The sequence below is a fragment of the Crocodylus porosus genome, unplaced genomic scaffold, assembly GCF_001723895.1.
Source record: "Crocodylus porosus isolate Cpor-Errol unplaced genomic scaffold, CroPor_comp1, whole genome shotgun sequence".
NCBI classification, from domain to species: domain Eukaryota; kingdom Metazoa; phylum Chordata; order Crocodylia; family Crocodylidae; genus Crocodylus; species Crocodylus porosus.
Genome location: NW_017728907.1, coordinates 18,566,861 through 18,632,754, shown reverse-complemented (window position 1 = coordinate 18,632,754; position 65,894 = coordinate 18,566,861). Strand labels below are relative to the sequence as shown.

The following is a 65,894-nucleotide window of genomic DNA, read 5'->3' as shown; positions in this document are numbered from 1 at the left end:
GAACACACGCTTACCTTTAGGGGAAAGGTGGAGCCCATCCCATCCCATCCCAGCATGTCTCTCGTCGTGATGTGCCAGTCATGGCTGAGGAAGCCAAAGCCCTCCTCGAAGCACCATTCCTGTAGCCGCCAGTTGCTCTCCGCGATGCACGTTTCATGCCGTCTGTCTTGTCTACTCACTGGCAGGATAGAAAAGAAAACCACCTGTGCGCCCATCTCCTTCAGCACGCACCCCAGAGCTTGGTAGTCCTCCATCAGGCGATCAGGGCTCTTCCTGGCCACATCGTTAGTGCCCACATGGACTAGGACCATGTGGTAATAATCGGTGGGCTGGATTACGGTCTGGAGCATCCCTTTCACATCCTGAATCCTCGCTCCAGGTAGGCAGTATACCTCGCATGCCGAGGTGTCCCGGCGACAGATGGGGCCCTCCGTACCTCTCAGGATGGAGTCACCAATGACGATCACGCGATGCTTCTTCCTCCTGGCCTTCTTGCCTCCTTCAGCTTGCACAGGACGCGGTGAGCATGGAGTTGCCGCCTCCCTGGTTTTGTCCTCTCCGTCCTCCTCCTCCAGGGCTGCCAGGACTTCGTACCTGTTCTCCAGCCAGACTGTAGGAACTGGTGCTGCCATGTCTCGAGCAGCCCTGGCACGGGAGGTGACCGTCTGCTACTTAGCAGTGGAGGGCTCATCTTGAGGTGCATCTTTTGCTCATCATGAGGTACATCATGAGGTACATCTTTTGCTCATCATCTTCTACTATTCTCCTGTACATCTCAGTCCCATTTTAATGCAGCCTTCAACTGGGAGGTTTGTGTGTCTGTTTATGAACAAGCTCCTGGTCTTCCACAGGGCATTCCTGAAGCGGGAGATGAAGTGGTCAGAGTGGGCTGTTGGGGTCCTTTGCTGCTTAGTCCAAGTGTCCATACAGCACTGCTTCTCTGGTCAGGGTTATGAACCCTGTCACCACCAGGAGGAGTACGTGTGCTCTTTCACACCTCTCTGGCGCATGGGAAGTCCCAAAGGAGGTGGTCAGTTGTTTCTGCCTCCCACCAGCAGGATTGCCTGGGGTAGTGATTGGGCCTCTCTGCTCTGCACTGTTTCTCCATGCCCTCACAAGGAGTGCCTGATGGGCTACCTGCCAGTTCAAGTCTGTACTCCTTCTGCAGGTCCTTGTGGAAGATTCATTCCCACATGGTCTGCCAGCTGTCTCTGAGTAGTAGGTCCGTAGGCAACCTGATGTCTTTTGCCCTTACCACCTGGTAGGCACTTGCCACCCCCCCCCACTGCCTACCACCAACAGTGCCAGCGGCATCTGTCAGAGCTCCCCAGTTACCACCACCAGGCTCCCGCTGCTGCACTCCCATCACAGCCATGCGCCCCCAGCCACCGGGGGCACCTGCCGTTCAGGTTGCAGAGCGGCAATTGTTATAGGTTAGATGGGCCCTATGGTACTCAGTGGGTGCATCTACATGTGCATTAATGTGCTGTTGCTACTGTGCATTAAGTTGAGTACCTCTGATATGAGGTACTAACTAAATGTGCAGTAGCTGGTACTACTGTGTAATAGCAAAGGTGCACGGTCTTTTCCTGATGCTTAATGTGCAGTAGACTAATTCTACTAGCCATTAGAATGGCTGTATCTTACAGTCATTTGTCAGGATTGCTGGGGCTACCTACAAGGATACACTAGTGCAACACATCATGAAATGGACCCCCAAACAGTTCACCCAGAATCCCTGTGTCGCCCCCTCTTTCAGCCTGTTGCATATAATTAGTGCGGCCCTGCCCACCATGAGGTGGAGTCAGACCAGGTTGTCCTGTGCATCATCTGCATATAAATTTTTGGAGCATCCCAGGATTAATGACAAGAACACCCAGTTCCAGGCATGAATGGGGGTGGGTGGGTGCTAATTAATACATGGATCCTTTGTTGGGGAGGTATGTGGAGTACCCCATAGCTCACACTGACCAGTGCTGAGCTATGGGGTCACCATGGCTTGAAACACTGTTGTCTCTGCCAGGGCCCAGCCCAGTGAACTATATGGTGAATCATGAGCCTTTTGGTTTTGGACTAATGCCATGTATGGTTAGTATAAGTAAATACACAAGTGTTGCTTAAATGTATGTTTATGAAATACCTGTGCTAAAACTTGCAATAGTTTCAAAAAAGGTAAAATGGATTAATACTGGATGAACTAAGTCTATGGGTATCCATTGTTGCTTTTTGCTTTCAAAGCCAGTGTTTTTGAATTTGTTTCTTACTTTGATATGGTCAGGCAGAGCATGGTCTGACAGTAAAGAGGGCAAAGTTGGTGGGGGAGTAGAGGGCAAGGGTGTTTTCTGCCCCCCCCCAATTTATTTTTTCCTGCTGTAGCAATGGGAGAGGGGGAAATTCTAGGCAAATCTCCAAAAATTAGATTCGATACCTGGAAAATTATAACATTTATAAATTTTCCATGTTTAGAATCTAATTATTGGGGAGTTGTCATACTCAGGGTCATTTTATATTTAAGTAAATATGGTAGTTTTTTTCAGTTTTGTCTCTATTCAGTTCCTAGGTCTTCCAGATTCTTGTCAACTACTGCCAGTGTGTGGGTGACCTACACAGAAACAGAAAGTATGTGCACAAGAATCTAGAATTTGGAGATCTTTTTTATCTCTTAAGTGATTCCATGATGCTGTTGCTAAAAGGATGCCATTAACTTGAAGTCAAAGTCAGCTTAAACAAAAAAAATCTACAAGTGCTTCCAGCTGTTCCACCTACCCCACGTTTTCCCCATGAATTTAATTTTTTCTAATCAAAAGTCCCTATTGTTTTCCTTTTTTCACCTGTGTGAAGAACGCTCTTAAAATTTGCTTAGCAAATGTTATAAATTATATCAGTCTAAAACATTAAGTGGCAGGGATGTAATTAATTATTTTTTTTATGAATTTAATTTTTGCTGTTGCTTGCGGGTGCATTCTTTATCACTGTTCTGCTATTCACCGGTCTCTCTATTTCTAGGTTTCTTTCCTTCCTTCTGTAGTTTTCAGTCCTGCTTCTCCCTCTTCCTTTCCCCCTCCATCCCAGCCAAATCTTGTTTTAAGCTTTTCTGTCATCTAGTTTTCTTCACAGCTGTTTTCCAGTGGTTTAGGCTGTTCTTGCTCAAAGCCTGATGTTGCTGATAGTGTCTCTCCACGTCATCCTTCCTTGCATAAGCTGAATAATGTTGGATTGCTGGTCATGTGAAGTATAAATAGAATCAGGGACTTAACACAGTACACAGTTAAAGCAAGTGGGGACCAGAGCCAGCCTTAGCGAAAATGGCACCCTGGGTGAACTTGTATTTTGGTGACACCCCTTCCCTTCCCCCCCGCCCCAACTTAGCAGCTCTGCTGCAGGCAGAGGCAGGTGGGGAGGCAGAACGGCAGGAGGGAGGGGGCATTTGGAGTGGGGTTGCCTGAGCACATCTTTGAAAAATCCAGCATTCAGCTACTAGTTAGAGGCCTAAACTTATCAGCCAGAAACCATTAAGAAAGATGCAGGGTAGTTAAAAAAGAAAAAAGACATCTGAAGGAGTAACAACATCAGTGGCTTCTGATGGTTGCAGCTTTCCCAATAGTCAAGGGCAGTGTATAACTGATAGGATTGTTGGCTGTTTCAGGAGTGCACAAAGTTATGAACAACAGTTGTGAAACTTGACATGGGACAGTTGATTTCCCTATGCTAAGGGAACAGCAGAGGCTCTGGAATAGTTTAGTGACAGGCTGAAGAAGACAGTGCTATCTTGGCTTACATACATTTCATGTTCCATAGATTATCTGCATGATCATAAAAGGCTACAAACATATTTTTAACATGAAATGTTGACTTCTGAAGAAATGAATGGCTTAGGTCCCTGGGTTCACCAGGGAAACTTTCCCATCTGACAATGGGAAAGAACTTTTTTTCAAATTCTAAGCTATAATATACTTATTTTCCAAAATTTTAAAACATAGTTTTACCTTGCTATGTATACAGGTTTAAGCCATGTTTTAGCTATGTTCCTGACTGCTATAAAAATCCCGCTGAAGTCCAGGTCTATAGCACCATCCCATATTTTTAAAAAAATGTGGTTCACGCCAATCTACAGTGCAAGGCCACATGGTGGTTCAACCATTTTTAGTGTTCTCATATATATTACTTAATGCTGCAGTGCTCCACCTTATTGCACCATTACCCCAAACTGATCAGGATCTTATCTCATTACTGCAATAGGAAAAAAATATGTTTAATTATTAAAGCCGATGGTTAATTTCATGTTGCAGAGCAGGGGTGCTGTGTAGGAGGTGCACATGGGTGCATGTGCACCCCCTGTGCATGGTGGTCCACCCCCTGCAAAAAAGCATTGCTGGCACCTGTGGGCAGTCACCACTCACCACCCCGCTGCCAGTCTGCAGGCAGTCCAAGATTGCCCCTGGCTGCTGCCGGCAGTGTTGGCCTGTGGGTGGTTGCCAACCCCTGGTAGGCACTTGCCACCTGCCACTGCCTACCACCGACAGTGCCAGCGGCATCTTTGAGAGCTCCCCAGTCACCACCACCAGGCTGCCGCCGCTGCATTCTCATCACAGCCATGCCCCACCAGCCACTGGGGGCACGTGCTGTTCAGGTTGCAGAGCGGCAATTGTTGTAGGTTAGATGGGCCCTATGGTACTCAGTGGGTGCACCTACATGTGCATTAATGTGCATTGCTACTGTGCATTAAGTTGAATACCTCTAATATGAGGTACTAACTAAATGTGCAGTAGCTGGTACTACTGTGTAATAGCAAAGGTACACCATCTTTTCCTGATGCTTAATGTGCAGTAGACTAATTCTATTAGCCATTAGTACATTAGCACAGCTTTAGTCTACTGCACATTAAAATTAGTCTACTGCTCATTAAGCGTCTTGTGTAGACATACCCAGTAAGTTCTGGAGGACCTGTGCCTATTCTAACTACAGAAGAGAAGAGAGAAAACTTCTCAAGTAAGGGCTGTGGCAGGAAACTGTAAGGGTTTTCTGTATCCATGGCTGGGAAACAGCTGAGGATCACTAAACCAATAACATAAGGTGCTTTGTATCTGGACATTTACTTGCTTTTACAGGGCTTTCTCTTATTTTCCTGAGACCTGCATTTTAAATTTTTTCAGAGTGCTGTAGGAGGTGACTAACATTTGTACTCATCTGTGTGATTGAGACTTTTGAATGTTACAGTAGAGTATTCAGGGGTATAGGTTGTAGCCATGTTGGTCTAAGGACATAGGCAGACAAGATTCTTTAGGTAAATCTGGTATCTTTTATTAAACCAACTGAAATAGTTGGAAAATTTCTTCTTTGCAAGCTTTTGGGTACAAATACCCTTCGTCAGGCTGAGGAAGCAACTGCAGACCAACTAAACAAAGAACCTTAATTAGCTTGTTCCATTTATATCTCGGCATCTTGGCCACATGTTGAGATCAGATATTGTGGTGATATATAGGAACATATGTAGAATAGAATAGATCCAGTAGTTATTAGGTAATAAAAGGAAAAGATTAGTGATTTTTGGACTTGCATGATGGATTCCTGTTGAGAGACAAGTGAACGAGACAAGTGGAAAGAAAAAGTGAAAACAAACTAAAATATGATCCACTTTTATTGTAAGGAGGAGAGGAAAAGTCCTCACTGATTAACAAGTTAACTTGGGAAGTTTGTCTTTCTCTTTTCTTTGGCTGTTTTAGTTTTAAATTCCATATGTCGCAGGCTGCCTGCATCTTAATGTTTCAGGAAGCCTAAATATAAACAGGAGAGCAAACCCTTGCAGCACTGAGCAAGTAGTCAAAAGATGGGTTTGTCCTGAGGCATGTGAGGGCCGCACTTTGCTCTGCTTAGTCACGCTGGTGAGGCCCCTGATCTGGAAGCGAGCTGGCAGCACTGATCCGGAGCAGGCAGAGGTTCAGACAGGCCTCCGCTGATGTGGCAGGTGGACTTTGACAGCTGTTTACAGGAACCCGGGGAGCTCAGTCCAGGTCTGCAGAGTTGCTGGCGGTGGTCTCATTCAAGCAGGTGTGTGTATGTGCTGAGGGGCATCTCACTGCTCGCTCTGCTTTTGCCAGGTGCTGGTTGTCCTTTGACCCCTGGGAAATGGTCATTTAAACCTGTTTCACTTAGTTCTGGGTGGTGGAATGGCCTGTACTTGGAACAGATTTATTTACCCACAAGTGTGTTTACTAGACTGGTGTTTACTTGGGTGGTTATACTTTGTATTGTATAGGTGGACCTCAGGCTGAAGTCACAGTAGTAAGCAGTGTAAATGTCCACCTTGAGGACAGCCCAGAATAAATTGGTCAAGGTTATGAGAGAGAGGGGGAGATTAATTTTTGGAGTGGGAGGAGGAGAGCCAGTTTATTCCAAATCAAACCTTGATTCCACACACCCATGAGCCTGGAAGGCTTTTGAACTCCATGAGGCTTCTGTCCTTTTTCAGGAGGAGTTTGGAGGTGCAGTGCTCTACCAGGAGGTCTAAAAGTCTCTGAGGGGCATAGCTTCTGTGCTAGCATTTCTAAGAATGCAGGATACATTCACTTCTGTGCCTGCCAAGTCATGGGACTGCAGGGTTGAGTCACTGCCCACTTTGGGGAGAGGAGCGCTGACCAGCAGGGCAAGGCTTACAGGTTCTAACACTCAGGGGATTGCAAGGGCTGATGTTGTTCCAAGCCCCTATATGGCTGCACAAGGGTGAGCATGTCTTTCTGTTCATAACAGGTCATATACCCTGATCTGCACAGCCTGGAGATCTAGATCCCAGTTTTGTGAGGAGGGCCTATTTCTTGAGTATTATATCTAGCAAACATTTGGCTGTTTCTGAATGTTCGAGGAACTGTCTGCTCTGAATGGGACCTCTGGATCTGGTGAGGCCTGGAACACTGTGATAAAGTGAACACACAGTGGTGGCTCCTTTCTGCCCTGCAATACTTCTGTGTTGTTTATTCTGCTAGGAATTTTGGCATTATGCTGCACATGGCAAGGTGATAGGGACAGGGGGCAAGCAGGCAGAAGCAAAGATAGCTCAGAAGTCATTGTGCTGTCAGATTGTCCACTCAGCTGGTGATACTTCTGGGGCGCCTCTACATGGCAAAAACCATGTTAATCCGCTAATGCACAGTCAGATTAGTCTACTGTGCATTAAGTATCACAAAAAGACTGTGCGCTGTTGCTACTGCACATTATTGTCAGCTACAGCACATTTATGTAGTACCTCATATTAGAGGTACTAAACTTAATGTGCTGTAGCAACAGCACATTAATGCACATGAAGACGCACCCCTGGGAGACAAGATCCCCTACTGAAGGGTGTGGTGTTTCAAGACAGACAATTATTTAAGGTCCATCTTCCCCTTACAGGGCCTGGGTGATGTTGTAGTCTAGCTGGCAAACAGATAACTGGTAAAGACTCAAGTAGTGTGCTGGAGGAGGTCATGAAGACCCCTGTGCCAGAGCCTCCTACTCCAGAAACATATTTGGTATTTTGGGGTGGTTGAGAGCACATTGCCTCAGCTCCTTGCACCTGTGAGGGTGACCTAATTTGCTGGCTCATCTCTCTCCCTCCCAGCTCAGAGCACACTGACCAAGGCTTGAAAAACACCTGCTCGCCATAGGACTAATTCAGCTAGTCAAAGATAGTCAACCAAAAAGGTTCAGGGGCAGTGCCCGGATGAGAAAGCACAGCAGCTTGGCAGCTACTGGCTGCCTAGGGAGGCCACATGGAGCTCTTGTGTCATCCGATGCCTAATTTAAAACGTTCCAGCTACTGAAAGGCAGGTAGAACTTTCTCTCTCTTCTCTATTCTGGTCTCTTGACCCCACTGTTAAGCAGCAGTTCAGCTATTCAGTTTCCCTCTTGCTCCTGTTTATTTTCTTATTCTTTTGAGAAATAGCTTTATCTCTTGCTTTTGATGATACCCATAGTTTCCCAACCATCTCTAGCAGCAGCTCTTTGAAGCAGATGAGATTTTGACAGTTTTACTGCTCTCACTGGATTGTGAATTACAGGAGTGAAACTGATTAATCTTGTTCTGCAAACTGAACACTTAGCAGCAATCCAGGTACCACGGGCTGACTGGAGATTCAGGAAGGCAACGCTAGCCTAGTTTATACTTGGCAGGTAATCACTGAAACTGCAAAAATATGGGAGCTTTTTGTTTTCTAAGATGGAAAATAAAATTCTGCAGAAATTCATGTTTTAGGCCTCCACACTTGCCAAGGAAGATTTCCAGCTTCTGACTGGTGAGTGGACAAGTGGATTTTCCATGCTTTCCTGCTGGCTCCCTGAAGAGTATTAAAGAGCAGTAGATTGACAGAGAGGCTGATGGATATTATGACACTGGAAAAATGGCAGCGCACTTTGTAGGTTGCCCTGACGTGGTTCAGAGCTCATTTAATCACATGCTTTGGGATTTACTCTTATGTTTGCAGGAAACTAAATTAGATTTGGAACTGAAAGAAGGCAAGCCAGGAAGAGACTCCACAGCAAGTCCCAGATGGAGCCTTGGACACCCCCATGGCCACCTCAACCATGGGAGAGGCATATAGCCCCAGTGAAGGGCCAGGACAGGGGTCAATGGAGGCAAGTCTACCACAGACTGCCCCCTCAATCCAGGCCCAATGGTGAGAGGTACTACCACCAACGACAAGGCCCACAAACAGGGCCTCAACCTTGGCAAGATTCCTGGGAAGAGTACTATCACTACAGCTATCCTTGGAGGCCAGGGGACCAGATTAGGCCGGATTCCAGGGCAGAGTATTATGAAAGTAGTTATCCTCCTAGACCATATTCAAGGTAAAGTATGAATAAAATGAACTAACCATATAGCTCAAACTGTTCTCTTCTGCTTTTTATTCTTCCATGTTCTCCTGGATAACCAGTTACTAAAGAAAGAATTGTAGTCACTGCTATGCCTATGGTTGCATCCTCGTTTCCATTCTAATCCCCTTTTTATGGTCATGCATAACTTTCTAAATCTTTTAATACTGGGACCAAACATTTCTAAATTGTTGTCATCAAAAAAATGAATTTCTTTTGAAAGTTTGAGTAAATAATTTGTTGGAGTAAATCATTGGTTTCTTTGTTTGAAATTAAGGAGATCAATAAGCAATAATATAGCACAAAATTATGGCAACCTTGGTAACTTTCTTGCTGGAATAGCTGTGGGTAGAAGGATAAAATGTTGGAAGGAGACATCCTTCATCACGTAGAAATGAATTTGAATGTTATGGCATGGATAGGTTTTGATTTGATCAGGTTATGGTCCTCATGTTATGCCTGCATAGTCCACTTTGCACACTTTTTCTGCTAAGCTTGTGGAATGCTCAGCTAAGGACAATGGCGCATGTGCATGGGGCTAAATCCCCTCCCAAGAAAATTGTACAAAGGTTGATCTGAGGTACCTGAGGAACATGGTAGCTTCAAAGCTTTGGAGAAAAAGGCTGTGTTTTTCCAAGAGCTCCCTAAGATGCCCACATACATAGATTTAATAGATTTCATAGACATTAGGGCTGGAAGGGACCTCATAAGATCATCAGGTCCAGCCCCCTGCCTAAGGGGCAGGAAGTCAGCTAGGGTCAAAGGATCCCAGCAAAACCCATCTGTTGTTTCTCCTGGGCACCATCCTGCCAGGCACTCGATACAATTAAATTGCTCAGGCCAATGGTTCTTTGTGACTTGAATCTTTATTTTATCGAACTACTTTCACAACAAAGTCTATCTCTCAGATGGGGAGGTGAATTCAACCCTAAACTTAAGACCTGATCTTTTGATCCTTGAACTTCCATCTTAAAATAGGTCCTGCTTGTTTCCTGGTCTCCTGACCCTGGGACTACTTATGATGTAATGTGTGTCTTTAGCTCTGGAATTGTATATTCCCATGAACTGAGGAAGTGAGAACAGCTCCTCAGCAGCCCAGTATTGACATGGTTCTGAGATGGTTTCTCATTCTTTTATCCTCCTTTGTAGTCATCACTCGCTTTGTTACATTTCAGGCAAGGTCATGAGGATCCACACTGGAACTACCCAGCACCAAGCTCTGGGGAGGATTATTCTTATAAAGATTATTACAGACACCCACCAGCAGTGCAGGATGACAGAGGTATTGTATATTTCCATAGGAATTAAGGCTATTCTGCTTGCTGTTCATTCCTGGCATGGGTAGTCCAATGAGCTGTTACACTGGCCTGGCAAAACCTTTAGCATTAATCCTGTCTGATGTGTGCCTGGCCTGATAGACACATACCTGTTTGTCATGGTGGCCATCCCTGTTAGAAGAGGAGAACTGCTTGTTGCTGCCATTGGGTTTGATTAGTGTTGCTGTTGCTGTTGTCCTTGTTGGGTGTTATTGATGTATTGTCAGTGCTGACATCTTAGGAATTGTGGTGTTGATGAAGTCACAGCTTAGAGATTCCACCATCAATCTTGTTTTAAAGAATGACCACAGATTTGGTTTGGTGACAAACATTTGGCCAGGTTTATTGTCTACAAGTACAGCCCTAATACATTTTGGCTTAACAAGTACATCAGAACAGGAGTTAAGGCATTTGTATGTACGACAAGGTAATGAGCACAGTACCGCACAGGTTCCCCTGGGCCGCTACAAAATTCCCATACTTTCCAACCCTCCTTTTATATAATTATCAAAACAAATTATGTATTGCATTCCATCTGTATTTTGAATGTCTCAAACTGTCCTGTATCATGGGCTTGTTTCACATCCTGACCTGGGTGTTCCTGTTTTAGTCTTATCATGCAGGCACAGGACTATCCTACACCTTGTACAGCCATCTTCTGCTCCCATCTTCTGGCAAGAGTTCCCATCTTTCCCACATACCACGTTTTGTTTGTATAAGGAGTTCATGCATTGGTCAACTTTGCTAGTCAGGCCTACTCTCACCAATTCTTTAGCAAAGCCTTTGTGTAAGTGGTATAAATCAATTAATGTTCCAGTGAGGCCTACAGTTGCCTCCTCAAGCACCTCTTCTGTATTGAGCAGAAGGGCTTGCTGCAGGGCATCCAAAAGTATTCTCCTTCTCCTGAAGACCACAACTTGCTGCCCACATTTCCAGTCCCTGGGTCATGGACCCTTGATGCCGCGTTGACTTTGGCTTGCAGTTGAAAGGTGTTTTCAGCAGCAGCCTTTACATGCAGGGTCATGTAAGGAGTTATACTGAGAGGTAAGGAGTTATACTGATAGGTGCTCAACCTCTAGTCCATGGGCCAAATTTGGCATGCAGAGCCATGTCATTTAGTTTATGGGCTTCCCTACAGGTCTGGAAATTTGGCAGCGGGAAAGCAATGCCAGCATTAATTGTCATGGCTTCCAGAATTGTTGCAATTAACATTGCCACTGCTACCTCACTGCCAAATTTCTGGACCTATGAGAAGCCGTGTGGATAGTATAACACAACCCTGCATGCCAGGGGCTGAAATGTATTTTTGTCCATACCCTAGGTTTGATATACCAGGCAAAGCCCAGAGTACTTACCATCAGTCCCAAATGGAATGGGATAATTCTGATTTTTTGGTAGAAGGCCCATTCTACTAGTTTTATGATATTTCTGACATAAAAGGATGGAAGGAAGAAAGAAGTCTGTGTGTGTGTGTGTGTGTGTGTGTATGTATGCTTGTGCATGTGCATGTATTGTGCATACAGACATAGAGCTATGATGTATCTTCTGATTTGTCTTCACATAACAAGCCAGAATAATTTAGAGACAATGAATTATGAATAGCAAATCCTGATCAGTGCCTGTGACTCGTTGTCTCTTTTTAAATCTAACTAATGCTAATTGCACTGAAGTAGAAATGCTACAGCTTCACTGTTGTTTTCTCTTGAGCATGCAGATCCAAGTCAAGGAGATCCTTATGGCAGACGGGCAGATTACTTGGATCAGAGCTATAGCAGAGACTTTGGTCATGACCAGGCCAACAGCCCATTTGTGCAAACGGATACAAGACAGTACAGGTAAGGAGGATTAGGAAGGGAATGCCCATCAAATGTGTGCAAACTTTGCCCCCACCCATCCTATTTAGCAGTTAGCAGAATCTATGGCACATTGTCTTTACACCTCTGTAGATCAGGAGGGCTCTGGATGCTGTGCAGAACAAAGAGCTGTAGAAACAAATGGACCTGGAGTCCACATTCCACGTGATAACAGCACTGTAAACAGGGTAGCCTCCTATTGCTTCAGTTAACCATGCTGGAAAACTGGCTAAGAGGTGTATAGGTATACTGTACAGGTAGGTTCACTAACCCCAGCTGCTACACTGGAGCTGCGTTTATCCCCAGGGTTAGGTAGAGAGTGTGTGGAGCAGGTTAGCATGTGGAGAATCACAGAACAGTACTTCAGCTGCAAAGTTGAGCTGATGGGAAGAATTTCTAGATTCATTCTAATGCTTGCAACACGTGCTTCTACTACACATTCTAGCTGCTGATCTCAGAGTTCCCTGCAAACAGGAATACTCATTCCTCATGAAGCCCCTGTGCAGAGCTCCCTGGCAACAGTAATGATGCCCCACCCTGAATTTCAGCCAGCTAAGTTATACCTGCCTCGTGCCAGTGTGCCCAAGGAATAAAGAACCACAGGTGGGCTGTGCAGCTAGGATTAATGTAGACCTTAGGATCTGAGCCAGTCCCTATTGAAGTCAACAGAAAAACTCCCATTGATATCAAGACTTTTAGCTCAGTCTCCTAGATTATAAACTGTATTGGAGAAGTACTGTGTCTGCCTTCCCCCCCCCGCCAATGAACAAAACAAAACAAAACAAAAAAACCCACTAAGGAAATAGATATGATGATGATGAGTTAAGTTTTGATGGTGTGGCCTGCATGGTTGCAGCTAGAAGGGGTCTGAGGCTTACAGACAAGTTTTTTTCAAAATCTATCAGTAGTTTATAAAGCAGACAGGACACTAAATATCTTTAGAAATATGACCCTTTTTACTTTAAAGTCACTTTTCATCTCACTGGGTATAGCAGGTTGGCAATGCTACAATCCTGGTCTGTTTGGCAGGAGCCAGAGTCTACTCCAGAAGTTGCAGAGACCTGTCCTGTTTCTTCTTATCACCTGTGTCTTTGTCTAGCACTCATATACATGCCACTGTCCAATACTTTGCACCTCGTGGGGAGCTGCCAGTACTGACACTTTATGGCACTGGCACTGAGCCCATTTGCAGTGAATTCTGTGGACTTGCAATGGTTTATGGCATCTCTGCCTTCATGTTGGGTCTTGACTCAGTTCCCTTCCATAGATCAAAGAACTATGACTCCTATGAGGAGAGTTACATCTCTAACTCCAGGCAGGAGTGGACTGGGGAGGCACCCCAAAGGAGCTCCTTGGAGGAGGCCAGCATCCAGCCACATGAGGTAACCACCTGAGAGTGATGATTGGGAGGTTTGGGAGAAGATCTGCCTGTTCATCCTCAGGCAGGAGGAGCATTGTGTAGTTGTTAGAGAAAAGCCAGGCAATCGGAAGACCTGGGCCTTATCCCTGGTGCTTCCCTCAACCTTTTTACATGACCTCGAGCAAATTCCTATGCTGCCTAGTGCCTCAGTTTTGCAGTCTGTAAAGTGGGGGAAAACACTATGTCCCTGTCTTACAGGGTTATTTTGAAGGTTAGTTCAGTACTGTTTGGATAGTACTTTGATACTTTCATGCAGAGCCTTGGTTAATACTGTTGTGATTATAAAATCTCCTGCTGGGCTTTCACTTATACTTCACAGGCATCTGAATACAGAAGCCTCCCTTGTTGTGCCTGATATTGGTTGAAAGGCTGATCTTATTGGGTTATTTCACCCTTGGTTCTTCTAGGGTATCCATTTTCCTCTGCTTACTTCATGTATCTTCCCCAGGTTGCTGCCTAGCAGCATAGCACTCTGTTACCAGGGTAGGTAGGTGGAAGCTCTGCATGCGGCACAGCATTGCTTATCCAGACTACAGGGAGGAGACCCTATCCAGATTTACTGTGTTTTGTGAACAAATCCCTCCAGGGCAATTTTTTTCCTGATAAAAGATGCTCTTTTGGTTCCTGCGACCCAGCTGGTGACCACACTGAAGTGATCACATCATGTCTGTTTGAGGTAGTAGGATAGATCTACAGCTGTTTTAAATTGGCATAGCTCCACGAAAGTCAGTGGAGCTCTGTTGAATTATGCCAGCCAAATAGCTGAATTGCATTTAGCAAAACTTTTGGGAATGACCAGGTACAACTGAAACTGTCTTGGACTCTAAACTTCTTGATGTTATCTGAGGGAAGGCATCGTTACCCTCAGCAGTGGTGCATGCTGCCTGTCTCCCTCTGTGCCGGATTCACCGTAGAGATGAGGTAGTTGTGTCTCAGTCTGAGAGCATAGCTCTATAGTGCAAGCAGTGGAGGCTTTTGCTGTTAGCTCTAAAGCAATTTTTTCAATCCCAATTTTGGTGAAAGCTGTGGCACTCTCACTGCAAACTGGTTTAATTTCATTTATACCATATTTCATGTTTTCCCGTCTTCCCTGTCTTCACTTCCACCTTCCTTTTCTCTCCTATCCTTTTCCCTTTCACTTTCTTTGTGTCATCTTGGCTTGTCTTTTCTCTTAGCTCTCAGGTACTGGTGAGTCCAGTCTGCTCCAGCAGTACAAGGAATCTGGCCTCAGCTCCAGCAGTTATGAACTCAGTCAGTACATTTTTGACTCTTCCAATCAGTATGACCCTGCTCCATCTGAAGCTTGGAGTCCAATTCATACAGGTGGGTAACCATGAAACCACCAAAGACCTCAGGTGAGGCCAGGATTATGCACGAGCTGTAGTTAGGGAGACAGGGGACAAGTTCAGGATATGCCATTGACCTTGCTCATGAAACTAAAAAGATTCAGAGGGGGATGAGTGGCCTTTATTTGAGGAGCTTGGAATGTGAAGAGTGATGCTGTTTATTGGCCACCTACTGGGGGTTTGTCTATGGATGGACATATAGAACCTGTTGTCAGATTTGAAAACTGGAATAATTATCGTAAATAGAAAAATATCATACCTTGCAAAAATTTAGGGTATGTGTATGTATTCTCTTTGTCTTTAATAGATGATCACATTGCCCTAAACAGAGCTATTCTGATCACCGTCACCTCTTAGAACTTTGCTATGTCGGTTGAATTGTATTTTAGTGTCACTGGCCTCTGTTGCCATGGCCCTGCTTTTAGAAGCATAGTCACATATGTAAGGAGCTTCTGAGTGACTCTGTGCACATGAGGGTTGACACAGAGACCATTTAAAGTTATCTAGAAGTGAAAACTTGATTTAATTTTTTTTCAAGTGCAAATGCTCTTTGGATCTTCCTAAATTATAGCATTTTGGGGTTACTTTTGCAAGGGCTGTGCAAGAGTCAAAGCTACCATACAAATACAATAATTCTTGTCTCTGGCAACACTGGACCCACTACTATGCAAATATGTCAGAAGGCCCAGGAGAGACCTGCAATCCTGTGGCACTGGCTCCTTGTCATTTGCGGAGAATTCAGTGAAGTCATCCCTGGAAGAGAAAGTTGGGTGCTTTCCCTCACTCTCTCTGCAAATATGAACAGTGCTGAGTAAAAACCAGAGAGCTGATTTTGGCCTGTGTCTATGTTTATTTTTTAGAGGAGGCCTCATTGGCCACCCTGCACCATGTGGCACCCCTCAAGTATTCACTCCCTCATGTGCCCGTGTGCTTTGGAGCAGGAGGCCACCTGGTCCGAGTGTGCCCTAATTTCCCAGCTGAGGGGCAGCCTGCCCTTGTGGAATTGCACAGCCTGGAGGTAAGCAATCAGCTGAGCCCCTCAAATGGAGACTAACTACTTTCCAATTAATCCACACAGCCCCATTAATCCTCAGAGCCTCAGGTACCATACCCACACAGCCTCTTCCACTGTGAAACTTCAAATAAAGCTGTATATTTTGCAGCTCCTTGCCCCCACCCAAAGCTCTGGCTGAACTCTGCTCTGCAGGTAGGCAACCTTGACCCAGTGGAAGAGATCTGACTCAGGGCTCAGGCCATTCTAGTTCTTACAGTTTCTTGAGTGTGATACAGGTTGTTTTTGTTAGTTGATTACCATCATTCAAGTCCTGCAGGAGTCACTTGGACTGGTTCTTATACCAGGTGGCTGGTCCGTTCTGATGAGATGTTTTGGTGTTACAGCTGTCATCTTAGGAGAGGTTGGGGAGTGACTGGGGGGAAGGATGGCCTGCTGGTTATGACACTAGTCTCCCTTGGATTTGGGGGACTTTGGTTCTAGTCCTGGCTTTGGCACAGACTTCCTTGTCACCTTTACTTAGCTGCTCTGTGCCTCTACTTCTCATCTGCAAAATGGGTATGTTAGCCCTTTCTGAAAATGCAGAAAGGAGAAATACTTTGATGATTGTAAGGGGCTCAGTGGGTGTGGTATGGGATTCCAAACAAGTGCCTCAAGTAGACTGTACTCCTAACTGGAAGGTTGTCTCCATAAAGTCAGCCTGTTTTCTTCCTGCTATAAACATTAAACTGAGTCTTCTTCCTTCCAGAGGCAAGAAGTATATGACCCAAATGCCATCCTAAAGGACAATTGTTTCTTAAAGTTCACCATCTAACCAACACAATATCTTAGTACATCTGCTCTGTAACAATATGGATTCGCTAAAGTTACCTGGAGGACTTTTACCCAGATTGTCAGGCCATTTGCTGAAGCACCTCAGCTTTCTGCATGTTCAGATGGAGCTTTAACCAGGCAGGAAGAAGCCAGTCACTGAATCTGCTCTTGTTTTCTAGGTCATCTTTGATAACACAAAAGAGCAAGAGGAACTGCAAGCTTTCCCTGGGCCTCTTGTCAGGTACAAAGTCATCAAAGGAGCATAGTAAACCATACTTCTCTGTATTTCTTGCTGCCTAGAAACACAGCCCCCTTTCAGGCTGCACTGTAGTATTTTGTACCAGCTTGACCATCTGAGTAGTATAATTACTTAAAGAATTGGAGATAAGCCCTAGCCAGGGCATTTTGATTCAAATTTCAAAGATGAATAGATTTGAAGTATTTAGATCCAGGTATTTTTTGTTAGGCTTATTTTGAAGATAAGGCTCATTTGTCAAGTTCCAAACTAGGCTTATATTCAGGACTTCCTCTGACCTCAGATTTGGGATTTAAGGTTTTTGTTTTTTTGAGAATATCCATCCACCATTGCTTGAAGATTTGGCTTGAAGATTTGGCTTGAATATGTGGCCCTATTTTGGAGTTATGTCCCAGCAAACCTGGTTTTAGAAAGGTCTCCTGGACATCCAAAATCTTTGTACAATCAGTGATCTATACAACCAGAATATTCAGTCTTGACAAGCTCTTAAGCTATGAAGTACTAAGGCCTGATTTTGAGGCCCTTAGGAGTTGAGGTTAATTAAGTGAAAGCCCTGGTGGGTGTTTCCCTTTTGATACATTAAATGTGTTCTCTTTTACATTGGTTATCTTGATATGGCATTCAGTAGCTCATGGGCAAAGCTCACGAGAGAGGAAACAGCCTGTTTAAAGGAAGGAGAGCGATGAAATTACAAAAGGAGAACTGAGGAAGTATAGAAGTTGGTAAGAAATGTGAAAATCAGAAGATAGTAGAGCAACAGAAAGAGACACCAGAGCAGCATTAAGATTGCTAGAACCCAACAATTCTAAGTATATTTGACATTCTCTGTATACAGATTAATCAGGTAAAAATGTCCTAAGGGCACTAAGAAGGGATTTCAGATATATTGTGAATCATTCTAGTTGAGCCATCTGGAAAATGGGAATAAGAATAACCAGATGCTATCTTTGCGTTGTTATGGGGTGCTTTGTGTATGAGGTGTGTAAGAGTGGCTGGAGCAGATGTTCCTGTGGACCACCTATTTATTATATAGATACCTGCGGGTGCAGAAGACTGGACTTGATGACCCAAGACGTCCCTTCCAGCCCTATGCTCTTATATTTTGCAAGCTGTGCATATGGGTACAGTTGTTATTGATTTGCATATGAAGAGCTTTTTTTTCCCCACCTCCTGCCCCCTTGAGCCTCTGGAGTCCTCCACATGATTCACAGATTCCTCCTTGATGTCCCTGGGGATGCCATCTTCTATACTTGCTGACACCTCCCACACTTTTGCTTCTGTGATTGTTTCTGCAGGGAAGATTTGCACAAGGTGGATGTGATGACATTTTGCCATCACAGAGTGGCCATGAGCTGTGACCTGACAACTCAGAGAGGCAGAGATTCAGCCCTACTTTGGAAACTCTTGATTCTGCTTTGCCGTCAGAATGGGGTACGTGCCTGCACTGCAAGGTGCTGTTATAGAGATGTGCCAAAGCTTTTGAGTCCCTTTGATTATGTTATGGAGAGCTTCTAGTGGGGGTCCCTAGTGTAAATGTGAAGCAACCAAGTATTGCTAATATGGAATCTTAAATGCATCACACTCTCTCAGTCCCGTTGCCCAAAATACTGGGTATATAGAAGAAATGCTGGTTCAGGGCTGCTGCTTGTACCAAGGGGGTACCAATGTTCCTGTACAATAGCACCACTTACAGGGGCACTGTCAGCTTGGTTTAAGAGCTAGATTTATACTGAAAAGGTGAATAATTATTCAGACCTAATCTGCAAGGGGTCTGCTCTGGGTCGTTAGAAAAAAATACAACAGTAAAATCACCAACATTTGAATTTTACTTATTGACAGCTAGTTGCCATGACCGTTTTCCACTAACAGTACATATACATGGTTAAAAGAGACTCACTGGTGACAGTTGGCAGGATAAAAATCATAAAAGCCAGCAATGGAAGTGGGAAACTGATGATGAGTGGAAGGTCCAAAAGGAATCGCTCATAATATTCAGTCTTGTTCTAGATACCAGACTGCATAGGTCATTGGCTTGGTTTGATATGGCAAATCATATGTTCTTCCCTGTCTCTTTATAGTCCATGGTAGGCTCAGACACAGCTGAACTTCTGATGCAAGACTGCAAGTGCTTGGAGAAGTACAGAAGGCAAAACCCAGCAGCCAACCTGATCAACCTGACAGACGATGAGTGGTCATCATATGGCTCTGGAACACCAGATCTCCTCACTGGGGAGATCCCACCCATCATGGATACACAAGAACAGATAGTGGAGAAGTTCACCAAGCTCCTTTACTATGGCAGGAAGAAAGTAAGTGGCTGATGTACATTTCAGTGCCTCCTCAGCCATTGACCCCCGCCAGCATTGCCCTGTTTGGAGAGAAGTGGCTGAGTTTCCCTTTGCCTTTCCAAGTCCGTTAACCTCTATCTGTAGTTGATGGGGACTGGGGGTGGGGGTTGAATTATATAGCTCTCTCAGGCCTGAGCTAGCTCAGTGTCTGGGATGAAGAATCACATCTGCAGGAAAAAAAATTAATTTCACATGAGACCAGCCTGCCATAGATGCAGAGATTTCCTAGCAAGACAAGCTTCAACCCAAAAATCTCCAGAGAAGTCAGGCTGGGGAGTCAGAGCTGTTGGTCCCAAACTAGGTGTGGAATTGGGCATTTTCTTCATAGCTGTAGAAGAGTGAAATAGTAACAGATGGTAATAAAATGATTTTTTAATTATTATTTTGGCTGCAGGAAGCTTTGGACTGGGCCATGAGAAACCAGCTGTGGGGTCATGCCCTGTTTCTGTCAAGCAAGATGGACTCACGGACTTACAGCTGGGTGCTGACTGGGTGGGTAGGAGTGGCCAGAGGGCAGCTTTCAGGTGACTGGTTTTGCTGGGCACAGCTAACCATTGAGGTGTCACTCATTGTTTTCACGGTAGTCATGCTACAAAGCAAAAACAATGCACAGGTTCCAGTCAAGCCCTTCATGCTCCATTACTTTGTCAGTCAGCTGAATAGGCATGTGGAGGAACCTGTACAGATCTGGCTAGTCTCCTCAGGCATACATGTCTCCAGCTTGGCAAGAAAAACCAATCTGGTGGCTAGGAAGCAGGGGGAAGCTGCTACTAGAGGTTCTGAGATGTGGGATGGAGTAGCCTAAAACACCCCAGCCATGTGAATGAAAATAACATGACTTGTGCTGTTCAGCTGGTAAGACAATCTGGGCATGGAGAGAGGGCTGTGAGATAAGGGGAACATGACCACATTGGGCTGATTGGATAAAGAGGAGCAAGCTCACTGTATTGGCGTGGCGTGGCGTGGTGTGGCGTGGCGTGGCTTGGCTTGCCTTGGGTGGGGGGTAGTTCACATCTGTACTTACAATAATGCTGTAATCTGGCATCTCATAAAATCCAGCCTTAAAGGAGGAAAAGAAGCAGCATCTTAGACACTAATTCCTTGACTAGCTGCTGCACTGGGAGGGTTAACTGAGGGGGGTCCATGTGAAAATCCTTACATGAGTTAGAAGCTGGCTGAGTGAGAAAAGGGTGAATATGCAGTTTTTGAAAGGATCCAGTATTCTTCTTGCACTTACAGGCATGCCTGTTGTTCCAATGTTTCACAATTCTTTGAAATTTAATAGGGCAACTTACTTAACTTCTCCCCTCCTTCACCAGAAAGTTAAGTCTTTAGGCTAGGGCTACAGCCCTAATGCCCCAACTTTAACTATTTCAGAGAATCTCACCTTTGTACAATTGACCATATTGTAATATAGAAAACATCTCAAGGTTTGTCTGCAAGGGGAGGTTTTTTTAGAAGAACTATTCCGATGAACTTTTTCCAGTTAACTTGCAATGAGGATGCTTTAATTCCAGAATAAATGAATCTTTGACCTGAGTTTGCCTAATCTATTTTGTAAGTGCCCACATAGGGAATTAATTAAGAATAGCTATTCTGCTTCACATCTTCCTTTAAACTGAATGAAAATCCTCCGTTCACAGTATGGCTTAGGCAGCTCCCTTCCCTTTCCATTTACAATTGTGTGACATCCCTGTGTAATCTCTTTTTCTGTACTTCAGACAACCTGAACCCTTTCCAGGGAGATGTTTCCCAGAATTGAGGAGTTCTCCTGTGCAGCTCTCTGGCCTGCAAATAACATAGAGATCACCAGCCTTCTGGGATTTATTCTTCTTTCCTTCTTGTGTCATACTCTCACCAACAGCTTTTATTTAACCTTTTCTTGGAGCATTTTTTGGGAGGTGGATTGCTATTTCTTCCTTGTATTGGAGATTGAGGCCTTGGAGAGCCATGAGCATAATATCCCTGCTTCTCCTCTCTCTGTTTACAGGTTCACCAGCACATTGGCTGCCAATGATCCCCTGCAGACTCTCTTCCAGCTCATGTCAGGAAGAATACCCCAAGCAGCTTTGGTACTTATCACATGTGGCCTGCTACTTCCTCCTTCAGTGCCTGGCATAGATTTGGAATAGGAATACTGGGCTTCCTGAGTTTCTATAGGATGACAGGACCAGAACAGCTTTTTTCTTCTATAGGAATTTGGGTTGGGTGAAGTATAATAACCACTATCTCTATGCGGGTTCGTGTGCCAGTGTTCAGTGGTGCTATGAGGAGGCGGAAGGTGTGAAGTTGACCTGGGGAAACATGAAGCTGATCTTTAGAAGTGCATGGATGGTAGGAGTTGCTGGCTGATGGTGGCATGGAGGAAAAGCATGGGGCGAGGCACCTGATGACTGGAGCAGATGCTGATACAGAGGGATGAAGTTGGATGAATGTTTTTTGCTACTTTGCATGAGTATCTACCATTAAGGTGGCTTCTTTCAAGAAGCACAGCCATTGGGCAGCACTGGTGAACTTCCAGTGAGCAGCAGGAGAAGTTGTAGCATTCATTTCTTGTGGATTTCCCCTTTCTCCCTCTTTACATCCCCATTTCTTTAGTGTATATGGTTCTTCTGTCTATGAGATTTAGTAGCTTTCAACTGAAGTCAGGTAAAGGCTATGTCAAGATGGTGAACTATGTGTTTATCTTCCTTTTCCTCCTTTCTTTTCCTTCCCAGTGCTGTGGAGACAGCAAATGGGGAGACTGGAGACCCCATCTAGCTGTGATATTGTCCAACCATGTCGGAGAGGCTGAGCTGAACCATCGAGCTATTGTCACAATGGGAGACTCTTTAGGTGAGCAGAGGCAGATATTGTCTCCAGATCAGAAGTCCACATGCAGCATCCGATAAGGTGCCTTACTGTGCTCACAGATTCAATGCAATCTATTCCAGGAAGCAGGAGAGTAAGGGCTTGAATGGCTAAAGTACAAAACCTGCCTGGGGCCCTGAGTGAAAACTGTTTAGTCTCAGTTCATCTCAACTGTAAAGACACCCATATCACCTCCACCACCACAGCAGCTAGGTCTAGCTCTCCAGGTGGTAGGCTAAATATCATTTTGCCTCTAGCTAAAATGGTCTCTCTGGGTCAGCTACTGAGGTTTCTGCTGGTGTATAGCTGGGACACTTAGGAAAAGGGAAGACAAAAGTAGGGCTTATTTACAGTTTCAGTTGCAATAACCTTTGCTGCCACAAGATGACCACTAAAATTGAGAGACCACCCAGAAAAAACAGGCCAACATTTTTAAAACTGTGATAATGGGGCAGTCATTGCTGTGCCTGCAGTGTGACCTGAGCACTCACAGGTATGCTTGTCTGGACTGGGGACTTGGGGAGTGACTGGACACCAACTCAGTTTTCTTACCTGGCTCCTGCCTGTGTTTGGGAGTGGTGTGGTCGGGGATTGATGCTTGTTTCTTGAAATTGTGATGATCTGGGATATTTGCTGAGTGCTCTTGTAAACAGGGAGGGTGCTTTTGCATTTCATATGAACTCAGAAATATCAGGAAGAAATTGGAGCTGGGGAGTGGGGAGTGGTGCCTGTTCACACACTGTTTCCAGCCTCCTGGTCACAGCTGAACCATCAGATACCATCCCGTTAATCTCTCTAGTGCTTGAATGGACCAGGCTGGGGTGGGGCTATTGCTTCTGTCTTTTCTCTCTTGAATTCCTTACACAATGCTGTCAGGACAGCTTATGCTACTTTACCTCCAGGCTGAATGCTTGTTCTCTCTTCAGCTGGACACCACAGCTGTATTATTAAATTACTGCTGAGCTTCTCTTAAAATGCTTTGTGATATCTCAGAAGCATATGGGGCTCTCAGTTGTTGTGAACAGATGTGTACATATTTGTGAGCCTTGTGTACCTTCTTTTCATGTGATTTTGTAGTGCATGTAATCATGTGTTTGTGCCTAAACACCTCTGCCAGTTTACAAATCCCAGCCTGTGAACTTGTGGGCCTGGTTTCCTTTGATAAAGTGATCTACATGTTCCACTGCAACAGGGAGCTCATGTCTGTGTATGCACATGTGTATGCACGCACTTGTATGTGCATGTGTGTGTGCAGAAGTTCACTGGTATATGTTTTTATATGGGCATGGACATATGTACATTTCTAACTGCAGTGTTTCACTCCTCATAGTGGGGCAGAAATGAGAGAAGGTATTGCTGTCTTTCATGTACACATTCACAGACAATACATACCGGTGGTCTCCAAGCTTTGCTGACCCATGGGAGACAACACTGAGCGAGTAACATGTTGCGGGCAATATCATGCTTTGTTTTTCTATCAGTCTCAGTTTAAACTTTATAATTATCTGTGGCCATGAGCAACATGAGAAGGTTTCATGGGCAACATGCTGCTTGTGAACTGTGGGTTGGGGATCACTGACATAGGCTGTTTTTACATGTTCCCTGTGAGTGTGTTGGGGGTGTGTGTGCTTTAATTAGACTAGCTCTGAAAGCCACTCTAATTAAAGCACTGGGAGTGCCTCATGTATCGGTGTTCTGCGCTTTAAAATGGTGGCAGAGGTGCTTGATCAAACGAGCTTTAGTTCAAGTGCCCCCACCACCATTTTGAAGCATGGGGACACTGATGTATAAGATGCTGACACTAGCTGGAGTGCAGTAATTATCATGCTCCAGCAGACTTGATTAATCGAATCTGCTCTGACACACTGTAATTATAGCACATTGGAGCAGCCTCTTGGCTCATCTGTAGGCACCCATAGCTGCAAAATCCTGCAGGTATATGGCATCATTGCAGACTTTGAAATTTATACTCACTTCCCTCTTAGAAACTCCAAACTATCTCAGAGCACAAGTGGCAGATGTGACTGACTGAGAATAACAACTTACTCTGCTCATTCCTAGGGCCAATTAAATGGTGACACCACATTTTGCCACAACTACCATCTTCTGATAGACTGAAATTGGAGTTGTATGCTTGCTGGCACCATACCTAAGTAGGAAGCTGATGGCACATGTACTTCTTACCCAGTCAGGTTTCCCTAATTGAAAACAACACTTATTAGTTGGAAGAACAGCAGCAATGAAGGGGGATGTTGGGGAAAGGACTGAAGTGCTCAATGGGCAGAAGGGGCAAGTTAACTCAGCTGTTTTCTCAAATGCAGGTGTAAAAGTATTCACCATAATGTTCATTGCACTCATAGTTTTTGGTCTGTTTAGCTTTTATCTCTTTTTCTCTCTGTCCAGCTGGGAAAGGGCTAATAGAAGCTGCTCACTTCTGCTATCTGATGGCTGATGTCCCTTTTGGTCATTATGGGGTTAAAACAGACCGCATGGCCCTGCTGGGCAGTAGTCACCGGTAAGTAAAGTTGAAGCAGACAGCACCCTGCCAATATAGACAGCTGTTGTTCTGAAAGTTCTTCTCACCCAAGGCTCCGAAAGTAGTAGAATCCCTTCTTTCTGTTAGCTGTGCAAGGGCATGGCTGGACAAGCACATACCCCAGTGTAATTGTAGTGGTGAAAAGGCACCAGGATTAGGAACAGGTAAGTGGTGCAGTTTTCTCAGGGCAGCTGCACACAACAAGCAGGTATTACTGTACCTTGGCACACAACAAGCAGGTATTACTGTACCTTGTCACTGTACTGTATATGATGAGGGAGTGAGTAATGGCCCATTTGCCTTTAGCAAATACTTCCCTGGAACTGGATGTGGACAGACAAACCTTAAAATGGTGTAAAGTGTACCACCTGCCCCTGATTCTTTCAGGGCAAAGTTATCCCATTTTGGGGTTTGCATCATTTGCCTACTGACCCCTAAAATTTTTTGAATGGAGGTACAGACCCCTTTGAATGGTAAGTGTGGGTATTCACATCATTTTAATTTATTGTAGTCATCTTTTGTGGACCCCTTAGACATAGTCTGCACATCCCTAGGGGTCCATGGACCACGGGCTGAAAATCACTGCTCTAGAGCCTTCCTTCACTGGTATAGACTAATGTTAGTGATAAAAGGCATAGTGGGAGTAATGGCATCACATGCAGATGCTATAGCAGGCTATAGGTCATATAAAGTTCTGATGCTGGATATTTGATCTGTTGTATTGTGCTACCTGATTCTAATTATGGAGGCTTAATCCTAGTTATGAACGGAGGCCTATTTAATACCCATTCTACAGGAATGACGTAGAAAGAAATACCAATTATACAAGTATTGAATTATAAGGGTATAAGCGGTAACTGTTACATATGCATCTTCATAGGGTGATATAAATATACCCAAACTGTTATAACTTTAACCTTGTTTCATTGTACTTCGTAGTAGCAATTCTCTTCCTCGTTTAAGGCAGTTGAAAGTTATGTATATCTACAGCTTTGGACATAGAAAGGTATAAGGATGTCCCCAAGGCTGCACAGCACGTCACTGAAGAAAGACTGAAAGAAGGGCCACCCCTTGGTCTCATACAATACCGATGGGGGTCATGCCAAGCACACTGGCACCAGCATTGTCTTCTGGATAGGCTTATTGATCCCTTTATTCTAGTCAGAAGAATGAGAATTCATACGAACAGCACAACACCCAAGCAGCTGCAGTGTCCAGCAGTCAAAGGGTTAAATATATTTGGGCAGCATTACTTTTGGTAAAATGGGAAGATCTTCTAATACAGTTCCATGGGAACATTCACAGTCACCCCCTGCCTTACCTTTAACACCAAGGTCATAACTATCTTTTCCCATGCTTCCGATATCAGTTACTAGAAACTGCAGGCTGCCTATGCCAAGTAAGTCAGTGGAGAGGCTGGACTTGTGATTAACCCAGTTGTCCACTGGATGTCACTGTGGCTCCACTCCATTCCAGGGGGACCAGTGAGGTGTTGAAGTCCAGGCTAGGAACTGAAGTAATTCAGGTGCAGTCTCATTGTGTCCCTGGGAAAGAATGATAATCTAGTTAATTTGGAGAGGCTCTTTGTTCCCAGTCTCCAAATGAGGGTTGCTTGTCAGCTCTCTCATGTTTCTGGGTTTGATTCACAGCTGCCCTGAATCCTATGTTATCATTTATACTGGTAGAATGGGTGGGTTATCATCAGGATGGGAGTGTTTTCCATTCATGGTGCATAGGTGTAAGTGACTGCACATGGGGTGGGGCCAACCAGTGGCAGACCAGGCCCATAGCCTATAAGAGAGCCCCATGATGGTAATGTCGTAGCTTATTTTAAAGGGACATTATAACTTAGACTGGGGTTTTAATAAACCCTAAAAGTATTAGGTACCGCAAGGGGTGGTGCCTAACACCTGTGGGTTCCTGCAGAAAGCTCAGCTAGAAAACTTACCTGAGAAACAATTCCTTGCATGCTATTAGCTCTCAAGATTACTAATGAGGAAAGGACTTTAAGAGTCTAAGATTATAGGGAGATCTAATATTTGTACTGATATCAAATTATGCTAAGGTAAGCTCTTCCAATGGCACTGTTACATCTGTATGCTTCTGCACCCATACCAGCATAGGAAAACCATTCCAGTTTTAACCCTGTTTTATTCAGGGTTAAAATTACAGCAGTTTAGCCAACACATCATTACAGAAGCAGGCGGATGTAAGTTACCTTGTAACAGCTAGTGTGTGCTCTGAAGTGGCTGCTTCCCTACTCCTAAAGTGATTAAAAAGTATGTTTGCCCAGAGCCAATTTGCTTTGTTCTGTTCATACTGTTTGCTCATTTTTGGCATTACAGAAATCTCAGACTTTCCCCATTAATAAATACCATGTCACATGCTTAGCGCAAGCACAGACAGTGGTAGTAAATCCTTGTTAAAGTGGCTGAAGTGTTTTGCTGCAGCGTGAACTCCAGTTTCCACCGCATAGTTTTGCTGGCATAACTATGTTGGTTAATCCTTTGAAAAAATTGCATCCCCCTTGTTAATGGAGGCTCCTTGTCAGTGGAGCTATGCTGGCAGAAACCTGGTGTGGACATTGTTACATAGGCAGAGGATGGCTCCTGCCAGCTTAGTTTGAGCCATGTTGGGGAGATGGAGTAGCTAAGCTGGCAGAAAAACCCCTCTTGTTGCCGTATGTCATGGCTTTACTAAGGATGTCTTCCAACATAGCTGTGCCAGTGCAGCCACGGTGACCAAAGGTCCCTTGTAGGGCAAGCTCTGATTTAAGGGGATTTGATGTATGCTCTGTGGTTCTGTTAAGTTGCAGGAAATTCCTTGTGAAGCATGGTGGTGAGTGGGATGGGCATTGTGGGAGGATAAAAAGGTTCCCTTACCTCATTGCTTTCCTGCGTCTAGAGGTTTGTGTGGATGGGTTTGGCATGTAGGCCAGGGGCGGGCAATTACTTTGGGTGGAGGGCCGTTTACGGAGTTTTGGCAAGCTGTTGAGGGCTGCATACGTAGCCCCGCCCCTTGACAGGTGCCCCACCCCCTGGCCACCATCTTGGGGCTGGAAGTCCCACCCCTAACCTCTGACCTTTGCCACTGAAAGCCCCTCCCCTTACCCCTGGAAGTACTCCTTCGGGGAAGAGGGTTTGCCATCTTAGGGGAAAAAAAACAAATTGCAAACAAAAAATCAAACACCCATAATAATATATTTTAATTTAATTAAAAATGTATTTTTGTCCTGATTTGTGGGTGTTTGTGGGGTATATGCAGAAGTGATTGCATGTGGGGGTTTGTGGGGAGGTGTATGTGTGGGTATGGATGTAGGTATGGGAGCTATGTAGTGCAGAGTGGCCGGGCAGGAAAGCAGGGAAAGTGGCAGGAGCAGGAGCGCAGGGCCTGCACCAATGTCCCAGGGCCAGCGCCGGTGGGGCCTAAAGCGGGGCAGTAGGAGCCCAGGGTACAGGCTGGCGAGGGTCTGTGGAGCCGGGCGGGGCTGCACCAGCAAGGAGAGGGGGGAGCTGGCCAGCTCCATCATGACCCTGCTGGCTGGGACTCTGTGCTCCTGCTGCCCTGCTCTGAGCCCTTCTGGCACTGGCCCCAGGACACCGGCGCAGGCCCCATGCTCCCACCTAGCTGCCGCTGGCTCCTGTGCACCTGTTTACTCCCAGTGCCCCCACCCCAGCCCCACAGTACAGGTGCAGAGTAGCACACAGCCCTGACCCTGTGCTCACCTGTGAGGAATGAGCTGGTGCTCAGTGCGGGGGAAAAGTCATCACGGTGGCAACGGAGAGCAGGCACAGGCAGCCCCGCGTGGACTCTGAGCGGCTACAGCCCGGGGCGCTGGTCACGGAGAAGGGGAGCATCCACTTTTCCCCCATGCTGAGCACCAGCTCGTTCCCTGCAAGTGAGTGTGGGGTCAGGGCTGCGCGCTGTTCCTCGCCTGTACTGTGGGGCTGGGGCGGGGGCACTGGCAGTGAACAGGTGTGAAGAAGCCAGTGGACACCAGGCACGGGTGCGGGGCCAGCGCTGGCGGAGCAGGAGCGCGGGGCCCAGCCAGCAGGGGCCTCTCCCTGCTGGTACAGCCCAGCCTGGCTCCAGAGACCCCTGTCAGCCCAGGCCCCGCGGCTCCTACTGTCCCACCCTGGGCCCTGCCAGTGCTGGCCCCAGGACACCAGCGAAGGCTCCATGCTCCCACTTGTTTCCACTTCCCCCTGCCCCTGCTGCCTTCCTGCCGGCTCCCAGCTGCATGGCTGGACTGTGGGGCTCAGCAGGAGCTGGCCCGGCCCTGAGGATTGGGACGATCCCTGCGGTCTGCCCCTGCTTCCCCCCGCCCCACTTCTTGCCTGAATTTCCTGCACTGGTGCAGCCACAAACAGCCCCCTGGTCCTGGGCTAGAAGCCCCTGGGCATGGGCTTCTGGCTGGGATGGGGGATGGGGCCCGGTGGGCCCTGCTGTGACAGGAGCCTGCCAGGGCTTCCTCTGGGTCCTACTGCTCCTAGTATCTTTGACAGGAACCAGGGGCAGAAAAATATTAATTTTCTAAATTTCTTAGGGTCCATATAGAATGTCCTGGTGGGCCAGATGCAGCCCGCAGGCCGTATTTTGCCCACCCCGATGTAGGTTGTTTTACCTGCTTTGTAAGGAAACCTTTTGGTGGAATTTTCCAGGGCTTAGCCCCGAATTTTAGTTTCACTCCACATTAGTTTCACTGTCTGAAGGTTGGCAGGGAAGGTGGCAGAAGAGGCACCTAGTATCTGGGTTTCTCATGTAGAGAAAGAGTTTTGTTTTTCATCCCTGCCCTCACACCTCTCCTTCTCTTTTCAGTCAGACATTTGTACAGTTTGCCATGACAGAGTCTATCCAGAGGACTGAAATCTTTGAGTACTGTCAGTTGCTGGGACATCCCAAATCTTTCATCTTCACTTTCCAGGTAACAGAAAGCCTCAGGCAGAACTAACACGTTAGATGCACAGAGCTCCCAGAGCTCTGTGTGATGCAATATAACTTCTCTATAAATCACAATCTAATGCATTTCTAATACGCTCATTACCACAGTCTCTAAGTGCTGGTATAACATTAAGCTTTGCATTCAAGTTGTCCCCACAGGGCTGTGCTCTCCTGCATGAGTTGCTTCATCCAGGGTTATTTACAAATACTTCTACTTTTTTTCCCTTTTCCCATGTAAGCACATCCTCAGCCTCACCTTTCCATGGCATGGAAGGGCATGGCTGTGTGTCTCCTTGCTCAGTGTAAATTACTCAAGACAAAGTCTCAGTTTCTGTGACAGATCTGTGGGTGAGGGAGATTTTCTTCCCTTCTTAGTCTGGGCAGAGAGTCTGGGAGCATATGAAGGTGTGGAGCATGCGTGTACCGGTAAAGTACAGGAAGGCACTGTGTAGGCTTGCCCACCAAGAACTGCAAATGCATTCCAGTGCCATCCCTTCTGTGCTGGTGTTCTGTCAGTCCTATCCCTAACTTTGCCAGTGTACCTCAGTCCTAGGCACTGACACATTGCCTTGTCATGGTAATGTTATCTAGTCTTTTAGAACAAAGGGGTGGATTCCTGGGTTCTAGACCAGATCTGGCACTTGCCATAGTCTGCATCTCATTCTTTGCATCTGCATGGGTGTGCTAATATTAATCTGTGTCACTGTGAGATTGTGTGTAAAACCTTTTGCAGTTGGGAGGAACTCTGGAAATGCCAAGGATCAGTGTTATTGCTGAGTGTTGTTGCTGTCAGCAAACCTCCTACCTTGTCTCCAGTACTTCTGCTATTCCAAGTCTTAAACCAGAGCTTTGCCTCATGATCTTGCCCTGCTTGTCTCACTTGGCATTACCACACGGCAGTGTCAGTGCCCTTCACTTCCAGTCCTTCTCCTACATTCTCTGGCAAGGGAAAGCAAGGGGTGCGGGCAGTGCCATCACTGTCAGCAGATTGTGTGTTACTGCTTTTTGTCTGGGTGATTCATAGCCTGAGAGTCCTGCATATTGTCTGGCTGCACCTGGATTCTCAGCAAGGAGCAGCGGTGACCTGCAGGGTCTTTCTCTCTTTCACAGCAATCCAGGATGTTGCCACTATTGCCCTCTAATGCAAAACCCACCAGTCCTCTAGGCCTCTGCCTTCTCACTGACAGTCAAGTGCTGTGTTAGATGTTGCCCTTGAAATCCACCTGGAGGGCTAGCTGCTTCACTGCCTTTTAGCTCATCTCGCCGTTTCCACTGGTGTGGAGCAAGTGCAAAGCAGAACAGTTACAGCCACACTCTCTGCCCAGATGCAGAGTGAGGGGGGAGTCAGGCCATCCCTGGGCTCAGCAAGGCTTTCTCAATTGAGGGCCTTTGTAATTCACTCCCCTTCACAGCTCATCAGAGCATGAGTTCAGCAAGTTTCAGGGCACTATGCCATATGTATTTATCTGCTTCTGTTTTTGTATGGCTTCCCCTTCTAGAATAGCTCTGTGTAATTGATGTACTTTTAGCATTGTAAATAAGCACCCAGCTGCTGGTGCCTGAGGCGCTAGACAAATCAGGTAGATAAATGAACGTTCCAGGCTTGAATCTTCCCTCATGGATCTGTCAGAGCATCTCTGCACTGACTTCAAAACTAGCCTCTCAGCACTTCTAGCCAAAAGCCTGTAGTGAACAGAGCCAGCCAGGCAGTGGATATGTGAAATGGATGCTTGCCCCAAAAGAGAGGAATGTGACCTGCAGCCCCATTGCACCTGTGAGCTGGGGAGCGTCACTATTTTGTGCCTCTCTCTGATGTGTCAATGCTGAATGTTAAGAGAAGGCATGATGCTAAGAGGGAGCCTGAAGTCATGGATAAGTGACATGGTTAAATTGGTTAACTGGCACCACAAAAGTGGAAAAAATTAGCAGGTAGGTGATACAAATCTCTAAGTGAGGCTAGGCTTACCCATCCTGGTAAAGAATTATGCTTGAAAGAAGCAGCGGTAGATACCCAGCAGGGTAAGTGACTCAGGCTTAGGTTTCTTCTGTCCATAACCATTTCCAGGGACAAGGAAAACACTATGTTAGCTGCTCCTTTGTCCCAAATGGCAAGACACAGTAATAATTGCCTACTGTGTGCAGCTAACCCAGAATAGCTGCATATCTATCCCTTCCTAATTCTAGCATAAGATACCTCTCTTTACAGAACTGAAGTAAATTACACTGAAGGCATGTGATTGTCTGTCCTTGTCCTGAGTTTTTTCTTTTGCTGCAGCACCTAGACACTCCAAGTCAGATCAGAACCCCATTGTGCCAGTGGCCTTATAGAAACAGCCTCTGCCCAGAGTGGTTGCATCTGGCACGGGGATAGAGAAGCATGAGAGCTGAAGTGATCTCCTTCAAGTCACATAGCTGGTGGCTGGCAAAGCCAAAAAGAGTAGGTGTATTGAATCCCAGTCCTGGGCCCTAGTTACTAAACTTGTACCTTTCAGCTGGTCTTTGTTTAGGGCACTGTAGCGAGCCCTCACTTTTGCTAGGGCCTTGGCTACTCCTTCCCCAATCTGGACAATCATCTTTCTCCTTGCTTTTCCAAGGTGTATAAACTCATTTATGCGTCACGCCTGGCGGATTATGGTCTTGCTTCCCAGGCCTTATACTATTGTGAAAGGATTGGCACAGCTCTACTAGACCAGCCCCAGACCAGGCACCCTGTGCTGTTAGCACAGGTGATCCAGGTGAGTCTCTAACTCCAGTTCCTTTTTTGCTTTAGCTATGGAGGATTGTGTGTGTCTGGACTGGCTGATTGGGTGGAATTGTGGCTCTACTGGGGAGATATCGCAAATTGCAGTGAGACCATTAACAATAAAAGGCATTCAGGTAGTCCCTAGCTTTGATTTTGTTTATGTTGTAGGACATGTACTTTGCCTTCCTGTAGCCTGATTTTTCAGAGATGTGAGCCCACGCAGCTCTCAGGGGCTCAACTCTTCTCAAATCAGCCCCCAAAACATCTATTTGCTGAAGTGTGACAAGTAAAATAAACCCAGTGTGTCCATGGGTCCTACAAAATGCAATGATCTGTGCCTTCTTGCTCCCTGTGGGGACTCTGCTGTGGCAGCTGCCTTAAATGAGAGTTGTGTTGGTCTTATCAGTGGTGCAGAAAAAAATATGCAAAAGCCAAATTTTATATCAAAGCCAATTTTATAGAAAGAGGAGGGAGGGAATGGAAACTGCATTTGCCAAATAGGAAGAGACACAAAACTGCAGAAGGAAGACATTTCATTTTGAAGTTTCTTAGAAGTTAAATATGGTGGTGGTTTTAAAAGCTAAAATCTATAAAAAGTTATTTGGCATTTCCTCTCCAGTAAATCATTTTGTGATAATATTTGCTTGGGATATTGCAAATTCTGGGTGGTAACTGAATACAAGCATGTACATAGACAGCTACTAGCTATTTAATATTAGGTCTAGTTGGACTTGCATTAGAAGGAATATTCCACAAGGAGTAATAATCTTCCAATAACTGCAGGATTTGGAGCGTGTTTATTGTACTTATAAAATGTTGCAATTTTCACATCTACTTTAGTGATGAGAGTGTTTTCAACTAAAAATGTCTCATTTGATCATGCTTGGGAGAGTGTTAAAAAAACTAAGCCAAAACCTTCATTCTCCAAAAGCAGAAGAGTAAATACCACTACCTCGCTGTCAGGGTGTGGACATGCATACATTTGAAACTCTTTCAAAAGAGGTAGGTTTGAAAAAGGGGAGCAGCTGGTATGTTCTAACTGTTAGGTGTGAATGAGCTGAGAATGATTCAAATATAGCAAAACTGCTCCAACTATAATACTGCTTCAGCCAGGTTTCACGCTGGAGCGGTTTTGCTATATTTGAATCATGTTCAACTTGTTCACACGTAGGGATTAGAACATACCAGCTGCTGCCCTTTTGAAATGTTTCCCTTTTGAAGGGGCTCCAAATATATATGTCCACACCCAGAGAGTGCTACTTGTCCAGGGATTTCAAAACCTGGTTTTAAAAGGAGGTAAATGAAGTTATCTGCATTTTGAAGATGGGAGGGGGAGGCACAGAGCATTGGAATGGCTTACCTAAGGTCACCCAATGAGATAGTTAGAACCAGGAATACAATCCAGGTCTAAAATCTAGCCCTGTATACTGTCCGTTAGAGCATCTTGCCTTTGTGCTTATAGATAAGTCTCATGTGATACAGATAACAGCAGGGCACCTGTTAGTACCTCTCCTCCACAGCCTTTGCACTGCCCTTGTCCCATATACAAGCTGTAATATTCACTTGCCTCTGAATTTATAATTCCTTGAAAAGCTCTGGTGAGTAGAGCTAAGGCAAAAATACAATCACAGTCTAATTTTTCTGAGATTAAGCAGAAGAAGCATTTATTTGCAATGCCAGAATACAGAGAAAAAATAAATAAAAAGGGTACCTAGTTAATTCATGCCTGAAACAGGCACCTGTCCCAAAAGCTCTGACCTTTGAGTTATGTTATATTGCAAAGTCTACCTAGATCCCCTGTTGAAAATACCTATTTACTCTCCAACAGCTCCACTGTTCTGCTGGGGATTATACATCTCCTTGGAGAACACACTTTCATCTGAAAAAAATGAATGCATTTATTGTTGCTCTGTTGTCTTTGATGTTTTAGACTGTGTTACAAATTATTATACACATTAGTGTTTGATTAAGATTTCCTCTCTTTTGAAGCCATGGACAATATACAACCAGGTATTGGTTCATTAATACTGGATCAAAGAGCATGTTAACATTTGCCCCATTTAGGAACAATCATGCTTATAACTTCTTCCTTGGCATTGGTTTAGAAAGAACACGCTGTATGTCTGTTTCTTGCAAGATCTGCAGCTGGACATACACACTTCTTGAATGCATTTCAATTGGTTCATGTGCCAGTAATCTCTCCTAGCACATCCTTCTGTTAACTGTTCCTGCTTGTAGGCGATTTATGTTTTTCACATTTTTTGGCTGTAAGTTCTTTGGGGTTTGCACTCTATGTTAATTAATGCATAAACACCTAGACAATAATAAAGTGGCAAGAAGCAAATGTTGATTTTTTTCAAGACCAAAGTTTGTTCAGCCAATCTGATTCCCTTCCCCAGCAGGATAACTGGCCTAATGGGTGTCCAGAGAGATGTGCTAATTAGGTCATGAATTGAACCAATGTCAGGGCTAGGAGAAGAAACATGACTCCAGATTCCCAGGTTTTATCTATTCAAATTATTGTCTGTCCCCATCCAAGAGGAAGTATAATCATGGGATTGAAGCACAGGGCTAGGAGTCACAGACTCTGGGGCCATGTCTATATGATGCATTTCCCATGCCCACTAGCTGAGCCCTCAAGCATGCTACGCTGCTCTGAGTGGGCTGTCCCCTAAACCAGAACCTGTGTGGTCATGTCTGTGCAGCATGATGGCTGGACTAATGAGCCTGGGGATGGGCTAACTAGCTCTGTCTTTTTCAGGAGGGCTAATGAGTGCTGTCTGCAGTGCTGCACAGATGCTTTTGGTTACTGCAGCATGCCTGGAGGCACTGATGCGAGCATGGTAACTTTACTGTGTGGACAGTGCCTGGGTTCTTTTCCTAGTGCTTTGGGGACTTGTATTAATTTATCTGTGCCTTTGGTTTGCCCATGGGTAAAATGAGGATAACAGCACTTACCTCCCTCAGAGCAGTGGTGTTTATCAAATGCTTCTAAGATCCTCTTTTGAAAAGTTTGTTTGTACAATGCCCTGATCTGTGATTGGGGCCTCTTGATGGTAACATATTAGAAATAATACAGCGGCCATGTATGTGTCGAGTGTTATTTTTATATCATCATTATGAGGAAGTGCAGCATTCCCTGAGTCTTTTCCTGGCCTGTGTGTCTAGCAGCTTATTAACTGCTAGGACTTTCAATCTATGTTCTATGGATCCTGAATTACGACACCTGTTCCATTCTGCCTTCTTTCCCCAAAATATGCAGCTAGCTGAGCGACTGAAGTTCTCAGACCCATTGCTCCTGGAGAGACCTGATGAGGAGCAAGACCTGGAACCTGACTGGCTTGTCCAGCTCCGAGCCCAAAGACAGCAGTGGGAGGTGAGAATGGTGGCAAGCAGAATGGGTCTTTCCACTATGTTTTCTGTCTACTGCAGTCCTCTGGAATGAGTAAAGTAGGCTGCATTCTGGAAGCTTAGTCGTTGCTGTGTGATCTATCTGCAGAAGTATCTGTGGATGCTTTCTTCCCCTACATACCAGATCTTAGGTGATTATTTGCAAAGATGTGAAGGTGTCAAGGGGATTTCTATTAGCTGGGTTTGGGAAGACTTCTTCTTTCCCCTTTTATTTTGGGAATTCACGTTTGGCATGGTGCAGACTGATTGCTCAAATTGTGAACTCTCTCCTCTTATACTCAAGGTCTTGGTGGGAGTGGAAGGGAACTTACAATGTGCAGCTGCTCCCAGGTCTAAGTACTATGGGGCAATGAGCATTGTGCTGGATTATGAGCACTTCTCCAGGTCTTGCCTGCAGGAACTTGAGAATTTGAGATGGTCCCAACTGAAACAGTTTGTTTTTCTATAAGGATATTGCAGGTGCTAGCATCTGAATGCCATCAAGAGAGTGCCAAGGGGACTTGTATTTCTCTCTTCTGATCTCTGCCCTCTACCTTGTGCATATACTCTAGAGAACTTCTCTTCCCTTTCTGTTCTGAGCTGCTTCGTTTCCCATTAGCATATTCCCTTGAGATTTAATGTTTGACTCCATTGTCTTTTTTCTCCATTCTCTGGCTCTTTATCTTGTCCACTCTGACAGAACTAGCAGTTATACTTTGGTGGTCTTTCCCTGCTATAAATCAGCTGTTACCTTCCTAAAGTCAATGGAGATACACTATTCTGAGAAGAGACTCAGATCGGACAGCTGTATTCTGAACAGAAGTAGCTGTTGATAATGTTTCGGGCCTGATTCATGTTCCATGGGTTCTGGATAATTCCCATTAAGTTGAGTGGAGTTATTTATGTCCCTTAATAGGTAAAGAGCATCCCAGGAGTCACTGCATCTCTTTGGTCATTTTCGTGTCTTGGGATGCATTAGTAGTATTGGAGTGTATGAGTATCATGGTAAATGTAGTCGCTACACCCTCTTTATGAGTGACTTGGACTATATTACTGGCATCTGACAAACAGCTGGAGAATGGAAGAGTGGAAACACAGAAGAGATTGCCATTCAGAGCATGGCTGTGACATGCAGGGTCCACATGGCTTTTCCTTTGGTGATAGCTCTATTATCATGATTATCACCATGGTGACAGTGCTTGTCTTCCCAGTTCCCAACATGCCAGGTTTTCCTTTTCTTATGTAACATTCACCTTTTGAATCATTTCAGGTAGAGGGAGAGCTTCCTGATTTGACATCCACTCAGCCAGACTTTTCCAGGGTCAACAGATCAACATCAGGTAAAAAGAATGAACCGGTGCATTGTGCATATACTGAGAAAGCTTTCCAAACAAGAACCATGTTGATATATATTATGAATCAGTTGAAAAAAGCTGACTCCCGACTTTGTTGCCTACTTGTTCAGCTGGGCGGATATCTCAGTTGTCCCTTTCCCATTATTTCTGTGGAAGAAATAGAATTAATACACACTATGAATCCCGTGGGGAAACATTCCACTTACCAAGGGGTTCTACCAGGGATACACTGCAAACTGCTTCCTTGCCCCCTTGTGTCACTTTCCCAGACTAGTGGACGGACTGAATTCTCTCCCCAGCCCCCTTTTTTTATGACACTCATTGGCTAATCTACTTCCTTCTGCTGTTGGGTAGAAGAGGGGAGCAAAATCATCATCCTCCAGACAAGCTGCTATGGGTGGCCAATGCAAGGAGAAAGGAAACTGCAAGTTGTTCACCTGCCTTTCTTCCTTCCACAAACTGTCTCTGTGCCCAACAAATCTAGTGAATAAAAAGGCATGGCTAGAATGTGTGTGTGTGTGGGGAGGGGGTGGTGGGAATCAGGGGACAGCTGCTGCAGGTGATGCATTATCCCTCCAGCACAGACTGGAATCTACAAAAATAAATGTGCCTAGTTAATGCTGTTTAAATAGCCTGAACTAATGTTTTGTGAGGCCCGTGGGGGGTGTCAGAGCACAGGACTGGCTGGCAGCCAGTAGGACAAGAAAGCAGGTGGCATTGCACTCCTCTTCTCATCAAACATCAAATCCAAGTGTGATGCCCCACGTAAGACAACTTCATTCAGATTCATTCATCCGACAACAGGAACCAGAGCCAAAGCAAATACTGAATCATAGAAAGCAGGGCTGGGAGGGACCTGAAGAAATCATCTAGTCCAGGGGCAGATCCAGGGGGGTGCAGGGGCACAGACACACTCCTCTTTTAGTTAACCATGCTGGAAGCAGGAGCCAGGAACTTTTTCTTAAATCCCTGAAGCAAGTATGAATCCTTCCTTCTTTCCCCTCCATGCTGAGTGGCACTTCCCTTCTCTCCCCTTCCCTGCCTACCACTGCTTCTCTCTCTGGCTGTCCTGATGAAAGAGCATTGGGGGAACTCCAGAGGCATTCCTGCCTGCTGCAGCCAGGCTGCATGCAGATCTGGGCTCAGCCAGGGACAGCATCAACAAACCTTCCTGGTTTCTTGGGTGTTCACTGCCAGGTGTGAAGGAGGGGAACCCATGCACTGCTGCCACTCTCTAGCCAAGAATAGCTCCACATGCAGCCCAACTGGAGCAGGGTAGGAACAGTTTTTTAGTGCTTCCCACCCCACCAGCCCTAGGTCAGTTGGGGATAGTAGCAGTAGTGGACAGGTGCGGAAGGGGAGGGAATGTTCCACTGAACATGGGGGGGGAGGAAGGGAGGGAAGATTTTTACCTGCTCAAGAAACTTAAAAAGAAGTTAGTTTATGCTGCACTTGTATATATGTGTGTGGGGGGGAAGACAAGCACAGGTTGCTGCTTTTGCACCCCCACTTACTAAAAGCCTAGATCCACCCATGATCTAGTTCATCCCCCAGTCCCAAGGCAGGGTCAAAGAGATGGACTGATCTTAAATTAATTTGAAGACCACCACAGACTAAAGCAGCGGTTGGTAATATTTTCCACTGCTGGATTGAAATGACCCAGTCTGGGTCTGAGGCAGGTCAGCTGTAGGAGCCAGCCACTGCTGTTTCTCACCACTGTCCAGCCACAATATGACGTTGGCAAAGCTCCTAGCCCCCTGGCTGCAGTGCAGTGTGATGTGGGTGTAGAGGGCTGCCACTGAAAGCCATTGGAGCCCCATGGCATCACAGGTTGGGCCCAATGGCTCTATAGGATGTAGATTGCTGACTCTGGACTAGAGGATTCATAAAGGAAATCACTGATGTCTTGACAATGATGGTCATGATGCCCCAGGATTGTCATCCTGAGAGATTTCAACACATATTTACAAGTCCCCTAACCCCCAAAATGTAGCTCCTTACCTGCTTCCCTAGGACCAGTGGTCAGTCCATACAGCTAGTCGCATTCTGGACCTGATCTGTTGCCTGGATGTCAAGATTTAAGGATTTACAACCCAGCCACTGTCTTGGATAAACCATTACCTCGTTAAAGCAGTGGTCAGATTTTTTCTCGTTCTCAGACTACAAGACAGACAGCGGATCCCAGTTTGACCTCGAAGACAGAGGGACTCCAACAAAGCCTAAAGTCCACTAAAGCAGGGGTTCCCAACCTTTTTGTGCTGAGAACTGGCAAACCGCAGACTGAAAGTGGCTGCAGACCGGCAAACTATGGACCAGCAGTGACCCGGAGCCTGCCTGCTTTCCCAGCATTCATCATAATCTTTTATCACAAAGTTCTAGATACTGTAATGGATCCAAGACTTGTGAATCTGACCCATGCCCTTACTGGACTGTGAAAGAGCCATAACCAACTAGTGGCAGTTGTAACCAAAATAATAAGCTCATCATTGAGAGAAGGGATGTTTCCTACTGCCCAGTATCAAACCTCCAATTCCTAACAAGCTTACGGAGAAGCCAGCCAAGGGCCAATTACAATCACATCCAATCATAACTAATACTTAGAATATTAGACCCAGTGCCCTCTGGATTCAGGCCACCACGTGGCAGAAAAACCATCTATAGTGGCACTGATGGATGATCTCCTTCTATCAATATTCAGAGGAGAGACGTTCATACTCCTCATCCTAGAATTTTCTTCAGTTCTGCAGCATTCAACACTTGTAACCATGAGGTACCAATGTCTTACCAGAAAGAAGTGGCAGGCACGCCAGGTAATGCACTGAGAAGATCTGAGTACTCCCTGGAGGGGATTTGCAATGGGCGACAATTGGAAACTGCATCTTGAAACTTAAAACCCTTACTCACAAGGATATGTTCTCTCTCTGGTCCTTTTCAATATCTACATCAACCATTAGCAGAAGTGGTGAAACAGCATGGTCTCACATGCCAACAATAGCCAGTTTGCTAAGTGACTCCAATCCACCCTGTTATTCCTGCTTCTGTTACTGTTTGACTGTACCATACCAAATTGGAGTATACCCAAGCATGAAGCTGTTAGAGTTTAGGAAACTCCATGTGGTACAGAATACAGCATATGGCCTTAGCTGGACAGATTACTGCAAGTACATTAAACAGTTCCTCTGTTCCCTACACTGGTTACCAAGGACTTACTGAACTGAATTCAAAGGTCTTGACCCTTCCTTCACAGGAATGCTCTCTTGGAAGGGTCTTCCCGGGTCAAGTCCAGTTCTCTCCTCTTACAGTTAACCATGTTATACAATCTTGTACACTGATCAAGCTCCATTCTAAAACTGGTTAGCATTTTTGTCTCCACTACTGTTCCAGGATCTCACTTCTTTTATTGTTAGAAACCTTCACCTAATTTTCCAGCTAAATCTACTTATGTCCTGTTTATACTTGTTTGTTCTTGTGCCACTTTTCTTCTTTGTTTTAAATAGCTTGTCTTGCTTCCTTGTTTTTACCTCCATCATGTATTTATAGAAGGCTATTACATTCCCTCTCAGCCTTTAGTTTGCTAGGCAAGCCAAGATCTTTCAGTCTCCTATCATAAAATAGACATTTCATTCCATGATCATCCTAATAGCCCTTCTCCACACCTGTTCCAGTTTCAGTTTATCTTTTTTGAACATGTGTAAACAGAATTGTACACCATATTTCAGATGAGCTGTCAACTGCATCTTATACAATGGCATCAGTATTTCCCTGACTCTACTGGAAAGATCTCACCCAGTACAGCTTAGGCTCACATTCACCGTTTCTATGGTCTTAGCACAGTCATCCAGGGATCAACTCATTCACCTGGGTTTTTCCCCTCTCTTGTTTGCAGCTAATGAGTTCCTAGCCTTTAGCAGAAATTCTTATTTTGTATTGACAGTACCCCCTAACTTTATGTTATTGGCACATTTCTTTAAGCATATTCCTGCTTTTTTGTTATTGCCACTAATTAAAATATTAAATAACATTTGTCCCTCAACTGTCCCTTGAGGAACTCCAGAGGTAACCTCCGTCTAGCTTGATACTTCAGATTTCTAACAGATTTTTTTAATGTAGAAAATCTGATCAAAGATTCAAAGCTAATCAGATTCAAGTTCCTATGATGTGATTTTTTTCTTGGGTAAACCATGTTGCATTTTCATGCCATTTTCTATTTACTTTCATGTCTGTAAGCATTCTTTCATTCAAGATTTATTCTAAAGCTTCTATACTACTGAAGTCAAACTGTACTTGCCTGAATCATTTCTATATCTCTTCTTAAATATAACTACTAGGTTTGAAATTTTATAGTCTTATTGTACCAGGGCCAGATAACCTAGTTATTAGATAACCAGGGCCAGCTGGGGGCATTTTAGCAGGCTTACTGCCCTGAATCTTGGCATCTTTGAGTTGTGCTTCCCTATCATTTGTAGCAATTTATATTTCCATGCCCTCATTCCTGTTGGATCATCCAGCTTTTGTCCTTTGATTAATATAATTTATTGTCTCTGAATATTGCCAATGTGTAATACTGGGGGGGGGTGTTGTCCTTACTGAAAACTGAGGCATTTTGGATCCCTATCCCATCTCTACCTCATCCCCACTGCTTGGCAGCCCTAGTTCAGCCCGTCCTAGTTCTCTTTTTATTTACATGGCTGAAGAACCATTTTCTGTTTGTTTTAATTTTGTTTGTTAAGTCCAACCCAGCTGGTGTTTTAGCAGTTCTTGCTTTATCTCTACATTATCTGACCCTTAAGCCTCTGCTGACCAGACCCTTTTCCATTATTTGTAGGCTTTCTGCTTGCTTCTATTATACTTCCTGAGGTGAATATTCATTCAGTTAGGTCTGGAACCCTTCCTTACAATTTTTAGCTCTCACTTACAGTACTGTACAGTTTTCTGATGGTGTAAGAACCTTTGACTTATAGAAAGTCTAAGCTCTCTCCATATTCATGTCCATGAACTTCTCAGTTCAGCTGACTTCGCTAGGTAGTTTCCTTAGTTCATCAAGATGCCCTTTTGAAATTGAGAACCTCAATTATAGACCTACTTCTTTTAATTTAATTTTAACCAAATCAGCATATGCTCACTCAAGCCAAGGTTATTTTTCTACTATCAGTTCTTCTATAATATCCTCATTGCCTGTCAAAAACAACTTTAAAATAACATCACCTTTTTGGTTCAGTGATTAGTTCATAAAGAAATCTGTCAGCTATCATATCCAGAAATGACTAGGTCCTACTATTGCTAATGACATTTTTCTGCAATCTGTATCTGGAAAGTTAATGTTTCCCATAATGATACAGCGCCCAGTGGTATTTCTCTCTCTCTAACAACATTACAAAGGTCTCTATCCATATTCTAATCTGACCCTGAGGATCTATAGCAGACTTCTAGTATTACCCTAGTAGAGCTTCCTTTACCTTATTTCCCCAAATTGATTTTGACCTCAAGAGAGTCTGTTTTACCCATGCTATCTTTTCTTATTTCTTTACAGTCTATCACATCATTAATGTTTACTGCTATCTCCAGCACATTTACAAGTATTTCTGTCTTTTCCAGACGGCACATACCTTTTAATACCTGTGTCCCAGTCATGATTGCTATTCCACCCTATTTTTGTTGTCACTTGTAATGTACAATGTCGGTTCCTACACCAGCAGTTTAATTTTCTCCATTTTGTTGGTGATACTCCTCATGTACAAACATTTCAGTTGTTCTGTGCTGATCCCTTTCCTCTGCCCCCACAAATTCCCAGCCACAATAGGCAGTTTTTTTTCTATGACTCTGTTACCTGTGGCCATAAACAGATATCTCACTGGAGGCAGTCCTGATTATCTTTTTTAATGCAGAGCAAAACACAAGTGGCTCAGCCATTTACACACATTGCTCTTCCAAGCTGTATTTGCTGGCCCTCTGTTAGTAGGTGGTGAAGAAGAGCACACACAGTCCAGGAGACCTGCTGCTGGAATGATGCACAATTAATTTGAATGACCCACAGTTGATTCAGATATACACAGCATTGTTCTGAGGAATAAGTGTTAGCACATTTTATATTGTGTCTTCACAGGTACAAAGTACTTGTATGTCTTAATTTAAAGCTCTTCTTCTCATTTATGTCACCCTTAATCCCAGAAGGTATGTTCCTCATTTATTCAGATGAAGCCCATCCATTGAGAAAAGTCCCCTTTCTAGCAATAGCTCTTAGTGGTTGAGCATACCAAAACATTCCTTAGAGCAGTGGTCTCCAAACTTTTTTGATCGTGCACCCCTATCAGTAAAAAATTTTTGAGCACGCACCCCAAATATATGTATATTTATATTCGCACACCCTTATCAGTAAAAAATGTTTGAGCACACCCCCCCAATATATGTATATTTATATAAATATAAATAGATGTTCTAATATTTTCTTCCCGCACCCCAATGGATCATCTTGCACACCACCTGGGGTGCACGCACCCCACTTTGGAGACCACTGCCTTAGAGCTCCAACCTTTGGGCCATCTGCTGATCGTCGTTCTTTCCTTCTTCTCTGGGGAGCTGAAGAATTCCACTAGATGTCACCTCAACCTCTCCTCTTTGAGCGTCTTGGCCAGCCTGGTGCACCTCTCCTTTGCTGAATCCCTGCTGGAATTCAGCCACGTTGTATGTTGTGATGAGAAGGATGAACAGTGGATCTTAAGCCATGCCCAACAGGATCCTTATCATTTTCAGGTCCATATATTGCATCTTTGTTCCTGACCAGTGTCACTTCTTTGTGGTCTCTGGATCCCTCTGGTGACAGGACTATTGAGTCTTCTTAATGAGGAGTCCTTAAGCATACAGATCTGCCCATCCCTGGCATTGAATCCTGGGTCCTTTCCCTTCCATTCTTCCTTCTGTTTGCAGATCCCCACTCCCAACTGCTTCTTTTCTCTGTCACTGTCTCCTGTATTTTGTCTTTTCTCCTCCTTGGACTCCAGTTGCTGGCTATCTCGTTTATCTCTTCTTGTCTTGTGATGCTACGTGCCCTTCTCTTACTTCTTGCCATCACATCTCATGTAAATTACATGTTTCTTCTGTTTATTCTCCATTTCAGCCAACCAGTTCCTTAGGCCTTTTTTCCCCACAGTGTGTCTCCTCCGCTGCCTTATCCTTGAGGTAATGAACTTTTATGGATCGTCCTTATCTAGCAGTCTGCCCTCCGGGTCCTCTTGTTTGGGTATCTAGAGTGGCAGATCTTGAGCTGTCCATACCATCTGTCCTCTTCTCTTCTATATCATGTGTTCAATTCTTTGTCTAAGTTTCACTACGATCTCCAGGCCTCAGGTCTTTTCTTTTCCAAACTCTATCAGGTGACTCTTCTTTCACAAATGACTTCCATCAGGTACATACTCATATATAAGGTACGTCCTCTACCTCCTTCATCCAGTCCTCTCACTTATCTCCTTTGTTCTTGAGTACCCTCCACTGCCTCTTGTTTAAATTCAACAGTTAATTATCTGCCAGCAGTGATCAATGCCAAAGAACCTACCTTCATGTCAGCTGTGAGGCATCTGTATGTACTACCTGCAACACTCAACCCTAGAAAAGACTCATAGATGCTAGGGTCAGAAGGGATCTCAATGGATCATGCAGTCTGACCCCTTGCCAGTAGCAGGAAAAATGCTGGGGTCATGTGACCCCAGCTAGGTGCTTGTCCAGTCTCTTCTTGAAGACCCCCAAAGTAGGGGAGAGCACCACCTCCCTGGGAAGCCCGTTCAAGATTCTGGCAACCTTGACCGTGAAGAAATTATTTCTGATGTCCAACTTCAATCTACTCTCCATCAGCTGGCGGCCATTGTTCCTGGTTATTCCAAGGGGTGCCCTGGTAAATATGGAGCATCTCCTATTTCCTGCTGCCCGCCCCTACCCCTGGTGAATTTAAATATTGCCACAAGATCCCCCTTCAGCCTTTTCTCATAGGGCCTTCCCTGCAGGCCTCTAACCATACAAGTGGCCCTCCTCTGGATCCTCTCAAGGTTGTCCACATCTGTTTTGAATTGCAGCGCCCAGAATTGGATGCAGTACTCCAGCTGTGGCCTGACCAGTGCTGCATAGAGGGGAAGCATCACCTCCCTGGACCTGTTTGTGATGTACCTGCTAATGTGTGACAAAGTGCGATTCCTTTGTCACATTGATGACTCATGTTTACATGTTTATCTTGGAGTTGACAATGACTCCAAGATCTCTTTCCACTGCTGTGCTGTTGAGAAGGTCCTCCCCCAGCCTATAGGTTTGCTGGTGATTCCCTCTCCCCAGGTGAAGCACCTTGCACTTGTCCTTGTTGAACTGCATCCTATTGTTCTCTGCCCACTTCTCTAAACTGTCCAGGTCTGCCTGGATTTGGTTTCTTTCCATCAGTGTGTTTACTTCACCCCATAGTTTGGTGTCATCTATGAATTTGGACAGAGTGCTTTCCACGCCCTCATCCAGGTCACTGATGAAGGTATTGAACACCACTGGCGAAGATATTGAACAGCTCAGCAATGACTGAGCCTTGGGGGACCCACTGCCCACATCTTTCCAGACTCCTTAAACCACAAAATGCCACCAAGCAATGGATAGACCGGCAAACAAATTAATTTTCTCTAGAGGAACAAAGGCTTACAGTTTTCTCACTAAGGGCAAGTCCTATGCAAACTCCATTGTTTACTGTTTTTTATTTGCTGGCTCTCCTGGTCACCTTTTCTTCATATTCTCCATGGTTTGAGATTAGGGTATGTAAAAGACCACCTGAAGCTCTTGGATGGAGATCGTTGTCATCAGCTGTGCTTCTTGGCAGAACAGAACTCCCTACAGTAAGAAGCTCCATGAAAGAGAAGGTAGTTTCTTGATCCAAGATGGTGGGATGAACTCCCCCAAGAACCAAGGACTGTTATAGGTCCTGCCACCACCTGCTGTGAGTGAAAACTGCTTTTTTTTGATCTTCCTTTCACTAACATAGATACAGAGCAACATGCATGTTCATTAAGAAACAAAACTACAAAAAAAACTGCCTCCCGAACTCCTTTAAGATAACAACAACAAACAAACCCTACTAAAACAAGACATTTTATTGCACGTGCTTTTCTTTCTGGGAAGTGAATGAGAGAACAAACATGTTAGTCACGTTACTCAGTGCATCCATGGAAACTGCACAGGTACAATACTGATAAAGGTAATATCCAAGCTTGAATATAATAGCATAGAACAAGCAGTATGAGCTTATGTGGGAGCTACTTGCACTTCCACTGTTGGAGAGGAGCCTGAAGCCCCAGAAGGGAGATCCTAACTATCTCTGGTCTGGGTTCTACTGAGTCAGTGGCTTGCTGGTGACGTCTTCTATTACTGATCTGCTCAGCATACTCATAGAGCAAGGGTGAGGCCTGCAGTTTTAATAGATACATGTAGAAAGCTACAGAGCTGTCAGTGATTGTTATTCCTTCTGTGTAAGTAAGTAGGAGGGGCAGAGAGCAGGAAGCCGTAGGGCTCTCTGAACTTCTGAAGACTCCTGTTGTCTCTCTTGGTTACTTCAGTTTCTCTACCCCTGTGGCACCTCTATTCTGAGCTATCCCTGCACCCTGCGACATATACTCAAAAATTTTCCTTCCTATCTCTCACCACCACCTTCTACCTGTCTTGTACCCACCTGTTGCCCACACCTTTGCTTTTTGTGTTTCTTCTTGCCATGTATCTCAGCCTCCCTGCTTCTGCATAGTGACAATAAAGGAAGTCACATAAGCTTGAATAGTTCAATAAAACTGTAAATACCTGAATCAATTCCTGGGATTGATTTTCCAGATAAAGATCTTCATTATGAGTTCACACAAATCCAAGGTTACCAGCATGACCTAAGACAGCAACTGAATAACCACTCAGAGGGAACAAGCCAGTATGAGCCAGTTCTACAGGAGCATGTGTCCTTGCAGTCTGGCACGCATTCTGCGGTGGACGGGTATGAGCAAGTCATAACATCAGTGGTATCTGGTGCCGGGCAAGACAGCTATCCAACAGCGTTCAGCCCAGGGGCAGATGTCTTTCTAGGAGGAACTGCAAGTGACCATTCCCCAGAGGTGGGCCAGACACCAGGTAAGCACACCTATGCTATGCTAGAACTATCTGCGCTAGTTCTTGGGAGAAGAGATGGGAAACTAATCATCTATGGGATAAGTATATGACAGTTCACTTCATTTGAAAGATGGATCTGGAATGTTCAGTCTCTGAACTTGGGGATTAGGGGGTTCAAGCATGCTGTACGTTCTCTACATAGAATAAGTGGGCTGGAGGCATGTCTGATCAGTACCTTTACTGGTTTCTCTCCAAAAGCTCCTGTAAGCAGCACATAACTGCTTCCATGAGATTTCCCATGGGGATTTCTATGTTTCTTTTCTCCTGGGGGCTTGCTACTTTTATCTGTGTGAATTCTCAGTGTTCATTGATGACATTGAACTCCCAGGGGATTGATTTTGTTTTCTTGTAATCCATACTCTGGCAACATGTTAATCTGGCAATTTCTGAATAGGTTCCCCTGGGTTTGCCATTTCTAGACTGTGTCTTATCAAGGTGGGTTGATAAGTCCTAATACCTTAGTTCTAATTTTTGCAGGACCTGGTATATAATACTAAGGGAGAGGAGAGAGGTGAATAATAGACCACAGTATGAATATGAGCCAGCAGTGTGATGCTGTGGCCAGTAGGGTAAATAATACTCTGGCATGAACCAATCGATGCATCTCCAGCAAAGCCAAGGAGGTGATTCTTCCACTCTACTCAGCACTGGTGAGACCAGAGCTGGAGTACTGTGTCCAGTTCTGGGCACCACACTTTAACAAGGATGTGGACAAGCTTGAGAGAGTCCAAAGAAGAGCCACCCATATGATCAGAGTCTTAAAAGGCAAGGAAAGGCTGCGGGATCTGGGGCTCTTCAGCCTGAAGAAAAGAAGGATGAGGGGGGACCTGGTAGCAGCTGACTGCTACACTGAGGGAGTATATCAAGGGCTTGCTGAGCAACTGTTCATCAGGGCACCTGAGGGGAAAACTGGGAGTAAGGGCCACAAACTCCTGGAAGATCAATTCAGGCTCAACATCAGGAAAAACTTCTTCACAGTCATGGTGTCCAGACTGTGGAATAAGCTCCCTCTGGAGATGGTGCAATTGCCTACCCTGGAAATCTTCAATAGGAGACTAGACAGTCACCTTGCTGGGGTCACTGACCTCCAGTTGTCTTTCCTGCTTGGTGTAGGGGGCTGGACCCAGTGGTCTCTTCTGGCTTTACCAGCTATGAATCTATGAAGTGACTCCACTTCTATGATGTGAAGTGGATGAAAAGAACAGGTCATGGTTAAACAGTATGGGCAATATCTTTCCCTCAGGATCACCTGTACCTCCTCATTGCCTTCATTGCTGGAGGTGAGAGAGTTTACTTCCTCCTTGATGGAAATTCAAAGAGTGATAGGGCTGAATTCTTGGGGTTAAGAGAAACAGATGTTTAGCCATTCACCCTGGGGTTGCAGAGGTATAAAAACAGCAGAGTGTAACCCCTGTTCACCAATGCAGGACTCCTGCTTTCTACCTTACTTGCACTGGAGGAGGGAACAGATCCTTCTCCTTATTCAAGCTGTCAGAATAGGAGAGGAGAAGCAGCAGCTTTCTATGTCTAGCTGGAATATGCCCCAGTTGTGTCTTGGGAGCTGAAATGGACTCTGTTTGTATGCCTGGATTCTTACAGAAAGTACTTGCGTGTGCCTAAATTGATCTGGCCCATAATGCAAATAGAAGCATCTTGCAGTTAATAGGCCACCTGAACAGATTCCTAGATTATACAGTGATAGTAGAATTTAAATGCCTCTATACATGAGAAAAGGTTTTCCCTGAAGAGTATGCTCTCCCGGGATGAATCTTGAATGTTTTTCTCTCTGCTCTTAGTGGGTGCATTGGAGCCACAAGGACAGTCTCTGCCCTTTGATGTTCAGAAGAACATTACAGGAGAGCAGGTAAAAAGTTGGTGGGTGGGGAGGGAGGAGGGCAGCCAAATGGACCCTTTAGTAAAGCCCTGTACAGAGCCTGGGTGATTTCTTCTCTTCATATGGACAACTTCCCTGAAACCCAGTCACTACCCTCTCACTCAAGAAGAGTAGGAGACTGGGCACAGCACCTCCACCCCTCTGCCCCCATCTCTCTCCTTCTAGCCAAATGTAGTACCGCCCTACCCTAGCTGTCCAGTGACCACAGGAGAGCTCTCCATCCTATGGTGTGACCGACCTGTGCTGCCTACTACCTTTCACTGCTGTTGTTCGTGGACTGTTTGGCTCTTCCCTGAACCCAGCTTTGACTCCCAACGTGACCTTCTTCCCTCAGCTGCTTCTTAGCCTGGCACTTGAGGAAGGAGCACAGGCTGCAGAATGGGAAGGTTTCAGCAGTGTAGAGGTACACTGGGTTGCGACTGATTCCTCCCATGTGGTGTAAACCCAGTCTCTCTGTGTCCAGAAGCCTTCCCTTGTTCTTGATACCACTTGAACCATGTGGAAATGAGACAGTAACTGCTGAGGAACTGGCTGGTTTCCAAAGGCTTGTGTTGCATGCTGAGGTGGGATGTGCTCTAAATCTGTGTTGATGGACTGGGACTGGTGCTGGCACCCCACAAGAATCAGTCTTTCTGATGAGCCCCCTCTCCCATTCCCTGAGATCTCTCTAGCACAAGAGAGAATCTGGGACTCAAACATATTTTGGAGGGCCTGAAAGAAAAGGGGCCCTGAGGAGCTTGGCTCTTGCTGGGAAGATGGTTGCTGCCTCTTGGAATGGCTGATCCAAAAGCAGTACTACTTCCCTTTTCTCTCCCTTATGACATCTGTGCTTTTTATCTCTGACAGCAGAGCATGTCGCATGCAAGAATCCGAACTGTCTCAGAGTGCTCGACTGTCTCTGTGGAGGATGATGCCCACCAACTCCCAGGGCAAGGGGGTGAGGGAGCCACCAAAGAGCAGTCCTCGACAGAGGCTGCAAAGCAAGAGGAGACAAAGGTGATTGAGTCATACGTGGGTTGAATCCTGTGCTGTCTCCAAACCCAGGCTGCAGGCCTGATTCCTCCCTCACAGCAGAGGGACTCCACCGGCTTCTACTGGGTCTGTCTTGATATATCCCACTGGGGGAGGGAGAGATGAGTCAGGCCCCATGTGTCCTTTTACTGGGAGGCATCAGCAGGTCTTAAGTGGCTGTATGGCTGGGAGAGCTATAGTCAGTGCACTTGGGCAGCCTGGCTTCCTCTCTGTCACTGCTGTCCCTAAAAACTGTGTCAAACCCCTGCTCTCTTCTCAATGACTTGTCAGGAACTAGGGGCTTCTCAGCCTTTCTGCTCTCCTTTATGCCCATACAGAGTTTTAGGGATTGATTTCTTTCCTTTCCCAGGAGCGGGAAGAAGCTGAGTTTTCACGAATCCTTTCTTTCTTCTCAGAAAGCTGTGGGATGTGGGCCCAGTGAGGCTGGGTTCCACAGTTCCTTCGTTCTCCACTCCCTGCCTTTGAATTTTCAGGCTGTTGCATTTTTAATTTATCACCATTAATAAATTACTCCATTGAGGATAAAAGTCTGTGTTTCCCAGGACTTGGGCTTTGGCTGGTTCAGCTGGTTTCGATCCAAGCCCAGCAAGGACGTGGCTTCTTCCAGAGATCAATCTGAAACTGCCCCAGACTCCACTGCACTGGGGTTCCAGGTAACAAGATAAAAAGGACACTTTTCTGTTACAGAAACTGCACATGGTCTCCTCTCTCATGCTCAGTCACAAGAAGGGACTTCCTCCCATTACCTTGATCCTCTAGAGCAGTGATTCTCAACCAGTGTGCTGCAGCACCCTGCGGTACCTTAAGAGGCTTTCAGGGGTGCCTTGGGAGTGCCATGCAATGTTAGCATTGTTAAGTGTGCAAACGAGATGCATAAGACAAACCCAGAGATTTCAAATAGGAATCCATAATGTTAAAAACATTCTGACCTGCTGTGATCTTTTTGAGGTCTTTGCAATGGTAGGATGGCTCTATTGTTTTTCTGTAGTCAAAAAACAAGTGAAAACTAGGAGCTGCCATTTCTAAAGAGTTGTCTTGAGTCTAATGAGCAGTGCCATGACACTAATAAGAGTGTCTTGAGTCTAAAAAGTTTGAGAACCACTGCTCCAGAGCAACGGAGATATCTTGACATAACCCTGTGGGAAGTCCCAGTATTGCAGTAGCAGGTCAGAAGTGAGGAGCACAGTACTGATAGATCTGTGGGTGGCTACTCATCACTGGGAATGCAGGGGGGTGTGCTGCAGGTCAGGTTTGGGGGGCATGGTCAGAGTTGTGTCTGGGATTGTACGACTGGAATTGCTAGTTTGGGGGCTGTGGGTCAGAGCTGAGGTGCATTGGCAGAGGTCTGTATGCATGTGTGGATGTGCAAAATTTGCACAAAGGCTGCATGACTACCTATCCTGTGGTCCCTTATTACTTACCTGGACTCTCATTTTCATAACTATGTTCCCTTTTGCAAATTTCTGCCTCATCCTGGTATGATCTGTCTCACCACCATGCTGTTCAGGCTAATCCCTTCCTATGCCAAGACTGAATAGCACAGGAATCATTGCCAGACAGAGACAGACCTTTGATGTTCTCTGTGGTAATGGGGCATGCAAGTTAGGTGATGGCAAGGAATCATATACGGAAGGAGAATTACAATGTCTGGAGAAACCACAGTGGACAGATAGTCCAGGCCTGACCAGAGGAGGGTTAAGTGAGGAGAGTTGATAGAACTGACACTGTCTTCATCCTCATCCATCATCTCAATATCTCATTCTCCTTCTCACATCCTCTCAGCTGTTCTCAGTTTGTCAGTCTGTTTATTACATGATGCTGTATACAGGGATATACAGATATAAGTAGGGTAGAACCTGTGAGCTTGAAGTCTCAGTCTGGAAGCAATTCTTATGAATAATAATTATATATTTATAAAGCAACTTTCATGCAGAAGGCTCTCAAAGCCCCCTGGATGTTCTGTGGGGATTACTTGCCCTCTGCTGAAGTGGAAAGCAGCAGCTGTTAGCAGCAAACAGCAACGCTTGGACAGTTTTCGGGGGCTGAAGTGAAGGATAACATCCCTAATTGGAATTGCAGGAGAAACAGGAGGCAGGCAGTATGCACTCCTAACCACACCCTCCCCTGGGTGTGTGTGTGTGTATATATATATATGTGTATATATATATGTATATGAACCTAGATCTGACAGTGGCCAACACCCAGCTCTTGACACAAATTCAGGAAACCTCTGAGTAGGCAGAGGTGCAGGGATCTACCTCTCCATTAAAGTCCTATCCTAAAAACTAATAGGGACTGGCTTAGGCCTTGATGCAGGATGCAGGAGGTGTTGCTCCTTCTCACTATGCAAATTGTGGCCACTTTTTAAGTAACCACAAGAAACCAAGAATACAATGCTATGTGTTAGGCAATGGGCAGCAGCTCCTGTTGTATAGCACCCCTCAGCATCACACTGGGATACTTGTTCAGTATGAATGCCAAGGGATGAGCACTAACCATTGACTTACCTCCACTACTTCCTGGAGTGGCCTCAGCCTCTTGTGGGCTTTTCCTGCTTTGCTTGGGAGATCTGCAAGGATTGCAGGGTAGATGATGTGGCTCAATACAACATTCAAGAGTTGCTAGCAGTTGGGGTTAACCTATCTCATTACAGCTGCTAAATTGTTGCTCAGTAGCACCCAGCAGTTGCCTGTCTTTGGATCTGAATATCCGGTGTCATAGGTTACTAAATATATCATGAGCCTTTAATCCCTGTTGGGGTGTTCTGGGATATATGAAAGCAGAGCACCATGAATCTGCACTGTCCATGGCCTGAACTCAGGACTAGATGCAGTTTCCTTCTCTTCATGCAGTTTCTTCCTCTTAAATTGGCATGTGCTTCCTCAGGAGCAGACTTCGCCATCCTCACCACTGTGTGCTACTCCCACTGCTGGAAAAAGCCCTTCATCGCATGCTCCTGCTAGTGGTTCTGCACCTGTCTCCAGAAGCTCAGGTAAACATAGCTGAAGCCACAGCCCCTGGCTGCCTCTTGGAAGTGGATACTTTTGTTTTTAAGGATGTTTTGGTCACACAAACCCAGAATGGCTGAAAAGTTTATAATTGTCCTCATTTCTGCAGTTAAAAATGAACCAACAGCCACAACGGGCCCCGATGGCAGAAAAATGGCAGGCTTTCCTGAAGTTGGAGGCCAGGTGAGGAGAGAAGGGTGGGCTCTGTGTGTGGATACATTACTGTTTCTTTCTATGTTGGTCCTTCTGTCTATTGTTTTGGTGGGAAGGAAACACTTCTTTACTGTTAGAACAGTGAGGCTGAGGAATAGACTTCCCAGGGAAGTTGTGGAATCTCCTTCATTGGAAGTGCTCAAGAAGAGGCTGGATAAGTATTGGTCAGGGATGATCTAGGAAAAGTATTTCTGTATTTGTGTAGGGAGTTGGACCAAATGCTCCCCAAGATCCCTTTCAACCTTATAATTCTCTGATTCTATGAGTTCTTGGAGAGGGGGAGTAAACAAGGAAGAAGTAGATTAGACAGTACCTTTCTTGTGGTTTGCTGCAGTGGGGAGCTAACTGGCTTGAGCAGCTTCTTCCTGCAATTGCCAGTGCCTGAACCTGTTAACCAAGGAAGCTCCTTTGACTTCTATACTCACCAAAGCAGGTGCCACCTGTTTAGTTTCTATCTGTGTTCTGTTTCAGAATGATTCACATGACCCCTTGTCTGGCCCAGGTAGTCTTCTTCCTCCTCCAAGAGAAGGCCCAGTCCCACTGTTCAATCCAGCTCATGTTCCTCAGGTATGGATGTTTCTTTTTTTCTATCACAAGAATGGGAATCTGGGACTGGTACCACCACACAGGGACTCCTAGGATTAGGATTAACATTAGTATTAGTTGGTTGGGATCCTTTTGAGGGTAAGTCACACCTTAAGTCCCTCAAGGGAAGGGCATAGATGCCCTATATGTTTATCTCCTTTCCAGCAGAGTCCTGGAGGCAGCTACTCTGGGCATGGTGGAAAGAGAACATTTTAGTCTTGGTAGCAGGCAGACAGCCAGCTTCTGTGCCACAGCTGAAACCCACCAGGTGCTGCAGAGCATAGGAAGCTGGCTGTGGCCCCTTAGTTCTCTGTTCAGCTTCTGTTTTGATGCACATTAGAGTCAGGGACCATTTGCTTGCTGAAGACAGGTGCATCAGCCATGCCTTCCTGCCTGCTGCAGGAGGGTAGAGATGTAGCAGGTTCAGAATATTGACCCTCTAATTGCCTGAGGCACTGGATAGATCTACACTGCTTTCTGAAAGAGCTGGGAGATGGGTCAGGGGGACATACCCAAAGAAGTTCCACTGTCACACTTCTGGGTCTGGCTCGTACAAGTGAGAATGGCTGGAGTGTGGTCTTTCCCTGTGAGTGCTGGGGACATGGTGGTGTAATCATACCAGCCTAGTCCTGGAATAGCTGAGGGTGTATAAAGAACTCAGTTAAAGGTCCTTAAAGGCCCAAGGGGCATGAAGAATGCTGGGGTGGGCAGGTGAGGACCTGGATGTGGGTCTGCTTTTGGAATAACAGGTTTTTGCAGGCTGGGGTTGATTTGCACTGGCAGAGCTCTATGGGAAAAGCAAGCAGGGCCCTTGTCTGCCCTGCACCTGCCCTCAGTCAGTGCTGCCCATCCATCATATTCAAGAGCAATGCAATCAAGCAAATAGAACTGGGCTGTTTTCAAACTGCTTCTGACTCACTGAGCAGAAGGCTTTTCATTTACCTACCAAAATACTGTATGTGCCATCCATTGTCAGTCAGCCACACTATTGTCTCACTCAGGATATTTCTGTCCTTTCCAGCTCTTCAATGCTGTATCCCCTGGACTGAGCCAACCAAAGCGGCTTTCACAGCGACGTTACCCAACCCTACCGTGACGGGTGAGCCTTGGGCTGTCTCCAAAGCCTCTGATGCAGCAGAGGACATAAGTGGCCTTGCCATGGGGATAGAAACATTTGTACTTAGCTCCCTGGTCTTGTGCTCCTTCCTTTGGGCTTTGTAAAAGTATTTCCAGTGAACAGGCTTCTCCTTGCAGATGGCATCAGCTTGTGGGGGCAGGGTGGGGTTAGATTCTCTTCTTTCTGAGACTGAGCATCCATCATTTTAGTTGTGATCGCCCAGGTTGAGAGTCATGGAGAGAGGATGTACAAAGATTCTCCCAGCTGCAAAACACAAGCACTCACTGTGGAATAATAATACTTAACAAATGAAAATTCAGGCTGGATTTCAGGAGCAGCGGCCTAACAGTGACATCTCCAACAGTGGGGGATCCTCTCCAAGAGGTGTGGTGGAGCCTCGTTTACTGGTATTCAGTGGTCAATGCACTGGTATCTGTACTTCTGGGAACAATCCTGTGGTGGCAGGCAGCTGGACACAAGTAACGTAACTCAGTTGCTTCAGTGTCCAGTTTCCGTTGCATATGTAATTGCAATAATGACATGAACGACTGCATGGCCATTCTGTAGCTGCCATGCAGGACATCAAAGTGCAGGTTACACACTTGCTCCCAGAGTGGTAGAAACTGGAAGTGTGTGGTCAATACAGGCAGCCTCTGGTAGAAGTAGCCCGTGGCATTCAAATGCCTCCCTGGGTCAACTGGACGAGAAGGGTTGTTTGTCTTTAAAAAAGCAGCTTGTCTTTCCTGACCAGAGTGACACTGGACGTAACAATAAAGCCTATGGACACTGGGAGTTCTTCCCTCTCCCACAAAATACTCATCGTTGTAACTATTCAGTGGTGACTTCGGGGAATCCAAAGATGTCATGCCTTCAAATTGGTGTATGATTTCTGATGGTAAAGGACATATCTGTCTTGTCTCTCTAGTGACATACATGCTGTATTTGTATTAAATGTTTTTGAAATAAATTCCAATGTTTTTCAGCCCTGCCAACTTGCCTGTCTGCCTGCTAGGCAAGCTCAATCTAAGTCAAAGATATGGCATCAGTTTGGCCCTTTCTTCCCTAATCCATATGGAAGGATTTGAATTCAGCTGGGTGAAGGTTTTTGTCTAAATCTTTACTTTGGCCAAAAAATGTGCATTGAGTGATACCAAGCTGTTTCACAAATTCAGTGAATTTGTGGCACTGGATTCTTCAATAAAACACGAACAATAAAATAAATATGTTTTGTTTCAACCCTAAAACATTTCAGGTTTCTGATTCAGAATTACTTTCTGTTTGAAACTTCTTTCATATTTATATATATATATATAAAAAAGGAAAAATCGAAATAAAGCTGAAAATCAAAATGCTTCATTTGTCCTCAAACGATTTTTTTTTGAGCCATTAAAATTTTTTTTTCAGCTTGACCAGCAAGAAAAAATTTAAAATCATTTTTCAGAACTGCCAGGAAACCAAAATATCCATTATTTACATAGTTCTTGATGTAAGCAATCTAGGCAATGAGCCCTGATATTAATGTTTGTATGGAATGTATCTGAATTAAGTGGCTGGTTGTCATGGAAACCTGCTTTAAAGAATAAAAATACTGTGGTCCAAATTCACCCTTGGTGAAACTCCATTGACTTCTGTCCAATTATCCCCCATGATAAAGTTGGTCCAATCTCTATTTATATACCCAGTAATCTGTCTTTTTCTCTTTATACGGAGGTTCTGGACCTGTGCATTTGGATGATGTTTGCAATTTACAAATTAGAAACTACACTGGTACTTATGTAAATAACAATAATGATACATTACTTAACAGTGGGAGTCTGAAGGTCCCGCAGTTTATGAAATGTGACACTAATATCTTGGGGGTATTATTATGAGATATTTCATTATAAGGGCATCTCATTACAAATTGTACATTGGGAAAGGCAGGCAGATGGAACACTTTGTGCCTGCTAAGAGATACTCTGCCAGTGAGGGTGATTACATGGTTTTTGAAACTGTGTGTCATGACTGAGGGAAGGGGATGCAGAGGGATGTAAGGATAGACCTGAGTAATTATGCCAAAAATGTCGAATTATGCAACTACTCTTCCTCCTTCAGACACACAAATGATAAAAAATGGATATGCAGTTGTTCTTTATCCTGCACTTACACCTACCCTTACCTGTAATCATGTGAATCACTCTATTACCATCAGTGAAGCAACTTGGGCTTAATTATTATGCAAGTAGATAAGTCTTGTAGGATCGGTATCTCAGATTATGCTTGTTAGCATGGAGACCTTGTCTTTGTGTAAGTTAGTATAGCAGCTGGCCTAATGACTACATGCACAGCCATTATAAAAAGGGTTCTCTTTTTCTAGTACCCTTGATCATGACTCTCCTTGACAGTTTTTCACTGCGCAGCTATAATTATGTATGGCAAGGGCTCCAGCTGGTGTGGACTAGTGCATGGGTTAAGGATGGCAGGAAGTGATTAGGTCCTTTTCTAATAAAACTATTTTAGAAAGAGCAAAGCCCAAAGTGAAGGAGGGTAGAGGTCCAGCTAAGGTAATATCTGGCCTTGGACAGTTTCTAGTACCAAGGATCTTGAACAAGGATGCTAGAAACCCCATTGTAAATGAGTTTTAAAGAATCTGCTAAGCGAAGAAGTACTTTGCCATCCCAGTAAGGTTGGTTTACGCTTTGCATCTCTTCCAAACCCTTGTGTATTTGTGTTTAATTGATTCTACCCACTGTAGATTATCAGTATGAATTCCCAGTCCTTGCTTTGAGTCCTGTGCAGTGAGTTCTTCAGATTAATATGCGTAATATAATCCTGCACAAAAGGGTCAGTGGGAGAATAGTTTGAATTACCTGTGAATAGTTCACATAAGGGCTAGGACTTATCCCATCGGACTCAGGTGCCAGCCATGAATTTGTCTCAAAGCCGAGGTGAGCATTAGCCAGGGGAGGTACCTTGCTTCTTGTTCCCCAAGCTGTATCCCTAGGCAGGGGCCCACCTCACTAATACCTCACACCCCTGTATCAGGAGGTGTCCTACAAGGGCTCTTGTCTCAGACTTTCAGGAGGTAGTGAGGATGAAACCCAGCAAGTGGCCTCAGTGGTGAGTTTCCTTCTAACTCAGAGAAGAAATGAAGGAAACTCCTAGACAGCATGTGAGGCTTGGAGATATATAAAACTTTCAGGTCATAGTCAGCTTGTGAGCAAGCCCAGCATGCATTTCAAAGATATGCTAATTAGAATCCTCTCTCCCCTCCCCCCCCCCTTTTCTTTCCCACCACCTGTGAATATCATACTCCAGCTTTTCAGGAGTTGGGGTGATAGCTACATGTTCTCACCAAATATATAAACCGGTGGGTGTGCCTCAGGAAGACCTCGATTGATAACCAATACAAGTTATCTGAAAGTACTTTCTTGTTATGAGCACCATGAAAAGGAAACACGTTTGCACTTGGACTAGTTGGTGAGAGGTGTGGGAAGTGAACACTAAGGCCTGAGGACACAGAAGGACCATACATAGCCTCCCGGTGTCTGTGGTGAGTCTCTGTAAAGCCTTGTTTCTGTAGTGTTAAGAAACAAGAGGCCAAGTTCTGCAACGTCTGATCACTGTACTGACTGATTTAGGCTGAAAGCTCTGTTATACCAACAGGTGTTGTGCTGTGATCTGAGAGACTCCAGGTAGTGGTTCAGTGAAGACGGATGCATTATGTATGCATGATAGATAGGTGGTGATGAGCCCCACAGCTCATATAAAGGTATTTTGTATCCGATTTGGTGTGTGCTATATGGTATATGAGCTTACCTTGCAGGCCCAGGTTCTGGTAATATAAATTTACATTGATTATGAATGCAGCTGTGAATGTAGATGTAGTACTGTATAGTCTCACACATAACTTGCACCTTTTCCCTAAAAACCAGCTGGGGAAAATTGGAGTGCACATTATATGTTAGGAAAAGGACTCCCTATGGGTCCAGAAATTTGGTTGTGGGGCAGAGCAGTAGTAGAATTAATTGGCACAGCTCTGGGAGCCATACAACTAATGCTGCCACTGCTCTCTCCCTCCCCTCAGTTGGCACCAAATTTCTGCACCAGAGGAACCTCCTTCTCCAGCTGTGTGCAAGGTCAGGATGGTGCCTGGGGTTGTTCTGCAACTGTACTTTATGCATTAGCTCCAACCCAGCACAATCCCAGACCTGCTGCACATGTCCAGAGCCAGTGTGCAGTGTTGGACCCAGCATTGGCATGCCAAATTGGATGCTGTCACATGGCCCCAGTGCTGGTGCACCAGATTGGGCCTCACTGTGTGGCATGCTGCATCAGGCCAGGCGTGAGACACTGGCAAGTGTCTCCCAGTCCAAGCAAACAGTGCCTAGTCCTAGCAAGATGTCTGTAGCCTCAGAGACCCCTGACCTCTAGTTCTTACCTATACTTCAATATAATATCCTTTTTCCTTCTTGAGTCCTTCCAAAAATAAAGTGTGCACTATATTGAGGGTGTGTTATATGTGAGAATACAGTACTCTTAGAGGGGTGATTGCCCATAGAAACCTATGTTGGTGTGTGGCTGACTTGTGATTAATATAGTCCTATAGAGAGCTGTAGTGTGGGAGAAGAAATGTGTCATAAGAAGGGTTTCTATAAAAAAAGGTTCAGGGGAAAAACTGTCCAAATTACATTTTGAATGGGATACAGAGCTCCCTTCCCTCAACATATCAAGGCTCAGAGGTGCCAGCCACAAGCCTGTCTCAGGACTGCCTAGAGGATGGGCATCAGCAAGGGGAAGAGCCCCAACTCTTTAACTTTAGGTGGCCCTAGTGCAGAGGCAGGCAAAATATGGCCCATGGGCTGGATCTGGACCACCAGGCCATTCTATCTGGCCTGCAGGGCCCCTAAAACATTTAGAAAATTAATTTTTGCCTGCTCCTGGCTGCCTGTCAAAGATGACAGGAGCCAGGGGCAGTAGGACCCAGGGGGAGCCAGCAGTAGGATGCAGCAGCTCAGCCCCACCCCACCCCACCCCCAGCCATTTCCTTGCCTTCCTGCCCCAACCCTGCTCCAGCACCACGTGGCTCCTGGCTGCATCCTGGGACTGCTGGAGCACAAGGCTGTGTCAGTACTTTGGGGGGTGTGTGTGCGTGTGTTTGTAGGATGAGTCCCACATGCACACCCCACCATACACATGAAACCACACCCCCCTTGCACTGCCATACATGCAGACCCCCACACCCACACCCCCTCACACACCCTAGCCACCCTGCCCCCAACATAGCCCTACACAAACTGCATACCCACTTACACCACACACGTCCACACACATACCCATATCCACACCCCTACACCTGTCCACCCCACACACTTACACCTTCCCCTAAACCCCACATCCCCACATCCCTCCACAAACCTATACCCACCTCCCTCTCACAATATACAAGAGTAAGACTTCATTTTATGCTGTTGTGCAATCACTGCTGTGTACGCTACACAAACGCATGTAAATCAGGACAAAAATATTTTTTTAAATCAAATTAATGACTGTTTTAGATGTTCACTTTTAGAATATAATTTGGTATTTTTCTGGTTCTGAGATGAAAAACCCCTGTCTGAAAGGAGTACTTCTGGGGGCAAGGGGAGGGACTTCTGGTGGCAAAGATCAGGGGTTGGGGGGTGGGACTTCCAGTCAAAAGATAGTGATCAGGAGCCAGGACATTTGTCAAGGGGAAGGCTTACCCGTGCAGCCCTTGACAGCTTGCTAAAACTCAGTAAGGTGGTCCTGCACTAAATATAATTGCCCACCCCTGCCCTTGCGGTACTTCACCCACCTCTGCCAAATAGTATCTTTTGAAGGCAGATGTTAATCAAGATCCTTCTACATCCTCTAATGTTCACGAGTCCTGTAATGAGTCTTGAAACCATTATAATGAGGCTTGGTTGTAGGTATGAGGCTTTAGGTTAGGGAGAGCTGCAAGTAGCATCCCAGCAGGCTTTGCAAGGCTTATGGTATTTTTTTTTTGTAAAAGTATATGTCTATACATATATAAGGTTATCTATAGCGACACTTTACATATCACACCAGAAAAAGAAAAACCTTTCCCATTACAAATACCGCATCAGCACTCCCAGACACCTGCGCACCCATACAAAGGTCCACTGGCCACCCAAACCCATTACAATATTCACAATGCGCACAACACACAAAAAACAACTAGGTCCATGCTGGTCCCTCTGACTAAACCACACTTGCTTTCCACCCCTGCCCTGCTTGTAGGGTCACATACTCAGTTCAAGCGCCCTCTCCATCTTTACTCCAGCTCCCACTGGAGGAGCCGCTGCTGCTGTCACTGTTGTTGTCCTCTGTTCCTCTTGTCCCTTCCTGTTCTTTGCTGCTTTTGCCCCCTTCTCCACTTGGGAGGAGTTGGATGGTCCTGTGCCACATGTCTCCATGCCAGGTGACATTGGTTGCATCTTCTCAGTCCTCTGCTGCCAATTCCGGTAGTAGGTCCAGAGTTCTCTCAGCACCATTTTCACGCAGCCCACTACCTCTACGTCCTCTGCCTCTACGTCCTCTGTGTCCATTTGTCTGTACAGCAGGAACTCACCCTTTTCCATACTTCCTTGGTGCAAATGCAGAGCCAGAGGAGGTGCTTGATTGTCTCAGTGGCCCCATGGCAGTTGGGCCACGGGCAGCTGGGTCTCCCCAGGTGCTCCTCTCTATGTCTCCGGGCCCCCACTGGTAGAGCTTGGTGGGCTATGAGCCAATTCAGGTCTTTGTGATCTTTGCACAGATCCTTGTAGTGGATGCACTCCCACATGGCCTGGCGTGCATCGCTGGGGAGCAGGTCCATGGGCAACATGGACCCCCTTAGTCTCACTGTCCCTTGGATCTTTCTGTGGCTTCTCATAGTCACTGGGTCTGCGTTCTGCAGGCCGTACACACTGCAGCCCTGGTTCAGGGTCGCATAGAACCATGGTGTGCCCATGATCCACGGTCTATGGTTAGTTGGGGTGAATACCCTACAGTGTCTCAGGATGTGTGCTGCAAAGTACCTCATGAGGCAAACGGTTTTGGCTTCCACGTCTGTCGCCAACTTGCAGATCATGCTTGCATACTTGGCCCACAGGAACAGAAGGATGTCTGGCATGTCCCTGGCCCTCTTGTCCTTGTACAAGGTCTTCTGGGTGACCTTTTCCCATTTGGAGCCCCAGAAGAAGACATATACAGCCCTCTGGATCCTGTGAGCAACCTGCTCAAAAGGGGGGAAAACCAGTGCGGTGTACAGAAGCACCAGTAACAACACCGCCTTCACAAGCATGACACGTCCCCCACATTCCCCCGCCAATGGAGAGGGAACACAAGTGCCACAGCCTCAGTTAGGAATTCTTTTTCCACTTGACTAGTCCAAAGCCTCCAGGGTTGCGGCCACTCCGAAGTGCCCCCCTACAATGCATAAACCTTTAGTGCAGGGGTAGGGAAAAACTGGCCCATGGGCCATATCTGGCCCGCCAACTGATTGGATCTGGCCCACTGCTGCCCCTGTGGTGCTGTGCATGGTGCTGACCTCTGCCCGCTCCTGTCCAAGGCAGCCTGTGCTGCATTCCTGCCCATGGCGGCCAGCCGGTCCCAATCTCCACCAGCATGCAGGGCTGCTTCTGGTATGGCTGCAGCTGCCCAGGTGCTGTTTGGCTCCTCCCACCTCCAATGACTCCTCCCCCTTCTGCTCCTGCTGCACTGCTCTTGGCTGGGAGCAAGCTGCAGCCAGGTGGCTTCTGCCTCAGTGCATGGGGTTCCAGCTCTAGCTCCTGGCTCCTTTCCACTCATTCAGCTTCCTGCAGGTGGCTGCTCATCACACTGGGCAGGTGTAGAGGGTGAGAAGCAGCCAGGAGCTGGAGCTAGAGCCCCGTGCACTGGGGTAGAACCCATCTGGCTGCAACTTCCCCCCCAGCCCGAGTGGTGCAGCACGGGCAGGGCCAGGGTGAGGAAGGGAAGCCAGAAAGAGCACACACCAAATGCAGATGCTTCCTCAGCCTGATGAAGGGTATTTATACCTGAAAACTTGCTAAGAAATTTTTCCAACTATTTGAGTAGGTCTAATAAAAGATATCGGAGTTACCCAAAGAACCTTATCTGCCTGATACTCTTTCCATTGCTAACCCCAAGGGGTGAAAATGTTCCTGCTTGCAGGAGAGGAGGAAACATGTCAGTGAACATGCCCCTGGTTTGCATGGTGGTAAGTGATCAGTCAGGATGTTGGACTTAGCAGGTCCATGTCAGGCAGCTGGTGGTTGTTGTGAGTCCTTTGGCAAGCTTACTTCCAGCTGAGTGGGGCCAGACCACTCAAAAACTGTCACTTCAGTCTGTGGTCCAGAAGGGTTTTTGTCAGAAAAAGAATAGTCTGAACTGGGTTGTGAGCAGGAGGAGACACAGGCCTCATCTCATGCCATTGGACTCAGAAGTGCCAGCCACAAGCCTCTCTCAAAGACTCCACAGGGAATGGACAGAGAAGGAACAAAACCCTTGTTCTTTGGTTTCTTGTGCCTCTCCCAAGGTAGGGCCCAGCTTCCCTGGTACCTCATCCCCCTGCATCAGGGTGTGCCTTGCAAGGGCAGCTGCTGGCTCTTGTCTCAGACCTTCCCAGAGGCAGAGAGAAGGGAGTGACCAGCACTCAGCAAGTGATCTCAGTGGTGAGCTTCCTTCTGACCTGTGGGTTTGAGGCCCCCAGGAAGTATATGAGGCTTGGGGGTAGGGAGAACTGTAAGGTGAGGGTGAGCTGAGAGCAGCAGCCCAGCAGGCCTTGCAAGAGTTTTGGTAATAATTAGGAAGCCTGTCTTCTTCCACTTGAGTAGTCCAGCTTCTCCAGGGTACAGGGTCATTCTCAAGATGCCCCCCAGCAATACATGAACCCCTAGTGTGCATGTGACTGGATGAAGCCTTTCCTGTCAGTAAGAGAAGTGCTCCCAGCAGTCCTTCCACCTCTATCCCCATGGGTTAAAAGTCCTTCAGCTTGCAGGGCAATGGGAAGCAAGTCCCATGAATGGGTACCTTGTTTGCATGGGTGATGGTCCATCAGGGCATTGGACTTGGTAGGTCCATGCCCGGCAGCTGGTGGCTGCTGCAAGCCGTTTGGGAGGCTTATTTTCTGATGAGTGACAACTGAAGGCACATAAAAGGGAGGGACCATTTCCTTTGGAGATGTCTAGGAAAGAGAAGGTGAGGGGGTAATTGTGTGGTAGCACAGTAGAGTCCATGCCAATACGCCCAGGCACCTTCAGGCAGAGGGTTTTAGCACCTTCTGTGTCTGAAGCAGGCCACTTTTCGAAGTGGAGATAAAGTAAGGATGTAGTCTGGAGTGGAGCTGTGAGGCCTTTTGGAGGCTTACTTCCTGGTGAGTGACAATTGATAGCACATAGAGTGAATATAGTGGGGCTGTTTCCTCTAGAGATGTCTGGGAAGCAGAAGGGCAAGGGGAAAATAGCATGGCAGTACAGTAAGATGCTGCCTGGAGTGGGTCACTTTTTCAGGTGAAGCTCAGGGTAAGGGTGTGGTCCCATGGTGGAGGTTGTGCAGTGTGTGGATATGGGTAATAAGAAGTGCTTTTGTGAAATCAGGCTTAGAAGGAGAATAGTCTGACTTTGGCTGGGCATCCTGCGTGCAAGGACACAGGACTCGGAAGTTCCAGCCATGAGCCTGTCTCAGGACCCTGGAAAAGGGATGGTTATTAGCCAGGGGAGAAGCCCATCCCATCTGGCTTATATGCCCCTCAGGCAGGTCCCAGCCTCCCTGGTATCTCACCTCCTTGTGGTACCCTCTGAAGGCATCTAAGCGTTCTTGTTTCAGACCTTCCCAGAGGCAGTGATTAGCACCCAGCACATGGCCTCAGTGGTGAGCTTCCCTCTGACCTGAGGACAGTAAGTTCAAGGGCAATATATGAAGCTTGGAGATACGTAGAAGTCTGAGGTGAGGGTGAGCTGAGAGCAGTGGTCCAGCAGGCCTTGCAAGGGTTACAGTAATCAGGAATCTTTTCTTTCTTGCACTCCTTGTCGGTTCAGAATGGCGGCATCTCCAGGGTTGGGGCCATTCCCATTCCCATTCCCAGGGGAATGCCCATTCCCACTAGCAATGCCACCTACTGGGTTTATGTGCATGCACCCAGGTAAAGCCTTTTCTGCCATCAGGAAAAGTCCTCCAGAAGACCCTTTCCATCTAAATCCCTCTGGGGTCAAGGTTCTCCTGCATGTAGGACAGTGGGAAGATTATCAGGGAATTGGTGCCCAGGTTTTGTGGACTATGATCACTCAGGGCCCTGGACTTACGAGGTCTATGCCACAAAGTTGGTAGTTATAGTGATTCCCTGTAGGGGCTCATTTTGCATTGGGCAGAGTGGGGAGGGGGTGGAATATTATATGGACCACTTGAGAGCTGCAGTGATACTGTTACCTGTCACAGCTTGGGCTCCCCATGCTCCAGCTGGTGCTGCTGTGGTATAGGCTTCTGCTGGGGGATACTAATGCATGTAGGGGTTGTGAGCAGAGTGAGAGCTCCAGGAGCCAAGTTGGAGGGGATGCCAAACTCTAAAGAAGGAGCCCTCAGTAGGATGTGGGGGTTCTGCCCCAGGTTTATCTGCTAGAGCCTGCACTGGCTCCGCCACAGCAGCAGCTGGAGTGTGGGGAGCCCAAGTTGTGCCAGGTACCACTGCTGCTCTGGCTCTGAGTGGGTCCACACACTATTCCACCATATTGTGGAATATTGTCAGGTAGCCATGTCAGGAAGCACTGCTGCGGCTGAGGATGGACCACTGGGGTACTGCAGGAGTCCCTGGGCTGGTGAAAACAGCTGGGAGGGCTGGGCAGGGAGCAGGTGCAGGGAC

At 45.8% G+C, this 65,894-nt stretch overlaps 1 protein-coding gene across 8 annotated transcripts; it reads left to right on the top strand.

Annotated features, from left to right (window-relative positions):
* The first annotated feature begins 5,923 nt into the window (after positions 1–5,923).
* On the top strand, positions 5,924–56,640 carry SEC16B (SEC16 homolog B, endoplasmic reticulum export factor). Of its 8 annotated transcripts, none has more exons than XM_019530894.1 (27): positions 5,924–6,048; positions 6,748–6,893; positions 8,457–8,820; positions 10,020–10,126; positions 11,875–11,995; positions 13,281–13,395; positions 14,609–14,756; positions 15,640–15,797; positions 16,784–16,845; positions 18,156–18,291; positions 18,939–19,169; positions 19,603–19,700; positions 21,199–21,280; positions 21,926–22,043; positions 24,462–24,573; positions 29,413–29,518; positions 32,184–32,270; positions 35,541–35,654; positions 36,939–37,008; positions 46,861–47,148; positions 48,984–49,051; positions 49,928–50,077; positions 50,642–50,766; positions 52,966–53,105; positions 53,231–53,304; positions 53,806–53,901; positions 54,941–56,640. In XM_019530894.1, the coding sequence occupies exons 3-27, from the start codon at positions 8,522–8,524 to the stop codon at positions 55,013–55,015; spliced, it is 3,180 nt and encodes a 1,059-aa protein (XP_019386439.1). In that variant the 5' UTR covers positions 5,924–6,048; positions 6,748–6,893; positions 8,457–8,521; the 3' UTR covers positions 55,016–56,640. The 8 variants fall into 8 exon arrangements, with proteins under 8 accessions (XP_019386439.1, XP_019386440.1, XP_019386436.1 ...); XM_019530895.1 differs by having other exon boundaries at positions 5,925–6,048; positions 32,130–32,270; positions 53,837–53,901; XM_019530891.1 differs by having other exon boundaries at positions 5,925–6,048; positions 32,130–32,270.
* The last annotated feature ends 9,254 nt before the right edge of the window (positions 56,641–65,894 follow it).

What these genes read in the sequence shown, in the direction of transcription:
- SEC16B (XM_019530891.1), top strand. Translation starts at nt 8,522, where the DNA reads ATGGAGCCTTGGACACCCCCATGGCCACCTCAACCATGGGAGAGGCAT. An exon ending in CCAGCATCCAGCCACATGAG is followed by an intron (nt 13,396 to 14,608) that starts GTAACCACCTGA and finishes CTTTTCTCTTAG; the next exon opens with CTCTCAGGTACTGGTGAGTC. An exon ending in TTGGAGTCCAATTCATACAG is followed by an intron (nt 14,757 to 15,639) that starts GTGGGTAACCAT and finishes TTTATTTTTTAG; the next exon opens with AGGAGGCCTCATTGGCCACC.